We start from the raw sequence: 72089 nt of genomic DNA, 5'->3' as shown, positions 1-72089 counted from the left end.
TTCACCGTGTTCAAACTGGACTCTGCCGTTCGTTTTATACTTTCGTGCTTCTCCAATTTTTTCATTGTAGCCTTTCCAAGAGCTACGCATGCCGCGCTAACTAGCCCACCAGCGATGGCGATTCCACCGAGTGGAATACTCACGATCGCGCCAATTCCACTGGCCAGCGTCCCCACAGCCCCCGTTCCAGATCCAACCGCGATGAGCCCGGAAACTTGAGCGGTGTTATAAAACATGTTCCACGCGGTCTTGTATTTCTCCGCAATTCTCATTGTCCAAGAAATTCCTAATCTTTTAGATATTTTTTAGTCGGAATTCGACTCCTTGATTTTCGCTTTCCTGAGGAAGATCAGGATACGTTTGTGGTGCGCTAGGATTCTTCCCCATCTTTTATTATACTAAAAGTACGTCGTTCGTAAAATTTAAAACGTAATTGTCGATGAAATGCTGAGCGATCTCCGGCTTACCTAGGTTTCTGTTGTAGAAACTCAGAATTCCTAGCTGCTTAACGCCCATGTAGATTTTTACTAGATTGACGAAACTTTGAGTTCTGTACATATTTTGTCTTTGATGGCCGTTTATCCAAAAACACAGCTTGTTTTCAACGTACTCGATCGAGATGTGATTCATCTGGGTCACGTCCAATTCCAATGAATCTGCATGATCCTGTTTTCTCGCAGTGTTTAGTACAACGTAGCTTATTCCATCGTCATTCCAGGTGATGTTCAAATACATAAAAGTTCTTAGATTAGGTTGAAACGTCAACGAAATGGCATTTTTCGCGTGAGGGCTTTGATCTCCAGGTTTGGCTACAAAGCTAATATTCCACGGTTGACGTACCGCGAGATTTAAATTGAAGAAAATGTCTAACTCTCGACTGAGTTGCATGATTTCGAGATCTTTTCCTTCGTTAGGCAAAGTCGTAGTAGGAATACTAATACTTATTTGTTTAGAGTCAGCGTTGAAGGCTTGCCCGTTTTTGATCTCCACCGGCTTGTCTAAATCTAGATTTACATTTTTCTTAGCCCTCACGGAAAAAATATGTTACCGTTCCGTCTTCTTCGTTGGGTAATGCGATGTACCTTCCCACATTGTGCACGGCTATATCGTGTTCGTGCTGCACCAGAGCGTCCACGTACTCTTTTACCAGCTGCAACTGAGCGTCCACGTATTCTTTTGGCGTGGCATCTTTGTTTTCGGTAGGACCCCTAAGGGCTGTCGCCCGTCAATGTTCCCCCGGATGTATTTAGTTTGATATCGTTGAGATGTGTTGCGTAGTTTGAAACGTACTGCGCATTAGCTGCATCTTGCGGTTCGGTTGGATCCATCAGGCCCGTTATTTTTTTGCCCCCCATGTTGATCCTTCCGGTCACTCTCGTACCAGTTTTTTTTGACGTACGCTGAAAGATCCAGATCTTCGCCAGCTATTGGCGTCGATTCCGTTTTGATTATTGGTCCCAAGATAGACATTCTCTCTTTATTATTCTATCGTATTTCCAATTCAAAATCCAGCGGTTGATCATGATTATCGAGTTTTCTCGAAGAATTTTTCCACTCTACTTTGAAGTCGAAGTCTCCGAACGCGGCGTTTGAGAGATCTATCCACCCAAGAACTCGATCTTGTTCTTTACGAGATTACCCGTGGTTGACAGCTGATGCAGGTACACTAAAATTATTCGAGGTGAAAATTCTATCGCCTATCTCCTGTGTAGCTACCGGCATCTATAGCCACCCCTCGTAGTCCAATCCGAACATTTCTTTAACGCGTTCTGGAAACCAAATCTCATACTGCGCGGGAATTGTCATGTCGAGTTTTCCATCGCCTTTGTCGACTTTGAATTCGTGCTACTAGATTAGGCGAATTTTGTCCGAAATGAGCTGCCCCTTACCCGCCGAAGATTCGTGAAATCCTCTCCAGAACGGCATAGACAAAAATGCCTACGAAAGAATCTGCGCCGAATTCGGGATCTCCACTTGAGCCTATTGGAGGCAAAAGTTTGACCGCTGGAACGGAATGGGCACGGCAAAATTTACCCGGAGTTACCACAAGGATTTTCGTCTAAAGACCTCGGACAAGGTCCAAATTGCCGAAAACCCCGATACAAAAAAGTTTGTGATCTTTGTCCCTGGGCACGTCAACTTTTTGGGCAACAGCAGGGACGCCACTTACCCGATCTGGATGGACCAAATGTTCGATCACGATCCGGACATAACCGACGTGTCAATTCGAAGGGGTGATGCTATGGCCGTGATAGGATCTTTCGTTCTGGATCACTCGAACGGATTCACCAGGGCTGGTGTTTCAAGAATCAACGACAGCGTTCGAACTTTGGTTTGGGCTATCCTCGGAGCTCAAGCCCAAGCAAGATCAAGCATTCTTGGGGTTGGGAGGGCATTTGACGCTCAAAAGCAATTTTTGGCGAACGTCGAAGATGCTATCAATTCTGCGGTAGACCTTCCCGATTCGATCGACCGGTACCAGAGAACTCTCCAGTACGCAAACTCGACTTTGTCGTTGGACACGGATTGTACATGCTTCCGAGCAACATGGAGGTCGAACTTGGGACGTTGAACGGCTACAACAATTTTATTCAGATCGCGTCGGACGATATGTGCCTTGGATATAACTCGGAAGTAAATGACCAGCAAAGCGTGACTAAAAGGCAGCAATCCGAGCCGGACGACTTTCAGCCCGACCCGCCACGGGAAGAGGAACCACCCACCAATACAGAGCCGCTTGTTGAGGACAGCGCAGCCCGGGACGCAGTCCTGGGGTATGGGGACGCAGCCCCCCTGACGCATGACGAGAAAAAACTTTCATTGACTTTGGGAGCGGTGTTAATTGGAACAGCCATCGTCTCTTTTCGTTAATATAAATGGCTGATGAAAAAAATAATGGGGAAACCCTTCAAAAGCAGTGATGAACTATATGTGAGTGAAAGCGAGAAGCTCGAAAAACAAACTCGAAGAAGAGCTCACAAAAAGGAGGAAAACCTTAGAATTGGAGCCCCCTGCTGCGGAAGCCTTTGCCAGTGAGCTCGTAAGAGAGAGAGAAAGAATCGCGTACAATGCTGAAATAGCTGCGAGTGAAAGGGAGAAGCTCGAAAAAGAGAGAGAAAAAGCCGCGTACAATGCAAGAGTCCAACTTGCGTTTACTTTTGTGTGGATGGCTTGTATCGCGACAAAACTTTGGTGGTTGAAGTAGGAGCAATTTTTTGAGCTGAAGTGTACAAATACCTAAAGATTCTCGGCTAAAAAACCAGCCACGGATCCGGCTGCTTTTTAATTTAGGAGGTTATTATTATCTACTTAAAAATGGCTGGATGTATAGCGCAACACTTTCTGTACCAAAATTATGGTGCCAAAGAAGATGGTACTATTTTAAATCTAAAGACAAGAACACCTATGAAGCCTCAATTATGTAATATACACGGATACTTTCATATTCGTCTTGCACATAATTTGGAAAGAAAAAATGTTCGAGTAAATCGGTTCGTGTATGAGTGCTTCAAGGGGAAATTCCTGAGGGGATTCATATTGATCATATAGACAATTGTCGAACCAACAATCATATAGACAATCTACAGTCATTAACACGACAAGAAAATAACACAAAATCTTTGGGTAGACCCATTAAAGCTATTTGCTTAGACACGAATGAAACGCAAGACTTCGAGACTATTAAAAAATGCGCGGAAACGATCAAAGTTAGTATATACTTAATATGCCGCACCCTAGCCGAAAAACGGCCCTCCGTTACAAGCAAAATAAGTGGAATGAAATATTCCATTTCAAGCAGCAAAAATTCAAAGCAACGTGTTGGAAGCAACGAGCCAATTGCAGTTAGAGCAATCAATTTCATTAGAGTCTGGCAATAGCCTTGAGTTTTCAAGTATTTCACAAGCTTCTATTGAGCCTGGAATAAATGCTGGGAATATTTCCAAAATTGTTAGAAAAGTCTTTAACTGCGTTTCTGGAAAGTCTAAGGTGAATGGACATTGGTATCGCTTTGAAGCGCTTACATAAAAATCCACTGCGAAGAACTAAAATCTTGCAGGGATTTTTTTTTTGCGATTATTTTTATTCTTTTCTACTATTTCAGTGACGTAGTTGTACAACATTCCAGTAACAACCAGGAACAAGAGCCATACATGCTCTGCAATAAATCCTACGGCGGATGACACAGATTTGAGCACGAAATTGACCACGGCTCCAATAATTGCCGGAAGCGCGGCCAAAGCTTTGTCTCCGAGTTTTGTGAGAAGATTCGCGATTTTTTGCAACTGAGCCTTGAGCCAATCCGACCAGTTTTTGGCTTTGGAGGTGGACCGGGGTCGGTCTTGGGTTTTGGACCGGGGTCTGGTTTTGGCTTTGGACCGGGGTCTGCGTTTGGCGCGGGAGTGACGGCTGATTTTGTTGCTAAGAGTATTCCTTCAACAACGGCTGTAATTGTCATGCCAATGGCTGTAAGCAAAGATGCAATGCAAGTTTTTCACCCAACGGTCTCTTTTCTCCATACAGTACTTTGTGAATTGTTTCTCGAATTGTCACAAGCTGATTTCTAAGCGGAGGTTTCAGATCATTCAAAAAAGTTGCTGGGCTTTGTTTTGCTCTTCGAGAGTCTCGATTTCTTTGTTTAGTCGTTCTTGATCAGCTTCCGGGTCATCTCTCTCTCTCTTTTTTCTCTTCTATCAACTCGTTGTTGGCTGTAATTTTTGCCGTTGCTATTTGAATTCGTCGTCCGAGCGTGTTTATGGATTTATGCGCTCTTTGAAGATTTCGCGCTGTTCTCGGAGTGAATGAGATGTCATGTTCGATACTTCGTGGTTCAGTAAATGAAGTCTCAGCTTCCTCGTCAACTATTAATGACAATTGATCGATGCTTTCAGACACATTTTGTAATTCCACCTGTTCTCCATTGTCAATGCTACTTATCACAACCTGCGCTCTACGAGAAACATCCAAAGCCGCAGCCTCAACTCTCGGCGATATATCAGGTATCAACCCTAATGCTCGAAAAAAAAATCTACTCCGGTTTCAGGTATCTTTATAGAGTTGACTTCGCATAAAAATTTTGAGGATTAGTATTGTGAGTCAATTGCATCCATTTTCCACCCCATCTCACCCATAAACGACCATTTTTGTCTCCCTCAAATTCATAGATACCAATCTCCTTTTTCACCTTATGAAACTGTTTAAACGCGTTAACACGTTCTAAAACCTCTTCTTTAAATGCTTGCGTTTCTTTAGTTAGACCAAGCGGAGACCAAGGTGGAGCTGTCTTCGACCGGCGGAAAGGCGGACGCCAACAGGACGATCGTAAACAACCTAGGAAGAGCGGTCATTAGCCAAATAGATGTGGAGCTCGAGGGAGTCACCATCTTCACTCTGGGCGACGCGGATATCTTCCTGTGCTACCAGGACCTCTGGAAAACTTCCAAGGAGAGGGAGAATGCGGCTTACCAAGGCATCCAGTCGGAGGTCGTGCGAAAAATCAGAATCGACGCGGGGGACAAAGGGACAAACACCGCCGACGTCGCGATCGGAACCGCTTTGGGCAACATGTTCTTCATCCCTCTCGACTTTGAAATGCTCTCCTCGCACAACCCATTTTTTCAGTATGAATTGAAAGACCGGCTCTCCTACAAGCTCACTTTCAATCGCTACGGACGGGTTGTCACGAGCACCGACACGGAGGCTTCGTATTCGGTGAGCAACATCCATCTGGAGTTCGAGGTAGTGAGCTCTCCCGAGCTGGCCACAGCGATAAAAAACCGGTACGACAAAAAAATGAATGAATGCCATATCCATGAAGGGTATACTCATTCTTTTCGAGGATCCTACCGACGGTGGAGCGAGCTACGCTCGGGACTCGGAAAAATTTTACAATCCGAAGATCAAAAAAGTTTCTGTGATGATTCACGGAAACCCGAACCAAATCTTCGCCAGTGGGATGCTTCCTCATCAACACTTCGAGGAAATTCAAAAGCATTTTGCTGACGGGAAGCATCGCACGGTCGCACACGTCATCAAGGAAGCTGAGCTGTCGGATATGACCCTTCCCAAGTACCTCTCCACAAAATACGGGATCTGGATCGACATGCGCTCGACCGATGATGGCTCCCTTCACGGGTCCGGTAGAAAGATTGAAGGAACCAACCAAACCATCCAAATCGAAATGGTGAGGAATGCTGAGGCTGCCGGCGCGCTTAACGCCTACGTTTTCTACGTCCAAGATGCCCGGCTGAACTTTGAGAATGGTCGGCTGAAGAATTGCGTGTACTAAATGGGACCCTACAATAAATGAGCTACCCAATGCACGCCCATTCCGCCATCGTATGCGGAGCAACTGGATGCGGAAAGTCGGAGTTCGTTCTCGATCTCCTCGAGACAGCCTACCTAGGGTTCTTCGAATACATCGTCATAGTCTGTCCAACCTGGAGGAATAACAAGGCATACCTATCCCGGAAGTGGATTCAAAACGATCCCGAGCAAATCTTTCTCGTCGACCCTCTTGACTGGATTCCTAACTCGGACGATCCGATGAACGACGAAGTTTTCGGAAAAATGTCCCAAGAGGGACATGTTCTTTTTTTTGGTCGACGATTGCAGCGCCAACAAATTCATGACGAGAAAAAGGCAGATGCTCTCGGAGTTGGCTTTTTCCGGAAGGCACTTCAACTGCTCGATCTGGGTACTAACCCAAAAGTACAATTCGATTTTGACCGACCTTCGCGAGCAGACAAAATGGACCGCTCTTTTTTTCTGCAAAGATCGAGATAGTTTTGAGGACGCACGCCCTCCGTGAAAATGACGTCATACCAACCGCGGAAGAAAAAAAATTGGCCGAGCACAAGCATTCCAAACTGATTCTCGTGACAAAGCAGCCAACTAGCTACCGGTGGCTCGAATAAAAAGTATAAATAAAAGCATGACGGATATAGATAAAATTGTTGCTGAAGCGATCGCAGTCAGCGATACCAAACCAGAAGAAGGGGGTGACGAGTTGCGAGAGCGCTTGGTCGGAATAGCCGTAGCGGGAAAAAGCCAAGAAATCCTTGAAATCGAGCGTCTTGACCAAAATGAGCTTCGGAAACTTTACGCGAGGTACGAGACACGCATGGAAGGGCTGGTTACAAAGTCGTTGAAAAGGCACGTCGTTGTGGCGTACACAAAACTTGTAGGATGGTTGCTTCCAAAAAGCTTGGTAATTGCCGACCCCGATGCCCTGGAAGTCTCACTGAATGAAGGACCGTTCATAGACATAGCTTTGGCAAAGTGGACGTGCGGAATGTACCACCGTTTTGGGCACATGCTTGGCCCGCTCGAGGCTGTGTTGTTGACGGGTAATCACATCCAGAAAAACCTGCCTGAAGAACCCCCATCTGCCGGAGCTACTGCTAAACCTGGAGTAGATGAGATCGATTAAGGCAAAGTTGCTGAGAGGTGCTTAAAAGGTGTCGAAAAGGTGCTGAAAAGTGCTGAAGAGGTGCTGAAGGGCGCTGAACAATTTGCTGCTGTATAAAAAAAAACTCCCCAGAGAACTAGAATAGTACCCTGGGGAGATTTTTTGCTGTTCTCCAGATATCTGTAGACGTAATAATAAAAGATGAGCGAAGAAAAAGTAACACAGCCTCCGCCACCAAAAGTAAAAGATCCTAAAAAGGTCGCCGCGGGGGAAGCATCGGCGGCAAAAAGAAAAGAAAGATTAGCCAAGCTAAAAGAGCTTGAGGAAAATGAAAAAAATAACGCGCCTCCAGAACCCGTGGAAGAAAAAGTAACAGCGCCTCCATCGCAAAAAGTAAAAGATCCTAGAAGGGTCGCTGCGGGGAAAGCATTGGCTGCAAAAAACAAAGAAAAGGCAGCCGAAAAAAATAATGCGCCCTCTCCAGAACCCGAGGAGGCAGCGCCGCAAGCGCAGCAACCCAGCTGGCCAATTATCGCCGGAGGAGGGGTTATTCTTTTGGGGGTCGCGTACTGGGTAGGCACAAAAAATGTGTCATGGGGGTCTACCCCCCAAGTAGCATCGATAGTGGTCTCCGCCCCCCAGGCACCAGCGCACAGTGGGCCAGAATCGCCTCAAAGTATGCCAAAATTATAAACGGACAATCAAACGCATAAAAACACGGTAAAATTACTATATTAGGGTTTTTTGAGGCTGCAGAATTCAGTGGAGGCATTTTCAAAAATGTATGACGTCATCAAAATGCTGAACGGTGATTGGTCGATTATTTTTACAACAGTATTTCAAATGACATATGTAAAAATTTTAATTGAAAAAGCAAAATAGGGGTTCCAAGGGGTGCAAAATTCAGTGATGACATTTTGGAAAGCGTATGACGTAATTAATATGCTGATATGTGATTGGTCAATTATTCCTCCCACAGTTATTCAAATGCCTGTGTAAGAATTATTATAACAACTTTCAAATCGGGGGTTTTAAGGACTGTGGAATCCAATAGAGCCATTTTCCAAGGCATATGACGTCATTAAAATACCGAACCGTGATTGGCTAATTATTCTTACAACAGTAATTCAAATGTCCGATTGGAAAAGTATTAGCAAATAGCATATTCAAGGTTATACGGACTGCAAAATTCACTGACGGCATTTTCTAATACGTATGACATCAATAAAATGCTGACATTTTAATTGTCTAATATAAGCAAGCAATCAAACAACCAGCCAGACTAGATGTTTGGGTGGTTTCTCTTCCAAAATTTGTACGTGATTCTTCCTGTCGGACTCCAAAACGTCGCCATATCTTAAACGTAATTTTGGCCTTAATTTTCAACCCATCACTATATACACCAATTTCCTTAAAAAGCAACCAATGTTGCCCAAATTGGGTACTTTTACCAACAGGTTTCTAAAAATAGAACAATGTAGGCCTACTGGGCGCTTTCGTCTGTGGTGAAAACCCACCCATCGCTTTACAAAAATCGGCGAAAAGCACCCCAAAAGGCAAGTCATATACGTATACCATGGCAATGGGAGACCCCACACCGGATGTTACAACTTATTAATTTAATTCACGAATTTAATATTTAATTAACGAATCTAATATAATATATAATTAGCGGATTAAATATTAAATTCGTAGATTTAATATTTAATTTATTTAATATTAAATTCACAGATATAACATTGATTTCGCAGATTTGAAATTTAATTCTTGAATTTAATATTAAATTCGCAGATTTGATATTAAATTTGCGAATTATATATTACATCTGCAAATTTAATATTTGCAAATTAAATATTCAATTTGCGAATTAAATATTAAATCTGCGAATTCAAATGCAAATATAATATCAAAATATACAAATATTAAATCTCCAAATTAAATATTAAATCTGCGAATTAAATATTAAATCTGCGAATTAAATATTAAATCTGAGAATTAAATATTAAATCTGCGAATTTAATATTAAATTCAAGAATTAAATATGAAAATTTCGAATTAAATATAACATTTGCAAAATAAATTTTAAATCTGTGAATTAATTAATTATAAATTTAAAATTCGCAGATTTGATATTTAATTCGCAGATTTGATATTAAATCGGTGAATTCAATGTTAAATTTGTGAATTAAATATTAAATGTTAGGCCTACTAGTGTATTTAAAAGTTTGTTAAACTTTATCCATCTCTATACGGAGGTTGTACGGAGTTTTGTCCCCCATCAAGCTATTAATAGAACACTGTGCATCTCCAGATGTTTGTACACGCTGCAGCGCGGTACATCTGTTTTCACCTGAATTTACGATTTTGTAGCTGCAACTAAATTTGGTACCACCACAAAGATGAACCTTTTCTGAATGTATAAGTTTTAAGGCGGGAATCGACGGGAATCTAATCTTTTGAGATCAAATTTGTTAAAATGTAATTTTTCCTTAGTTTCGAGGACGTTTAAGCTAACATATTTAATTCCCTGAAGGTTTTGACATTCTTCATATCCTATTGTTATATTCTACAAATAGTTTCCCAAATAGCTGTGACAGCACAAATGAATCAGAAATAACCCCTATAATAAAATGGCAAACGAAAACCCAAACGTTAACATGCTCGTCAACAGCGCATATCACGCGCTGACGATAAACGCACTCATGGCAGCAAACTGCTGGACCGCGAAGAAATTCTTCAAATTCAAGCCCGCGAATCTGGGGCAGCTCGACGCGGAAGATATTGTAAAGCTCACACTCTCGGGCGGGTTGGCGACCTACGCGAGAGACTTTTTAGTCAGTCAAGGAATATTGCCAGAAAATATCGTCGGGGGATAAATAAAGAAATGGCATCTTTAGCAATGCTTTTTGGCGGGGCAGTCGTAAATCCCTCGCCTTCAGCGGATCGAACTTTCTCTTCAGCTCGCTCTCAAACTCTGAGGAAAGAAAAAGGCACAACCTCGCCATCGAGAAGCTCCAACATGATCGGGATTCGTGGAATCAGTCTCGTCTTCAGAGAATTGACTATATTAATAATCAGCTAAAACGGCAGGGCCACGCGGAAAAAAACTTTTGAGGACGTGGACGACGCGATGCGACAATATTACAATCTCACAGGGGCACTCTTGGAGCCCCTACCACCCGAGCCGCATTTATACAATTATCTCGACGAGGAGCAGACCGAGTCTATCAAAAATGGAGAACTGGCCTTGGTCGGAGTGGGCATGGTCGCGACTGGAGTTCTTGTGTATAACTTTGTGTGAGGGAATTACCTCCAAACCCACGAGTCAATAAAAAAGTCTTATGTATTACCATAAGACTTTTTTTAATGTTCAATAATTTGTTGAAGATTTAACCAACAGAGGTTGTAACATCTTCAGAGAAACCGACACCCATGAAGTGGTTTGTTGGCGCACCATCTTCCAATTCGGAAACTCGAGGGCCAATTCCTTAGAGCTACAGAACGGGGCATATGTCAGTTCTTTAGGGTTTGTTTTTGTTAGTTCTAACATAATAATAATAATAATAATATTTATTTCTTATATAGCCCATTACATACAAAATCTCAATGCGCTTTACAATATATTAAAAACACCAAAACTACAAAGATTAAATGCACAAATACATTTCAACTATATCAAAAGTATACAACTGATACCCAGATAAAACTCAGAACCAGCTGAGATGAGACTAGGTTAAAAGGTAAACAAATTTAAAAGTTTAAGAAACATCACTAAATGCATTGGTAAAAAGGTGAGTTTTAAAATACTCTTGAAATGATTGATGGAATCTGCAGATCTGAGTTGTATAGGCAAGTTGTTCCACAAGACTGGAGCTGCATTACAAAAGCTCTCTCACCATAAAACATCTACACCTAACTACCTCCCTCCCTCCCCCAGCTAGATCTGCTAGCTTAGAGATTTAGATTTTGGACTATGTCGCATATGAGACAGTTCAACGTGTGTCCAAGCTCCCCCCCCCTCCCCTGTTTGTGTTTTTGAAGAGTCGGAAATCGCCCTTTCATTCACCCTTCCTTTTTTTGTAATTTTTTTTGCCCCAAGGGGACTCGAACCCACGCTGCTCTGACGTCACACGCTCCACAGACCCAAGAACCTAAACCGTTAAGCTAACAAATCTCTGGCTAAATCAGTCTCAAACATTAACCAAAAAATTTGTTATTTAATAACAATTCTGCAACGTTTGTTTTCAAAAAGAATATCTACTAACGGCAAATTATTTAAATTGAAAACAAATATCCACCATTGAATTCGTTGACCTAGCAATCACAACAAAGGTCAAACAAACACACATATGGGTCAGCGAATTTTAGATATTTTATAGCCTCATACACAGCCTAAGTCCCTTGAAAAGCAAGGCATATCAAAGCCAAAGTCCGGGATCGACGGCTGTCGGCTGTAAAAAAATAATCCAGAAACGCCGTGGACTATTTTTAGATTTGTCAATGTGGATCTGTGTGATACGATTATGGCGACATCGAGTGAATTTGACAAACTAAATTGTGTGTTTTCAAGACAAATCAGATAAAAGTGATAGTGAATTCGAAAGTTTTAGGAAGAATGGAAATCAGGGCAACTTTGGGAGTGACTCGGGACCCAATATAGCTGCTGACAGCGATGAACAAGCATCGGGGAGATTTCGATATGTGAAAGCAGTGGGACAACTTTCAATACGTGATCAAGCCATGCACACGCATGGTATGCACTGCATTTCACGTATGATTCTTGCTCCATCGCCAATCATAAAATACATCAGGACAGCGTGGCGTTACACGAGTAAGCAGCTATGCAGGATAGATATACCCCCTGTATGTAAGTTTGTTTATTTTGTGTGTGTGTTTGTTTTATAATTTGATATTTTCATAGGTTCAAAATAAATAAATATTCAATAACAGTACATGATACGTACATCATGTACATAGGATTTGTTACATTCATTTGTATTTTGGTGACCGCAGTATTAGAATTGTGCGAGTGAAGTTAATCGCAAAGAGCGTACAATTGCGGTTTGTCCACACGCTTGCGTCACTAAGCCAGTATCAAAAAGCATATAACAAAAGCACCAAATTTGCTGAAAAATCATACTTTTAGTCACTCCGAATTTATGGGGAAATCTCGTGTCAAAGCCAGTGGCAAAAACAGGTCCAAAAATTTGAAAAAATCGTGTCAAGAGCGCCTAAAAATATGGATCCATTCTCTCTGGACGACGTAATTCCTACTCTCAACATTGTCAATAATATTTTTAAAGGCCGATATCTCAATTTCCAATTTTATAATACCATAACTTACGTGATCATTATCTTCGCTTAGGAATGTCCGATTTCAATGGAAAAAATGGCGTTATGGAGCAAAATATCTCTATTATTTGAGATATGTAAAAACCTCAAAATTTATAACCTGCCCAAAAGTGTCTGATTTTGACATGACACGTCACATATACATCCGAATGTATACAATCAAGGTTTTGTTCTATTGTTTTTGTTGTTGTTTTTAATTGGAATTTTGTAGAGTGTGACACTTTTAAGACCAATTTGACATACGGCCAATATTTATTTGCATAATTAATTATGATGGCTCGTATGACTCGTCTTTTGGCAATTGCATACTTGCATGCTTTTCGGTATATACATATACTTGACAACATTCCACTATTTTAACAGCGAGTCTCCTTTGTCTAAGTTGGGGTTAAATATAAATCTTTGGTACAGGATAAGGGGGCTGGCATTTTCTTCGGAAGGGGGGGTCCCAAATATGTCGGTGACCGGAGTCAATTTTTTATGACCCCCCCTATCACGGGCAAAATTTTTTTACGCCCCCCCCCCTTATCGCGGGTCGAAAAATTTTATGACCCCCCCCCTTCCAACTACACAGACTCAAGAAAAATATTCATTGCCGGAACTAAGGCGCGGAGCGCGTCAAAACTTAAAAGTGAAGAAAGTGTGTGGAGCGCGTTAAATTTTTTATTGTAAGTGTAAAGAAGGCGCGCGGAGCGTGTAAAAATTTTGCATAGATTATATGCACGTTTTAATTACGAAGTTAAAGAATGCGCGAAAATTTTGAGTCACCAGCCCTTAATAATTTTATAACCCCCCTATTTTGGGTGTTAAAAATTATAACCCCCCTATTTTTGGTCTGAAAATTCTATGACCCCCCTGTATTTTTGGGACCCCCCCCCTTCCGAAGAAAAAGCCAGCCTCCTAAGAGATAATAATAATCGATTTTTGCTATTTACTTTGACAACATCAGCAGCAAAGAATTTGCCTTTGCTTATTCCTTCATGTAGGTTTACACGAATTTAGGGTTTAAAACCCATTCAGTGATCTCAGCGCAAGTGTTAAAAAAATTTAAATTGTTTATAAAATGCTTAAAAGTGAAGGATAAGTCATTCAAATTGTCATTTGATATTTTAGAAATGACAAATTTGACAATAAAATGAAGAAAACAGCAGTACTGACGAACTTGAAGCCCCATTCAAATACATGCAGCTAATTTAGATACTGTCAGTATCTAAATTACAGATTCGTGTAAAATGTCTTATTTTGTCTTAAATACACGGCTTTCGGCTGAACCACTCGCAGGCTATGTTAGCACATCTATGACAATGACAAAGATACCAAAATCTGAATTTTGATGATTTTAATGATCATCCGGATGAGCAAATCACTGAATGGGCCATTAAGTTAGGTTAGGATTAGTTTAGGGTTCGGATTAGGGTTAGAGTTAGGCTTAGTGTGAGGGTTAGGATTAGCTTACACGAAATAATTACATGAAGGATCGACCAAGGTTTTATTAATTTTCTTCCAACCACAGGATGCAAAAGGCACGCCATCTGTAACATGTTCTCCTTCGATGTGTAACAGTTCCATTGGCTTAGGTATCATCGATTGGAACCATGGGAATGTAGAATGGAATGAGATTCATAATGCCACTAACTTGGAGGCCCAAATCCAGAGCCTTGTGGAACAGCCACCAGAGAACCCAAATTTTGGGTTTTGTTTCATCAAGTGCATTGTCGTGGAAAGGGAAAAAGTTGTGATTGGCAAAAAAGAGGAGGAGAATTACGTTCAAAAGAATGCGACGCAGCTGTTACTACTCCCACCACAGATAGCCACGTCTAACTTGTCGAGTTCAAAAACACATAATGGAGTCAACATTAATTTGATTTGGTTGGATTCAGTTTCCCATAGTCATTTTATGCGTTCTATGCCAGCTACAATTAAATCGTTAAAAAATATTCAGAGGCAAGAGTCTGGTTATGTGTTTAGCTACAACTTATACCAAGCTTTGTATTCCCATTCTGAACCAAATCAGAGAGCGCTGTTCACAGGTGAAGTAAGTAAGCGAGAGGGAGGCATCAAAAGTGAACTGTTACTGGGAAGATATAAAAGAGGAGGCTATGAGACGTATTATTCAGACGATTTATGTTGGAAACATACATGGGGTCTTGCAAAGTATCTTGGGGCTGGTGCGAATTGGAAAAAGATTAAAGACGCTCTCCCAAAAGCTGGCATTGATAGAATTGATATGACCTTATCTTCATGTGAAGTTCTAGGTGGTCGTTTCTATTATGAAATCAACAAGGCAATATGTTACAACGGAAAATACCAGGAATTTTACATCTTATCGTATTTAGCTGAATTGCAAAAACAGTTACAGAAAAGAGGTAAGCCATATTTTCACTATATGGAGACGAGCGTCGCGCACGAAGGTACCGGTCGGAGGGTACAGACTTTTGATGAAGACCTTGCCAATTACTTTCGCTCATTATCAACACAGAAAAATACGTTAACGGTATTACTTGCGGATCATGGGAATAATTATGGACGATTATTCTCGAAAACAGGTGAAGCTAAAGTTGAAACGCACCATCCAATGTTAATAATACATGCCTCAAAGAACATGCCTCATGTAATTGGAGTAGATAGAATGAAGGCATTGCTACTTAACCAGGATCGGCTCGTCAGCATACTTGATCTTCATTACGCTCTCCATACACTAGCTCCAGGGGGCAGCATTAACGTGGCTACGGAGCATGCTCAGTATAATGTCCAACGCATGGGACTGCTCGCACCAATTGATGTCAATAGAACATGTGATTCAATCCCAATGGTTCAACCTAATCTATGTATATGTGAAAATTATAATACTAAAGATGTTGTTAATGATACAAGGCAGACGATAGTGGCAGAGTTTGCTTTAGGAGAGATAAACAATGTAATACAAAGTCAGTTCCGAGCTGCACATCGTGATGCGGCGACTGGGTTTGGTTCATGTCAGAGACTGTTAGCAACATGGTTTGGCAACGTGCGTGAAACTGCTCAGACGGTAAGAGAACCCATGTGATTTAAACTACTCTACTCAAAGTATAAGAATAATTTTGCCTCTAAAATATTATCACTATGTGAACCTGGTTGACCTTCAGGCTTGTGTATCTTCATGTTTGGTTAAGCATCAAACAATACGATTTGTAAAATAATTCGTCGGCCGTATCACATACTGACGTATTCGACATTTTGTTTGTTATGTTCTACTCTATTATATTCACCAAAGGTCATGCCTCAAAGTGGCTTAATTAGTAATATATTAAGTATTTAATTATGTTGTATTTGCAAAACCTAGAAAAGTCCGTATCACATAACGACGTATTTGCCGATCACGTATACTGCGCAAGCCCAGTATATCGTATCTACAATTTGAAGAATTTGTCGTCACATAGTGACGTATTTGCGCAACGTATTTGTGTGACTTTTTCATTGCACGATATTAAAAATTGTATTGTCCTTTTCACATATATAGTGACGTATTTGCGCAACTGTTTCACATAATGACGTATTTGCAAGACACATCGTGACATAGTAAGCTATGCTCTGATAGTGATAAGTGTATTACATTGAAAATATGGTATATTTGCATTACTTTTAATCAGGTTCTAATCGTAATGTTCTAATCAAGATTATGCAGCAAATGAAAATCGCTAAATTTTCAAATTCTCTTTTTTTTAAATGCATATTTTGCAAATACGTCAGTATGTGATACGGCCGACGAATTCTTGCATTTCAGAGTCTTAGTCAACTGGCCTTCATCCTATTCATCCATTCATTAAAGGTTTTGCTCTTTTGGAAGATACAAAGTTCATTATCAAATTTTACAAAATGAGCTCTGTTTTTCTGCAAAATTTAGCTATAAAGATGAGGCTTTCATATTGTAAACACTGAATGAGGGTTGAAAAAACATTCTAAAATATATTCCTTAGAACCTACTTTTATGGGACACCCTATATTTAACAAGATTCCATTGCAGACTCACCGGAATACTCATTGGCAAAGATGACAGGAGTCCAGTGTCTGAGCTGCCAGTCCATATAAGCTGTGGCAACGTTCAATACTTCTTCACGATGTACCTCATTTGGTCTTCTGGCATAAAGACCAGTACTGCGAAGACGTGTGGAAATTGCCCTGTCAAAACTGTGGCATTGTGCCTTTAAGTCTTAAGTTACGGCCCTGTACCTTGGGCGACCTTGTCCAGCTTTCCTCTAATGTTTGCCAGTATCCATGTACCTCTTCACAACCCTGCTAATGACAGGACAATCTGGACTATTTCCATTATTACAGGCACTTGCCTATGAGTCATCCCATCCTCAACCATTTGAGAGGGCGAGTTAGCGCAGCGGTAGTTCCCTCGCTTTGCACCACTGAGGTCCCGGGTTCAAGCCCCGGCGCGGCCCAAGGACTCATGTGCACTTGGTTTATCCCGATTCCATGCTCGCTCTCGCAGGTTTTCTCCGGGATCTCCCGTTTCCTCCTGCTTTCAAAAATCGGCGATTAGTTGTTTGGTTATCAAAAACTTCCTTCACCCAATGGAATTTGGGGAGCTGCACAGATAATTGGTGAATGTTACAATCTAAGTGCGGATAGGTCTGCGCCTGAGGTTCGGCTGCAACTGGCCTAGATGATGCGATCTGATTGTGATGATTCACCATGGCAGCGAAATTACAGCGCTTTGAATCCTTCAAGATCTAGCTGGAAAAAGGCGCTATATAAATCCGAAATTTATTTTATTATTTTTTTTATTTCAAACGCCCTGGCAACTTCAACTTCAGTCATCTGTCTTTGAGCATCATCACAAATCTGCTAGGGTAAATACGCCTATTCTCGGTTACTTAAGAAACAACCCGCTCTATTTCTTGCGTAAATAATTATAAAAGTTAGCTGGTCACTGTCCTCAATCAGTGAACTAAACTCCTCAACAAAAGTTTGAAAAGTTTTTTCAAGCATCTGTATCTCAAATTATTTGTGACATATTCATAACGTGTTGCATATCAATGGATAGCTACAATACTCCCCTTTACAATGACACCCCATTTGAAACAATAACATTTTTCACGGCTGAGTACACGCCATGTGAATGTAGTGGGGTCTCAAAAAGAATTTGCCAAATTGATCATTATTCTGTGCAGCAAGCCATAATCCCATAACTTCACAATCTGGGACCTAATGCAATCCTCCAAGATGACACCGCTCGCCCCACATAGCCACGGTAGTCAACGACTACCTACAGAATATGGGAGTAGAGTCAAAATGGCCTGCCATCAGGCCAGACCTGGGGCCAGACCTCAACCCGATTGAACACTTGTGGGACCAGCTTGATCGTGTTGTGTGTGCCAGAGAAGCCCATATGCAACCACATTGAATGACCTGCGACGAATCCTTGTTGAAGAATGGAATTCCACCCCACAGTAACGTGTGACCAGGTCGGTGATCAGCATGAGGAGAAGGTGCCTGACTATTGTGGATGCCTGTGGTTTTTCCACCCGCTATTGAGGTTAGTGGCTAGTGTTGTTTGAGCACAGAATAATGTACAATTTGGCAAATTCTGTTTGAGACCCCACTACATTCACAAGGCGCGTACTCAGCCGTAAAAAATGTTATTGTTTCAAATAGGGTGTCATTGTAAAGGGGAGTATTGTAGCTATCCAGTGATATGCAACACGATATGAATATGTCACAAATAATTGGAGATGCAGATGCTTGAAAAAACTTTCCAAACTTTTGTTGAGGAGTTTATATCTACAGTATATATCCATAGCTAACCAAAGCAAAATGTTAAAGGACATCAAGAATATTTATTGGGCGCTCTATCGTATGTCAACTAGAAATGATTCGTTATATTGTGAGCCAGCCTTAAAGGCCCGGTCACACTATTGCAATTTTGAATTTACCTTCACTCATCGTGTTAGTTGTCGCTGACGAATCCGTAAGCGACCGCAGACGGCCGAAATTATTCGTCGCGTCCGTCGGCAAATTTTCAACATGTTGAAAATTTTGTGACAGCAAAAGAAGTAGTTCCGATTCCGTTCAGATTTCGTTGGAGACTGGAACCCTCATTTCTTTGACGTTTCCATACCGTGCGAAGCCGTCTTTAATCGTTTTGAGGTCGTCACAATTTCGTTGGTAATCGTTGTCAACGACCATTGACGAAAAAACAACGGCAGGTGACGTTACATCTCGAACCCTGACGACACATTGTGGCAAGTAACGAAATTGTAACGATCTTGGTGCGACAGTGACTTGCGAATTTTGTCCGTAGGGTGACGGATGTTGACTGTTGATGGCGGGTCGTTTGCGAGTACCTGCGGCATTGAAACGGTGGTCTGCGATGGGATACGATTTTTAAACGATGGTCCACGATTTTAAACTTTTTGTGCCATTTTTTTAAATTTTTTGACGTCAGTTCGATTTCAATAGACTGTCCGGCACGATGCAATTTTGAATTTCATATAAAAAGAAATATCAATAATAATAAAAAATATTAATATTTTTATTGTTATTGATATTGATGTTAATATTTTGATTATTATTGATATTGATATTTTGATTATTATTGATATTGATATTTTATTATTATTGATATTGATGATAATATTTTGATAATTATTGATATGTTGATGTTAATATTTTTGATTATTATTGATATTGATATAACAGTTTGGATTTTTAATGATATTGATGTTAATATTTTTGATTATTATTGATATTGATGAAAATATTTTTGATCATTATTGATATATTGATTTTAATATTTTTGATTATTGTTGATATTGATGTTAATATTTTTTTATTATTATTGATATTGATGTTAACATTTTTGATTATTATTGATATTGATATTTTCGAGTGGATGACCAGAACGTTGTGAAGAGTGGGAACCCCAAAGTGGACTATACGACCCACACACACAGGCTTTGATGTCGGCCGCTGAGTCACGTCATCATCGCCGCAATCCACCGTCAGCTGCCGTTCCTTGCCGCAAGCAAATCCGCTGGCAGCCGTCTGACCTCGTTGCTTGTTGTCGGGCTCCGTCGAGACATCGTCACTCGCCGCCCAGACAACGTCTGGTTTTGGTCGCTAGTCTCCGTTTCCTGCCGCAGCCTTTCGTCCCTTGCCGCCGTGTTGTCGCTGAAGGTCGTTCCCACTCGTCGGCGAATCTTGTTTTTCCTCTTTTTGCCGTCGCTTTGCCGTCAACATTTTGTGATTATCACGTTCGTCACCTTTCGTTGGTTATCTGCCGTCATAGTGTGACTGGGCCTTAAAACAACGCCTGCCAATCGGTCATTTCAAATGTTTAGTTTTAGTTTTGGTTTTGGTTTTCGTCACGTGGTTTCCTATTATCCTGCCTAACCACTTGAGTCACAAGATATCGAACTCTTTGTTTCTACCTTTTGTTAAAAACTGAACATTTGTATCAGGCAGATTCGGTTTTCGTTTCAGTTTCTTATAAGTGGTGTGAAGAAGAAAATTACAGGGTTTGAAGTTACCTGATCTAAGTATACAAAAGAAATGCTTAAATTTCGCAGTGCAATATTCACGAGAAGAGAAGTCGAACAAAGCAGTCTACATTTGAAAGCATTGATTTAGTTTGAAAGCATTGACTTGAGACTACGAAATAGCCTTAGCTTATTTCACTGTGAAAATATATAGACCATCGAAATATTTCCACAGACATTACAATAGACACTTGACAGATTATACACTTGAGTGATATAATAGATACTTCAGTGATATAAACACTATTATACACAACTCTGTTTATGTGCATGTCGCATGACGGAAGAAAACCATAGAAAGCTGGTTTAAATTGACTTTTATTCAATGTATTTATTAATTTGGGTATCGCATGATGTGATAGGCCTAGACTTAGAGTAAAAGAAAGATGGAGAAGAGAGAGAGAGAAGAGATCGTCAGGGAAAGAGGGTGTGTGTATGTGGGGGGGTGGGGGGGTAAGGGTAAGGGAGATAGAGAAACAGAGGGGAGAGAGCATTGGAAGTGGGAAGGGTAGGAGGGGGAGAGGACAGCTCAAGAGTGCAGTGGAATAATAGGGAAGAGTCGATATTGAGTGTGGGGAGGCGGGAGGGGGGAGGTAGGAGGTTATATATAGGTGGCGGAGGGAGCATAGGTAAGAGGTACGGGTTGTGCTTTCCGGTGAATAAACTAATTCATAATCAAATCATCTACATCATCATGTATCGTTTATATTTCAGACAAATAAACAAAACACCCCCCCCCCCCACCCCCTCAATATATGCACATGATTTCTACATGTAGGCCTCGTAGAACGCGGGTGTAATTATAAGGTGTCATGAAAGTGTGCCACCTACGACAGAGAGCATCAACTGTCACCCGCGTTGATAGATATCCGATAATGAAAATGTTAGCACAATAGGCTATTATATACGTATGGTTATAGGCCATTACAGTTAGCAACCTGGACAACCGATTCTTTTGTTCTGCAAGGCTCACTCAGTCATTTTATGAGGCAATACAAACGATCGAATTTGGTGTTGAAATGAGCTAAATTTTGAGTTACACCTTTTCAATGTAAAATTCATTTTCTCGGCCAAATAAAAAGCAATCATTTTCATTTTTTCAGTAAATGTCAGGTCAAATTGTAGTGCTTGATACTGTATTTTTTTTTCAAATCCTAGTGTTAAAAACTGTTGAAATTCAGTCATTTCGTGTAAGATTTTCGATTTTGATAGGCTTAAACTCTGCCCGCGAGCATTTTTTTGGATCAACCTTTTAGCTTTTCAAAGTAATATAGTTCGCTAATGAAGGATTTTTTCCAACTTTCTAACGCACATCACCGTGAGCGATATATCATAGTTTTGTCAGAATTTCCGTTTTGATTTCACCATTTTTTACTCCCGCCTGAAAAATTTTCAAAATCAACGCGTGAAATCTAAGGCTAATACTAGCATTGTGGATCGATATCCCTGGGTTTAATAGGAATACCGGCATAGGTACAGTGTTGCCAGAACTTCAATATAGCAACGAAATTCCCAGGCCTAATAGCGCTCCAACTGATCACAGCGGCGTAGCTGGGATTTTTTCCAAGGGGGCAAGCCTGTATGGGACGGGGGCCCAAATCCACCAAATTTCCCTGCACTTGGTGGGGGGGAGGGGGCCCAAATAGACAATTTTTGCCAGGCTTATTGAATATAATCATATGGTATTGCATATCGTATGGATTCTCCATCTCTCTGCCCCTCTTCTCCCTCTCTTCCCCTCTCTCTCATGTCTCTCTCTTTTTTCTTCTTTCTCCCTCCTTTTTCCTCTTTTTTCCTTGCACTAGGGGGCGGGGGCCCAAATAGGCAAATTTTGCCAGGGGGCAATTGCCCCCCTGCCCCCCCGGCAGCTACGCCACTAACTGATCATGTTTATAGCATGACGAGGATCTTTCATCACGTGAGTGATTAATTATTTCATTTCATCATCACCGCGATCATCGGACCAATGTGTTGAAATTTGCTTCTCCTCAAAACAACTTTGCCCAACAATCTTACATGCAATTGGGCAATATTTTTAACAAAACTTTCTTTTACAAAACATAATATTACGCTGTATGTTTTATGATCAAGTAAACTGTTTCGAACACACTTCCAAATAACCTTCGTAACGCCCCCAGACTTTCGTTATTTAAACGCCAGCTTAAAACCAATCTTTATAAATTGATTGTTTTATGTTTGTTTGTAAATTTCGTGCTTTACGCACTTTGAGTTCTTCATCAGAGATTGTGCCTTATAAGAACCATTCATTATCATTGTTAACTTAAACAGGTTTTTGTTTTTTACCAAAAACCTGTTCAAGCAATAATATTTAAAATTGCTTACCTAAAAACAGAATAACTTGGATGTTAATACTTGACGTAGTGTTTCAATTGTCACGAAGGTGACTGGGTATGGTGCCTTTTGTTTGTGTTTGTTTGAAACTGCTTTTGGAAACCCACCGAAAGTCATAGGCCCTAATGAAGCAGCCAAAACAATACCAGGTTAAACATGGAAGTTTATAAAAACCTATTGAATTACCTTAAGGAAAAAAAACATTTGTGGCAACAATAAGCCTTGCATTGGAAGTCATGGTTAAAGTGTGTTGAGTACCACCCCAAAGTTTCCTTACATACACCCCCACTTCCCACCTCACACACCTCTGCACCCACCCCACCCCATAGGCCTACATGCACATGATATTACATAATAATATATAGCATAGCTATACATTTAGGTATACGCCTACATGTCAAATTAAAAACAAACCCGAACACAAGTCTGAAGGGTGTAATGAAAATGGCAACCCGCAATGGGGGGCGGGGGGTGGGGTAGGTCATACAAAATTCACCTGGCGATAGGAGGGACAGAAGATTATATAATCCCGTATAATAACACACTAATTTTTCTAGGTTTGGACCGTGGATTTTCCCATTGACCTCAAGCGTGCGTCTCTTTTACGAGAAAATACGGACTAACCTAGGTAAACAAACAAACAGACGGACAAAATGGTTTTCATAATCATGGAATCCATATAAATTGAAATTGCAGGCTATCACGGGAGCAAATTTTTAAAATTCACCTCATTTACCAGAAAACGCAATTGGGGATTTGGGCTACTAAATTGCTGGTCGGGCAATATGCTTTTCAATGGAAAATTGCCCTGGATGACAACAATGAAAGTATCGACTATTTCTGCTGGTTGCTCACGAGATAAAAGTACTGAGTTTGACATTTTCGGAGCATGAAGGGAAAAAAACCCTTTAAAAAGGGATGTACCGGGACAGGAATGATTTCATGTGAAGATTAAATAATCCTTCTGAAAGATGCTTGTAATGTGTAATATTTGACAGGCGAGACATGGTTTTAAAATGACAATTGTGATTCAAGGATGTACATCTAATTGATTGGCCTTGGTTGGATGCTTGCAATTAAACATATGGGGTAATCTCTGATAATTATGTGATATTGTTGGCTGGCAAAATAGGGAGATTTTGGATGGTGGGAAGTACTGATTGATTGGTGGTAATCATGGTGAAAAGGATTATTCCTAGTTGACGCTAATTCACATGTCCTCCTACTCAAATATTATTATCACCAGGTTTGGATGGCATGAGTAGGAAGCAGACACTGTTAGGGTACAAACACCCCTACACATAATACCCCACATACATGGATTGCTAAATGGTCCTGTGGCCTAAAAAACAACTGACGTTCGCACCTTATAGTATAGATTAATTCATTCATAGCTCTTTTTGTTTTCAAGAATTTAAGCATACAAAGTAACAAGCAAAATTTCGAGAAATATTGTTTTTCGAAAACTGAACCCAAAAATAGCACCTTTAAAGCCAAGAATTGAATGTTTACTGATAATATTCTTAGTAACAAAATTCAATCATTACTTAGGACCTATGCCCTAAAGCTTCATTCTAGTTGTGACATATTTGTCATCATAAAAATAGACCCAAATATTTGAAGGTGATGTGTGCATCAATAGCTTTTGGTCATCATCGTGTCACCAGGAAATGTACATATTTCCAATATTCAGTGATCTTGCTTATTTATTAATAGGCCTACAGGTCTTCGATGTGAGGGATTCAACTTTTACCATGTTTACTGCATGTTGCATGGTCAAACATGTTACATGTAGTTGAAAATTATCCAATACATATTAAGATAACAGACCACCCACAGACAGAGCACTAGGAACATGAATAGATTAAGATATGTAAATTAAATATGTCATCAGAACTCAGCAGGTAGCTCTCACCAGAGATATTGGATCACATACCATACAACACACTGAGATACTGAACTCACACAAATCATGTATGGTACCCGGTGTGTCTGCCCACATGATCCCATAGCCTGCCAAGATAAGTGTTCTAGTGAAGAGAACCAGCAAAACTTCCTAGTCTAGATTCAGAAAAATTATTTTCCTAAAACATATACCTATTTTACCTTACCATGCAAAATCAACAAAATATTTCTGAATATCCGTTCAACCACAAGTTATATGTTGACACATTACAAGCATAAATCATCATCAAAACAACAACTTGATTCAGGTACGTGCTTTCTTTATGAATTTCTGTTTCATACATAGCCTAGAAACAACAATTTTTTATATCCAACTAATAAGTACCGAGGCCAGCTTTGCTGGCCCCGGTACAAAAAGGGTAAAATAAAAACGGAATTCTGACAAAACTACACGATGTGCGTTACAGAGGTGGGAAATATCTTTCTTTAGCAAACTATATTAGTTTGAGACGCTAAAAACCCAATTCCGTAAAAAGCTCGCGGGCGAACTCAAGGCCTATAAAAATCAAAAATATCACACTAAAAGACACAATTTGATGCTTAATTTTAACACCAGGATTTTAAAAATATATATATATCCAAGCACCAAGTTTTTAACTGACATTACTGAAGAAAAAATATATATTGCTTTAGATTTGACCGATAATATTAATATAAAAAAAAAAAGGTGTATCTCTGAATTGTGCTGATTTTAACATGTATCGATCGACTTTTAGCGCGACTATTAAGCATTTCTAAAGAATCGGTTGTCCAGGTGGCTGACTGATTATACTTTTGGTTATATATACCCTCTTGTGTCCTCCCAGCACAATAGTGTTATGATTGCAGACCAGTTCATCTCCACTTTTTAATCCCTTGATTTTTGGTTTCTGAACAAAAGAGAAACCAAAACTAATGATTTGAAATGAGGGAATGTTTTACTGACCGCGACCATGCCGACCATTGCCAGTGTTGGGCCAATGTCTTGCTATCTGGGTTTAATTGTCATAAAGCAGACTCTCTTGTAGACCTATATGGCAACGCATAAATTGTATCAAATAGCTCAATAACGGATGAATTTGTTATGTGAATACACACATACAATTTTGGACCAAATTCAAGTCAAATCATTTGATGTTATACGTTGAAAACTTAAAAATGTTTGTACTCAAAACAGTTATGGTCCGACAAACATGTCCGTTGCATAGTTTTGTCCTCATTGAATATATATTACGGTGCTTTTATTTTTGTACAATACACAGGACGCGGTAACCACCCAGCTAGATATTCACGTACCTGGTGGCAAGAACGCGAGTCAAGACGAAGATTCGTTCTCTGTTACCGTACTTATATCCAAAACCCACAAGATGAGTCTACTCAACTACCAACGCATATCCAGATACGGTCCATACGAAGCATGCGCAGACGAAGGCGTTGACATCAAACTTTGCATTTGTTCATTGATTCGACCAATCAGCAGACCAGATTACATGTCCATCCCATCGTGGCATTTAGGGTTGCCAGATGTGTTTCAGCACAACAGTACCACGAAAGCGTTGCATAATAGCAGCTGCCTATACATATTTGAAAGAAGAACACAATCGGGTATGACCTTGGAGGCCTCATCGGAGTGCTCAAAGAGACCCTATTTCTTGGAAGTGGATGCAGGTACTCTTGATAATATTTCCACTTCGGTGCCTTTGCCGTATCGTGTAAAGGTGAACCCTGGTGATATGGTGTTCCTTTTAGTGTTTATTCAAAAAAAAAAAAGCAGGATGGAATGTTGAATATACTGTTAAATATGAATAAATACTTGGAAACAAACAGTCGGTCATAAACGATTTAGTTTATAAACAAGTCACCACTTTCCTATTGTAGTAACTAAATACATAACACAATAAGGCCCCCGAATTATGAAATCAGAAAAAGTACAAATAAAAAAAATAATAAAAAGTGGGGAAACAAACCCCCGCCGCTTTTAAGAGGCTTTCGTGATTATTGTTTTTAATAAAACGTATTTGAAAAATGCCCCACAAACAATGTATTTTTACATAATAGACTTTAAATAGTCTATTTTTTTCATTTGAGCATAATCTAGCAGTTGATGTTGTTGATGCAAAATGTGCACGCAGTAATAATACAATAATTTATTTTAAATATTTTGTTTTTCTGATGAATTGCATGTTGCAGTTAATATATGATTTCTATTAGTGTGGTTGTAGTGGTAATGATGGTGTTGATGATGGTGATGAGGATGATGAGGATTTTGTTTCATGCATTCCGAAGGTATCAAAATTAGGTGATACTCGATACCAATTGTCATAATTCACATCAGTGATCATTATTCACGTAATGTCAAATGGAAACATGAAGATTTCAATATTTTTCTGACTAACAACTTCAAGTTGTCCGTTGTGGTTAAACTAGATTCAAAATCTCCTGATAAGGAGGTGTTACCTACCGAAGTAACCCTTGGTCTTCCACTTCTTGGCCTTTTTGGTCCAGAAAACATTGAACTTGTCGTGTTTTAATATGGGATTAAGTAAACAATGGTTATCACATGTTTTGACATCCCACAAATTCACAAAACAGGAAGGATAACCCTAATGGGAGCCGAAAACATTCCTTCCATTAATTGTTCATGATACTGAATATAAAAAGTTACCATGGTTTTTCTGCAACTTTCAAAAACGTGTCGAGTGACTTTCCTAGCAAGATGGCTGTGTCAAAGACACTGATGATTCTAATAGAAATAAAAAATTGTTGTGGCGATATATTTTATATCCCGTGCCCTTCTATTTTCATTTATTTATTTAATCAAAATTATGGTCTCATTCACCCCGAGTGAGAAATTACTCTCCCGTATCATTTCGATTAGACTAAAATCGTCACAATGGTCTTTTGTAAACAGAGGTCTTGTGCAAGACGCAAGCTGAGATTTAGTTGTAGCTTGTAGCAGTCACTCAGAGAGATAACACCTCTCTATAAAATCTCCGTGTGCGTCAAAATTTGGAAACAACCTCTTAGTCTAGAGCGAGAATAATTCTCGCTAATTATTACTATGATAATGGAGTTTGTTCTACTCCCAGTTCACTTGATAATATAAAGATACGAACGGAATGAAGACGATGTAGTAAAGTAATAAATAACTTAAATATCAGTAAATTGTGGTTTTGATTGTCTTGTTGTTGGTGTGATAATATTCGTGCTTGGCTGGGTCTGAAAGCCTAAATAAGACCCTGGTCGAACCTCTAGTTCTCTGGAGAGCTTTTTATTAGCGCCCATACCAATGCCAAATCTATGATGAAAAGCCGATGAGCAGAACTACCAATCTGAGGGACTTGCCGAGACGAGCGGACCAAGACGCAACTACCAAGCCGTGTGATTTATCCTGGTACCTACCTCGCCGCCTAAAATATTTAGCCAGTCCTAATCCCAAAGCTCTTTATTAGATAATAGATAGATGATGTATCGTTTCCTTTTCAAATACAGAAAGATTTTTTCAATAAAGCCACTTTACACCTACCATACCTACGTGCAGGATGTTGGGTTTTCTTTTACGGAATTCTTTTTGAGCCATATTGTTTCATGCAGAATTTCAGATTAGGATTCCACATGAGCATAGGCGAACAGGGCCGATTTTAACAATTAAAAAATCCATGCTTAAAGGTGGAATAGAGCCTTTCTTTCGTCACTTTCATTTCAAAAGAAAGGAGAAAGAGAAGAAAATGGGAAAGGAGAAAATTGGAAGAGAAACGTTAAATCGTCGGCCGTATCATATCTGACGTATTCGACATTTTTAACAATTTTGAGAAAATTGGTATATTAGTTTGTTATGTTCTACTCTATATATTCACCAAAAACCATGCTTCAAAGTGGCTTAATTAGTAAGATATTAATTAATTTAATTATGTCGTATCACATAACGACGTATTTGCCGATCACCTATATTGCGCAAGCCCAGTATATCGTATCTGCAATTTGAAGAATTAGCCGTTTCACATACTGACGTATTTGCGCTACGTATTTGCGGTTTGTCCTTTTCACATACTGACGTATTTGAGCAACTGTTTCACATACTGACGTATTTGCGCGACGTATTTGTCATTTGAACGGCGAAATTGACATTAGTCCTTTTCACATAGTGACGTATTTTATTTAATATTGATTTTTTGCAGAATAAGTTATGCTCTGATAGTGATAAGTGAATTATATTGAAAACATGGTATATTTGCATTATTATTATTTTAATCAAGATTATGCAGCAAATGAAAATCGCTAGATTTTCAAGTTCGATTTTCTCGAAATGCGTATTTTGCAAATACGTCAGTATGTGATACGGCCGACGAAATGTCACGTAATATTCAGTTCTGCTACCAAGCAAGGGTACGGAGGAGTGGGTCTGGTCATGTCCAAGCACATTCACAGATGTCTTAACCCTATTCTATTATCCCCACAAAAGTAGTATACATGTATCCCCGCTAACAATTTTTCGTTGTTACAACGTTGTCTGAAAGTTATATAAAGTCGTACAAACGTCATATATGGACGTTGTAAGTACGTAAATCTGTGAACTCGTATTCGTGTCGTGAAAACGTTATTCCCGAACGTTAATGCAACGTCATTAACGTTGTTTCGTCAAACAACGTCACTATGACGTTATATCAACGTCCGAAAATCACACCACGAATACGAGTTCACAAATTAACGTAATTACGAACGTCCGTAGATTACGTTGTATCGGGGTCAGACCATGACATTTACACGGCGTTGTAATAACGTACTTTATACGTCAAAACAACGTCATAAATTTGCGTACTAACGACCTCCGTAGTTGACGTTGTATCTGGGTCAGTTCATGACTTTTAAACCACGTTTTAACCACGTGCTTTATACGTCGAGACAACGTGATTTAAAAGACATTATATTAACATCCGGCAACAATGATGCTCAATCCCAAAAAGGGAAAAAAATTTAAAGTTTAGAACTTCAGGAATAGAAGTCGTCAAACGACACGATGAGAAAATTTTGGCTGGACAACAAACTCCTTGGAATGGAAGAATTTACATTCCATGGTGTCAATATCTAAACTATTTTTAGATACGTATTTGTGTAACGTTTTCTGAACGTATTATTCAAACGTTGTCACCAGGTCTGGTCAAACATTGCATCAACGTCGAAACAACGTTAGTACAACGTCATAATCATGTTATATCAACGTCCAAAAATCAACGTCGAAAATAACGTTGTCACTACACGAATACGAGTTCACAGATTTACGTATTTACAACGTAAATGACAAACTAAGTCCAACGTCAGCGAATGTCGTGAAAACGTAGTGTGTTAGCTGGGATTTGAGTGGTGTAGAGGCACCATATTATCTACTGCGTTGCAGTGTTATCGGTTGGGTAAAAACCAATAAGTAGCATATCATTGGCAAGCTTGGACTTTCAGCTGTTAGAAAAACAAGTTTAATAATTAATTATGTAAATTGTATGCAAGCTAGCTCATGAATAATTAATGAATAAGTATACATGTATGAGTACATCAATGTGGCATTTTCATGTAGTTGTAAATACACTACCATGTTTCTACATATAATAAAAAGAAATCCGATTTAATTTGGACTATATTAAACAAGTTTATGGACTTTTTTGGGTTAGTTTTAGGGCAAAATTTGGCCTAAAAATGGTTAAAATATGCAAGTTTCAAACATTTTAAACCATTTTATGATGTGTAAATGGTAGTTATATTAGGAAAAAAGGTTTTTGTCAATAGAGAAGTGATAAATTATCAAAACTGTTCAAAAGATAAGACCTTTTTTGTGCAAATATTTTTTACATGCATATTAAGCCATTTCGTGCCATATGGCACGAAATTGATGGGGGTATAGTCAAAAACCTCAATTCCGTAACCATTCTCTGGCTAGTAAGCTTTGACGATTGATTTGACTTCTATGGACTATTTATAAAAAAATTATCCCCATTTCCCTCGCGAAAATCCCGGCATATTTCGCTAGAGGCCAAAATCCAAAATGGCCGCCGCCACCATTTTGAAAAATTAAGTTTTGAACCAGAGCACCTATAATCATGTAGAAAGACACTTTTTCGGGTATGTCGAGCACAAGGATTCCGATTCTGACATTAGTTTGACATTACGGCATCATTTTCACCCAGAAATCCAAGATGGTGGCCGGCACCATCTTGAAAAATTTAGTTTTGAACCAGAGGACCTAAAATCGTGTACAAAGACACTTTTTTGGATAAGTCGACCACAAGGATTTCAAATCTGACATTACTTTGACATTACGACCTCATTCTTACCCAGAAATCCAAGATGGCGGCCGCCGGCGCCATCTTGAAAAAAGATTGATTTTGAACCAGAGTACCTAAAATCGTGTACAAAGACACTTTTTCGGGTAAGTCGACCCCAAGAAATCCGAATCTTACATTAATTTGACGTTATAACATATTTTTGCCCAGAAATCCAAGATGGCCCCCATTTGGTAGAGCGTAAATGTAATTTTTGAGTGGGAGCACCTACATGTAGGATCATGAATTTTAAAAGGGAGTTAAAACTCCCTTTTTTGGCTAATTATGAAATTGGAAGCATAGGTATATCATTTCAGCTTTATCTTGGGTTAACGTCCCGTATCTGGGGTTTAGATTACTCTATCTGCAGTTTACGTCCCTTATCTATGAATAATACACCTTATCTGGGGTTTAGATGCCTTATCTGGTGTTTACGCTCCTTATCTGATGGAAGGCGCCTTATCTGGGGGTTAGACTGCTTTATCTGGGCTTACGTCTCTTAGCTGGGGTTAAGGCGCCTTATATGGGGTTTAGATGCCTTATCTGGGATTTAGACTGTGTTATCCTAGGTTTACGTCCCTCATCTGAAGTTAAGGCGCCTTATCTGGGGTTTAGATGCCTTATCTGGGATTTAGACTGTGTTATCCTAGGTTTACGTCCCTCATCTGAAGTTAAGGCGCCTTATCTGGGGTTTAGATGCCTTATCTGGGGTTTACGTTCCTTATCTAGAGTTATGGCACATTATGTGGTGTTTAGATACCTTATCTTAGGTTTATGTTCCTTAATTAGGGTTACGGCGCCTTATTTGGGGTTTGGACTGCTTTATCTGGGGTCTACGTCTGGGGTTACGGCGCATTATCTGGGGTTTAGATGCCTTATCTGGGTTCAGATGCCTTATCTGGGTTTAGACTGCGATATGCTCAGATTAAGGCATCTTAGCCACAGGTAAGGAACGTAAACCCCGGATAAGGCCGTCTAAACCACAGATTAGGCGCCTTATCCCCAGATAAGGGAGTAAACCCAAGATAAGGCAGTTTAACCCCCAGATAAGAGACATAAACCCCAGATATGGCGGAAATGACACACTTATGCTTCTGCTCCCATTCAAAAGTTACGTTTCGCTCTACCGAATGGGGGTCATCTTGGATATCTGGGCAAAAATATGTCATAACGTCAAACTAACGTCAGACTCAGAATCCTTGGGGTGGACTTGCCCAAAAAAGTGTCTTTGTACACGATTCTAGGTCCTCTGGCCCAAAACTTATTTTTTCAAGTTGGCGCCGGTGGCCGCCATCTTGGATTTCTGGCTAAAATTGGTGTGGTAATGTCAAAGTAATGTCAGATTTGAAATCCTTGTTGTTGACTTATCCAAAAAAGTGTCTTTATACACGATTTTAGGTGCTATGGTTCAAAACTAAATTTTTCATGATGTCGCCGGCGGCCATCTTAAATTTCTGGGTGAAAATGATGCCGTAATATCAAACTAATGTCAAAATCGGAATCCTTGTGTTCGATATACCTGAAAAAGGGTCTTTGTACATGATTATAGGTGCTCTGGCTCAAAACGGCGGACATTTTGGATTTTGGCTTCTAGCGAAAAATGCCGGGATTTTTGCGAGGGACATGGGGGCTAATGTTTTGTCTAAATAGTTCATAGAAATCAAATCAATCGTCAAACCTTACTAGCCAGAGAATGGTCACGGAATTGAGGTGTTTGACTAAGCATCGCTGTTCTATATGTATACCCACTGAGTGCTCATCATCTTCTGACAAGGGGGGAATTCTATTCATCTCTATCTGACCACCTTGATGGTATGGACATGCACGACATCCATCTCATCCTTGCATATAGACGAATCCAACGAGCTAAGTGATGGTCAGAATTCATTCGGCAATTACTGGGTCCCCTCCGCACCAAACTGGTGTTGTGACTGCCCAATTGGGTAGATCATTAAAGCCGCTTAAAAATGTGATGTTATATTGTGTTGTAAACTTTCATCGTTTAGTTCTAGCGTACTTATGTTAGTTAATGAATAATCACAACTACAACAGAAACAAAAGTAATAAAAACAAATTACGAATTCTTACTTACCTTCTATCTTAATTCTCTTCACGCGGGTGTCGACTGCAGACGACATGTTTCAAATTTTTTTTAATTCAAAATTTCTGAATTATATTTGGAATCAGCATGGAAAATGCATTAAAATGAGTACAAACAAACCTAGTATTGGTTCAGTAGTTCTTATGATAGCTCTTGATATTTTGAGAAAATATTTCAAAACTTTAACTTTTTCCGTTGAAGCGCTTGGCTAGCACGCAGAGCATTAACAACTGATGATGGTAAATGATGATGATGTAAAATGGCAAGAAGATGTTTTCAAATTCATACATGTATATTGTAATTCATATATTGTAATACATATTCATATATTATATATAAGAATCAATACTGGTGAATATTAGTTCACGGTTTAGGGATTTGTCACAGCAAAATAAAACAACATTACCTATAGGTCTATAGCACAACAAACGCAATACCGTAAAACCTCGTCTACAAGCATATATAGTGTTTTTGATGAAAGCTAAATTAACCCGATACATGTGTAAATATGCCAAGACAATAGATTGGTCTTACAATAATACTTGTTTGAATATGCATGGATCTGTAATTTATTTGCTCAAATTCCAAAATGGCGCCTGGATTAATTCAGCTTTCATCAGAAGCACTCTATATGCTTGTAGACGAGGTTTTACGGTGTACTGGCATCCGCCTGGAATACTAAGAAGACACAATAAACTGCGCATAGTAGTGACATTTTGTATTTAAGTGGAAAAAAGAGTTTGACATCAGTTGGTCTACAAAATTATTTGAAAGAAAAGTGTCATTAAATAGTTGAAACAATCAACATATATGAAAAATGAGCAACCATTTGAGCTAATTAAAGGGCATATCTATTGCAAAAACAAGTTTAACTCCATTCGAAGAGAATAATTATTACATTACAAGTTGACACTCGTTGCAATTAAGTAAGTATTACCTCTTTAGTTCCTTGCCGGTAATAGTCTATCGAACAAATACAAGTAACTATAATATATTGATATAAGTAAGTCGCAGTACGCATATAAATCTACGTTAAGATTGGAACGCCATAGGGGTGTATGGATTTCAACTTCTTGATTGTTTGCCCGTTGGTTAGACTTTTTAATATTAATTATATTTGACACTATGTTTGGTAATTTTCCAAAACGTATTTGCTCGTTTATTAAATATTTGCAAACACTTTGGCATATTTAAAGAGTGTATAATACAAATCACATATGATTAATTAGGATTTAGGACATTTCCTTTTCCTTTTCACGATAATTATAATGATATTTACACAAGAATGTCTTTTCTGAATTGAAAGTAAGTATTACCTCTTAAGGGTTGGGGTATGAACGTTTGGAAAGTATTTATTGTGGGACATTAGAGCACATCAGATATATCGAATTGCATTTTGAATACGAAGAATGTCCTTCTGATATCAAATAATTTTGATTTTTTGAAATTCGCAATGTAATACACATTTTATGGCAAATGATTAAAAATTGATATTTTTGATATTTAACAGTACTCGAAGTAAACTTTATAAATCTGAAGATTTATACTTAAAGTGTATGTAGGTGGGATGAAAAGCCGACGATCAATTGAAAATTTTGACCTTTCGTATTGAAGATATGGATTTTTTTCCCAAAACACCAACAAAAATAGGTCTTTTGGGGAAAAAATCCATATCTTCAATATGAAAGGTCAAAATTTTCAATTGTTCGTCGGCTTTTCATCCCAGCTACATACACTTTAAGAATATCATTAGATTATTTGATATCAGAAAGACATTCTTCTTATTCAGAATGCAATTCGATATGTCTGTGCTCTCATGTCCCACAAAAAGAAAAGAAACTGTCGAAACGCTCAAAACGCTCATTCCAGATCCCTTAAGTTATTTACCGGTAATAGTCTATCGAACAAATACTTTATATTAATACAAGTAAGTCGTAGTACGCATTAACCATGCACGTATTAACCATGATAAAGATTGGAACACCTTGCGTCCAAAATAGGTAGTGAACCACATTTACAAAATGTTCTTTAGAATTATGTACATATCTTTGACATTCTATTAATTTAAGAGACCTTGTGTATAAAAATCAAAGATGTGGTGGCAGACTTCAAAAAATCGATTTTCTTTATACATTGCACATGGTTAGACATTGAGTCAACATGTATAAATTTGGTTAAAATTGTACCTCTTCATCTATGGTTACCATGGTAACGGCCAAAATATGAATTGACCCAATTTTCACTATTTTTACCCTTTTCACAACTGGCAAAATGCTTAAATATTAGGTCATATTTCTGTATGATAAACGTGAATTAAAATAATCTTCTTCCATACAATGAAGTATCCATCCTTGTCCTTTCCAAAAATGAAGTAAACAAAACAATTAATTATTTCAATATGGTAGATACCATTTTGTAAAATAGGGGTGTTTTTCATTAATTTAATTATGAAAAAATGATCTTTTTAAAAATGACGTAACCTCCAAAGTGGTGCTTTTTTAAATTATTTTTTGCAGGGTAGGTAGATAAGGTATTGGTCTACCTATCTATAGAAAAAAAGTTCTGGTAATTGTTTTACTGGAGAGCAGTGTTGCCAGAAACTTTGAACTTTTTAGGATTGTTGACATTATAAGGTAGTGTGGAAAAATATGAATTTTGAGCATTTACTTTCACTGAAAATCCTGATTAGGGTTGATAATGTACCAAAAGAAATTGGCATCAATACACCGTAAAGTGAGACACGATTTGATAATATTTTAATGACAGTGTTGCCAGAAAAACGTCTCTCAGTGAAGCTGTTGCTCATCTTGTTATTACCTATCATACAGCTATGCAGAAAAACGGCCAAATAGACCAGGTTAAAAATGAGCTAGGTCCCACACATGAAAGGAGAAACTGAGGAACAGGAATGTATAAGGTAAAAATCATGTATCCTGAAAATTCATTCAGGTCTAGAATTGAACATTATAATAATGTTTTGTTAAAAATATTAATAAATGATCACATCAAACATCCGTGGACCTTGTACGTTGGGTAATACAAATCAGCACACAAATGATTATAATTTTGCCTGTTCATTTTGAATTTCCACAGAAATGCATTAAAACAGTTGGTAATTGATTACATTTTTCTTTGAAAGTTGTTCTAATATTTCTATCATAGTCTGTACAGATCGAGGCTATAGTAGTAACGTAAAAATAGAAAACTATTAAAGCAATAATATGTGATTCGCATAAAGAATAGATTCCTATTTAAATGTTTGTTTTCACTGATCCCCTTTTAATTTCGAGCCAAACAAATGAGGTATAACGAAGAAAATTGCGATTTCATTCCAGCGCCTACAATGCGTATACTACGATCGTATTACATGTAATACTGCACGGAGGGGTGCGTCGACGTGTGTACACATAAGGTGACATTCACGGGACATGTTAGCAAGCACTCGATCTGTGAACTCTAAATAAATTCCGGTATCCCCGGTTTTAATATAAAAAGTTAAATTTTACTGTTATTAAAGCACTTCAGGCTTAGTCTTTTTCGTGGTATTTTAGTACACCACTGGGCATTATAATTATGCAAAATGTATAAATCCGAGTAAAATTGAGCGTCGCTGTGAAGCAAATCACACATTATGGCTTTAAAAGTTAAAACTACATCAATTCTTGCACACATTTTGATGTGAATAATTACTCCCCATGTTCAGAAACAGTTTCCATCGACACTTAAACTGATGATGTAATTACATGCGATCAATCAGGATTCTTATTTTGTATGAGTTTGGAAATTGATACTAACTTTGTTTGTAGTTTATGGGCAGGCAAAATGTTACGAACAACTGAAAGTAGATCTTTCATTTCATTTCATTTTATTTAGCACTCAATATAGATCAAAATTGCAAACAAATAGAAAATACAATAGATTGCACATCATCCACATTAGAATGTGATAAATATGTAGTAACTATCATTGTAAGTCAATTTGAAGTTGCAGGGTTAGTTGAACTGGATTGGGTGGATTAAAACCCGCTTAAAGATCGATGTTATATTATATTGTATTGTGTTGTAAACTTTCATCATTCTTTTGTCTACGTGTAACACGGGTGATGGAATGCAGTTTAAAATTCCCGCCATGAGACGCATCATTACACATTTCTGGTGGGATTTACTCAGCGGGGACCCAATTATGGCTGCCATTGAGGTGTAGGAATGCGTGAAATTGGATTTGTCTATACATGTATAAGCAATAGTGCATACAACGATGATACGTGCAAGTGTGTCTATTACTGCTACTGCTAATAAGATCTTGCTAAAACATGCTTACGTATATATGTTACAACGGTTTTCCATCCTGGTTTAGGATCTTTTATTCTATGTAATTTTACATTAGATGCTGTCTTTAATATCGGCGCCTATTACACTTGACTACAGAGGCACAGTCATGTCTAAATTGTTTATTCATAGTGAAATAAACCAATGGATTCAACGAATGGTGTAGAAACAAAATCGATTTAAGCAACTGTATTACCCACTGATTCAATTCTACATCTTTTTGATATTCTGTCCATACCATAATCATGATTGCGATACCAGTTGGTACCCATGTAATTAGCAGTAATACATTGATGGCGATGAGCATCTTTGTCATACTACAAAGACTGCCACATTGAGCTGCCTGCCTTATTTCACTCTCCTGAACGGAAGGTTCTCTGGTCGGAACATTATTAGATGTTTCCCCTAGTGTGTGTTGCTGATTTCCGTGATATTGATTGCCATGATCCATAGAAATACCTTTGTCTATCCACGGCACCGTATTTTTTCTGATACTAGGCTTGCTTCCTTTGTGTTTTCTATTCTTTTGTCTTGTTTTTATGCCTTTTATGTCTTCAACTAAGCCTGCAGCTCCAGACTGACTTGCAACCATACAGTCTGATGTTGAGTTCCTGGTATCGGTATCAGTTGTTCGTACCATTTTACCGGGCCCATACTCTTCCGCATTAGTATTTGAAATGGAGCTTTTTAATGTTTGTTCAGTTGGCCTAAGAGTATTTCGCTTGCTTCTCTTGTTAGTCTTCATTATATGTTGTAGAGTTGTCTTTGCGTGTTGCTTAATCAAATAATTAAGCTTCCAGTACAAAAGTAACGTACCTAGAAGGGTGCATGTCTTGACTAATTGTTCCAAGGTAATGACCACTTTCTGCCACGTGGCATCAACATTAAATTCACAATATTTCAAGGAAAAGTTATGATTTGCAAGTCCATCATTTATGTTTCGGATGTCAATGGCAAACGCTACTGGTATTTCCATTGCAAAACTCGCGAGCACACTTATTAAAACTATAAGTCGAGATTTTGATAAGGAGAGGTGGAATTTAAACGGTTGGCTGATGGCTTTATATCTGTCTATACATAAAACTCCAGATAACAGAAAAGAACAATTGTTAGTAAATGCAGCACAAACAAGGACACACTTATTATCCATGACTCCTCGTCAGCAGACATGAATGTCGTCTGGTATATGAACAATGGAGCAACAATGACACAAGCAAGTGCGTCTACTGCTGCTAAAGTCTTGATGAAAACATGCGTACTTATTGTCTTGTGTTTTCGCGCGAAAACTACGAATGTCATCACATTTCCTGGTATCCCAAAAATAACGAGGAGTATGGTTATGATTGAAGATAATATAACAGGATACATTATTAATGTGTTATAATAAACGACAACACAAAAATCCGAGACTAAACGTTTTATATGTAATTTATAAAAGTAATTTGTAGAACTTGAAACAGTATGTAATGTACAATCCTTGATCGTTGCGTGAAGCTCTGGTATGAGCTTAACACTAACATTACTTAACCAATTCAACCAATTTTCTGATAAATTGCAACAAAAATGCCCTCTGAATTACAGAAGCACACAAGGTCCCGCATTTTCAGGGTTACTAATAAACGAAAGAAATCAATGTCTTAATTGATGTGACTTTTTCAAGTGGGAGCACGTTCCGATCCGATATTGGTTTCTCCAAACTCAGAAAACTCAGTTTGACAGGTTTAGTTAATATAGGCCATAATCATGAGCGTAGTTTGCAGAACTTCAAATCGATCAAAACCACTCTGGCATGCACTAAACACTAACTGTATTAAACACTAAACACTAACTGTACTCTAGTGGGATTGCATCGCATCGTTATCAACGAGTTGAACGAGATTGAGCAAGGTAACATTCGACGCCTAATTAGGAGCATGAGACACCACGTGGCTGATGTAAGGGAAGCCAACGGTGGACACACAAAGTACTGAAAGACTGGTAAAGAAAGAGATTAATCTCAAGTGAAGTTGGGAGCGGCAGTATGATGCCTGATATGTGCTTAGCAAGTAAACAAAAAATATTATCTGCATGTTTGTTGTTTTTGTGTTCTTTTATGCTTTTCTTTTTCTTATGATTTTTATTTTTCGACCTCTTGTTACTATTTAGCAAACGTACAAAATTAGTCTCTAGATTTTAATAGTGGTTAAATTTCCTAACCATAAAGGAAACTAGGGACCTAGAATTATGTCATACGAAGAGCGATGCTGCATTCAATTTACAAAGTCTAGTCGATATACAGCAACCACCTAAAGACCCAATAAACGAAAACCAACGTAACAACAAACTAAGGCACAACAGCTGAGAATGATAAAGATAAACAGACTTTGAATGTTTGACTTTCAAATGTTTACCAAAATCAGCAATTTTAATATTGTGCAGTCACGTCGAGGCTTTACCGGTCCAAATAAAGTTTTTAAAACCAAACGTTTACGTGATTACATGGTAATCAAATGTCTCATTCATGTTCCTAATAGATTATTTAATACATTGTAAACTAGAGTTGGTATTTGGACGTTGGTCGACAAAATAGAAAACAACGCGTTATTAATACAGCCAATAGCAATACAGACTTCGGCAATGCGTTGCTTTATTGGGGTCAATATAAAAGCAACGTTTTGCGTCGGGGCTTCTTTGTTGAGAAATGAAATCAACGCGGTCTTTTTTTTCGGAAGTAACGCGTTGCCAAAAGTTTCATCCCTAATAGTTGTCTTAACAACGTGTTCCTTTCTTGAAAGCATTGCGTTATCATAATACGAAATGGCTCCATTTGATTGCGCAATATCACGTAATGCCGCAGTAACCAATCGGCACCCTTGAACGACACAAATTGAAACCACGTATTCACGTTTATTCAATTAGTGTGATATTGCGTTAATTTCTCTTACGTTATAGAACGTGGAAGGAATCATGTTAATTTAATTGTGAGGCGTATTTTCACAGTAGTCACAGGAGCAATTTTAAACACGGTCAAACGGCAATTTAATGTTGTGCAAATTTCATTTGCTTGGAGAACGTGCGCCATGACACAATTACAACTACTGTTGAAACAGGCCGTGAAATCTCTACGTAATTATCAACCAATTCCATTCAAGATGCTTATAAACTTGTTTGATGTTTTATCTGCAGATCAGCAGATTGGAAACAATGAGGCTGTCTATGCTGTCTAGATAAAAAAATAACAACATATAAGATAGTACCTCCCGAGAAGGTACTATCATCTACTTCAATTCGGTAGTTATTTACAGCTATAAGAGTTCACACATATTGGTAAACTTCCTTCATATACTCAAGGAGTGCCGTTCTAATTGCTCATCGGTATCAACTGTTCTTTTTCGCATAACAAGAACTTGGTTCATATTCTGTAGCATTTCTCGAGATTATTTAAAATACACTATACAATGACCGGAAATACCTCTGATGAGTTACCAACTGAGTGTATGACAAATGAGACACTCTTGGTGTATTTAATTCCAGACGATCATCGGAATGAATGGTTCTATTCCTCATGGCAAATTATAGTTATTACCATCTTGTATCCTATTGTCGCTGGGTTTGGACTGACTGGAAATACGGCACTACTCATTGTCATTGTCAATATTCGGGAGATGCGGACGATTACCAACTTTTATTTAGGAAATCTTGCTGTGTCAGATTTGCTGATGATTTTGTTAACATTGGTACGATATATTCGGCAATACTATGCATCACACGGATTTCTTAACGCTGAAAATATAGAAAGTAACATATTATGTGTTCTAGATAAAGCTATAATTCACATGTTTTTCTTTGCATCTTCTGGGTTTGTTTCGCTTGTCAGTCTAGAACGTTTCTTGGCCGTTTGTTTCCCAATAAAGTATCGAGCAATTAATACCAAGACCCGCGCCCTCAAGTATGTCACCTTTACTTGGGTAATTGCATTAATAACAACATGTATCGTGTCACCTACATGGTGGAAGGTCACCACATTTTGTGTCATTTGGAATGCTAATGGAACCCATGACATATTTTCATATTGTGATAGTGCTGGACAAGGGTTTGCGGAAATGCACGCTCTTATTGAATGTATTTATTTCCTTTTAACTTTGGGAGTAACTACTATATTATATATTATGATCATCAATCAATTGAGAAAGAGACAAACATTAAGTGCCAACGATACGCAGCAATTGAAAGCAAAATCAGTAAGAAACCAGGTCGCAAAGATGGTGATAGTAAACGGCTTAGTGTTCTTTTTATGCCAGGTACCATTTCAAATGTACAATATCTACAACTACAGTCACAGTGTTTTCCTCACATCAGAACAGGCTACCACATTGGCATGGACAGCGCGTTTGTTAGGAGGGGTAAATGCATCAGTAAACCCTATCATATACACAGCAGCAAATTCCAGGTACCGTCAAGCGTTCTTACGAACCTTTTGTCGCAAAGTGTTTTTGAAAGACAAAGAACAAAGGCCAGTGCCTGCTTCCCCTGGACTTAATTACTTCTAACCACAAACCCTAATTTCGTTTGAGAGGTACAGGTGTTCTAGGAATTACATTTATCATAGTGTGGTTACAGATGTTGTAAATGTCAAGGTTGCGGTTAGCAACTATTTTTAACGGAAGATTTAAACCATATCAAGATATGGGCGACCAATCACAAGGCACATCCATTTAAAGATGCATTACATCATGGCCAATTTTAGTTAGGCCAGAAATTGGCCTAACTCTCCATAGAGTCCGGTGTTAAAAATCTTAACCGCAAGGCAAAGTCAGTAGTCCACTTGGGAAGCTAACAAACAGAGGGAGTGCGGTGACTGAAAAGATCAGATACATATGTGACATGATCAAGGGGAATGAGTCGCATGTCGACCCTGCCAGTGGTCAAAAATGGGTTTTACACATGTTTGTAAACAGGACATTCAGAGCTTTCAGAAACTGAAAACTCCATGTTGATACAACATATCTTTGCGAAGTTATGTTAATTTATCAATCGCCCAAAACAATATAAAACAAAAGAATTTTAACACTTTCTTTGCTAATATCTCAAAATCAATATTAGCGACATCCGAATCATTCCTCTTGATCGTGTCACATATGTGAAAATCTTTCAGTTGTACACATATCAATATATATCAAAGTTTTATGCTAAAATGTAATAGCCAGAGTATGCAAAATGGGCAAGTGGGCTACGGAGAAGTCTAGATGGTGCTCTACATGATGTTTGTCCACGAGCTTGTATAACAGCACCATTGACAGTTAAGAGACTCGTTTTAGGTGCAGTTGTCGAGATCTCTTTTGCAAAATATGGCAGCAAGGATGCTAACACTTGCAAAGGGACATTTCCATACGTTAAAAGTGAATTACTGTAAAGATATATCATTGGGCACTCTGTTTTGATTGAACAATCCTGATGACCGTATTTGCAGATCTTGTGGATCTCATTTTATGTTAAACAGCTTAAGTTCGATCCTTCAATAGCTTGAATTGTTGTTGATAAAATAAAAATTTAAAAAATTGGATTTACATATCGTCTTTTTCCAGATCTCGGAGGATTGAAGGCATTGATGTTACTATGTTTATCTAATTTCTATACTTTTTTCTCAAACTTATTCTTCGGATCTCGACGCCAGATTCATATATAAGCATGGTCCAATTGTCTTATTTTTCATACACTTATTTTGATCCACTAACTTCCTTTTTTTGTGATGTTCAATATACTTAGAATAGTTGGTTAATTTATCTCTTAATAGTAATGTAACTTCTGGATGCTCGGCTGCCAGATTATGAAGTTCTAGTGGATCTCGTGTAATGTTAAACAGCCATGTGGAAGGATTTGATCCGTTAACGACTTGAACTCTGGTTTATTTAAGTGTAATGTTCATCTCTGGTGGCGGAACATGTAAGCTATGTTTTACGTGAAAATTCAAATTCCCCCCTGTGGAGAAAAAATATTAACATTATTCACAAAAACGAATAGAGAGAAATGTCGTACCGGACAAAATTTCGAAGGGGATAATGGCAATTTTGTCCCATAAAAATTAGGTTAAATATCTCATTGGAAATTGACCCTTGACCTGTTGCGACACATACATTTTGAATCATTAGTCGTATTAAGAAAACAATTGACGCTTTCGGTAAATCCAATAAGCCTTTTCGAATACATCTGTGATGTCGCCATTTCACGTCACGCCGACATGCAAAGCGCAGTAACGACGTTCGTTAAACGATGTCAAATGACGACATATTAGGTGTACTCGAAAAGGCTTATGGCATTTACCGATTTTTGACTCTCCAAAGACGATTTAAGTAAAGATTGAACTGGCTTAGTACTTCTGATCGCGATGTCCAAATAGCGAGCACGGCAGCGCGAGTCACAAGAGAAGCGAGCACCGAGAAGAACTCGGGTTAGTCACTGCTGACCATTAATGCTTGCCTGGTTGGGATCTATATACTAGAGCTACGAATGACATTAATGATCAAGCTTAGAGCTTTACATGTGATTTTTGATATCGTGCAATATTATGTTAAAGCTTCTTTTTTCTTGGAAATATTTCTAAAGCATTAATGAGTGAGTAAACAATGACATTTTAGCCATCTCGAATTTTAAGAAAGGTAAGTCATAAAGTCAATAATATATCTTTGACCAACTCATCACGCCCTCTACGACGGTTCTTGTCGCCTGGAAACAGTCAGATGTGACGGGTTGCCAGTTTAATGAAACTACTGGTGAAACGTCATTAAAATTTTCATTGGAATTTTACAAAAGGAACTATGTTTACAGTTGTGAGCATATTGTTTCTTGATTATGTTATTTATTAAATTAACGACCGTACCTGGTGGTGGTTGAAGCAGTTTCCAATCCCCGAACCGCAATGCACCATATACTTTTTTATCTCCACGTACCACGTAATGCAATAGCTCTTGCCTTGGTGACTTGTCACCTTGGCTGAAAGAATATGTTTTAGTTTATCATTAATAAGTATAAACCACACATGGTGCTGTGCAATATTATTCTTACCTTCAAGGAGGCACACAATGGTGAAGTCAGCGATATACTCGGTCCCCGCAATCCGTGTGTCCGCAGGTACTCATGTTCATCGGGAATTCCGCTAAATATGAGTTGAAAAGAAACGCGACTCGCGAAACACACATAAGAGGGGGTATTTTTCAAAACACATTCGTTAAATTGTAAACCAAATGGTGTTCTCCTTTGAACCAAAAAGGAGCATGGCTAAAGGGGAAAATTGCCAAATCGCTAAAAAAGGTGGTGTTTTTTCTCTGAAAAGTTAGCGAAATGGGATGCGAAGGGGTTGTTTTCAGAGTTCTCCGACGAGCATGAGTACCCGTGGATACACGGAGTGTTGGGGCGGGCGATATAATGCAAAGAGCCAGTTTAACTGTTTGTTGGATGTGTTTGAAGGCATTAGGGCAGAATAACCCCCTAATAACCTAGTGGCGTCAATCTGCTATGTTACCGTATTTGTGTTAGAAAAGGCATTTTGAAAGTATTTCGTCTCAGAACAGAAGTGCCCCTTACACACACCATAGACACTGGTTATAAATGTCAATACATGTACGCATGTAGTGTCAATGTGCAAGAAAGAAAGAAAGAAAGAAAGAAAGAAAGAAAGAAAGAAAGAAAGAAAGAAAGAAAGAAAGAAAGAAAGAAAGAAAGAAAGAAAGAAAAAGAAAGAAAGAAAGAAAGAAAGAAAGAAAGAAAGAAAGAAAGAAAGAAAGAAAGAAAGAAAGAAAGAAAGAAAGAAAGAAAGAAAGAAAGAAAGAAAGAAAGAAAGAAAGAAAAAAAAGAAAGAAAGAAATATAAACAAATTGCCGACCGACCTACCCTAATTTTTTTATGTTGCGCCAATCAAACATTTTTAGGCCAAATAATATAATAATAATAATGATGATGATAAAGAAATAATAGCAATTCGTCACGATAATGAACACAAATGGAGCTTTATCTTTAATGGAACTTTAGATTATTGTAAACGCACTGACCTTATTGCAGGCCATATATTGTAACCATCCAGTGTTAGATTGACTATATTGCCCTTCCCTAAGTAGCCTGCAATAGTTGGTAACCAATCCACCATTCCCATTAATTCCCTGCTTTCTGTTCCACGAACGTGTGGCATCAAGAGAGGACTGTGCACAAAGGCAGCACCTCTGATTCCTCCCTCCCAAAATGAACCTTTGCCACCTCTTAGCGGCCAATTCGAAGACACCGATTTAGTATTTGTAGACTTGAGAAATTCTGGATCTTTATAATCTTTCAAAGGTCCACCATTATCTAATACGTAAATAAAATTTTAAAAAGTCACGGGATTATATGGCATTATTACATATTTAAGATTATTACGTCGTAGTGACCATTTTGTCTAACGACACAGCTTCTCAGTTCAGTACTCTGCAAATGAAAATGAAAATGATAAATTACTTAAAAATCCACGTTAACAAGAAGAGTCCTCAAAAAGGAAAAAGTTCCGCTGATGGCCTAACAGGTATTGATAATATTAGAATAAATCTAAACTTTTTGACCCATGGCAGTGAATTTCAATCAGAGGTCACTGACGTGTATCAGATTTTGTAGGACTAACATTTGCCACATATTTTCATTCATATTCAACATATTAGAGAGGTTGCGATTTCCAAACGTAGACATCGGACGTACGTTGATCTATTCAAAACCACTCTCCTGTATCGAAGCGAGGTCACGTATTTAGCTATTTTTGAAGATATTCCACGTGCGAAATCGACGTAGATACATCGTTGAAAATGCAAAAATTTGTCAATTTCACAATATGTTAAAGACAGTCAAGGATAATGAACATACGAAGGAAAGTCTAATTATTCATGATGCAGTCATGTCTACAGTAGAATTCATCTCGACCTTTGCAGGACTTAATCCCATTAAAAGCTATTAAACCAAGATAACACTCATTGAAACAGCTCAACTGATTAAATCGGATCTTCTCTGGTTGTGCACAAGTGACTGTTTTCATGTGCGATGTCGCAATAAAGCTGGTATTCATAGCTTCAGTTGGGTAACCGATTACAAAGGAAACGAAAGGAAACAATGTTATGTGTGGCTTTGTTCACGAAATCAGACAATGTCGTGCTTTTTGTAAACCAGCATTCTTGAAAATGAGCAACATAATGATTTTTGACTTAACACGGTTTAGAAATAATTTCTTCATATTTTTGGTGTTATCTGTCGTTTACATGTCCTTCCTAAAACACAAAAGTACGACCCTCTCCAAACACCTAAATTAGCTAAAAATTTAGGACATGTTACAAAACTTTTATTTTCTAGAACCTATTTAGAATAATTTAAATGTAGCTTTTACCGGTTTTTTTGTGGCATCCTTCAGAAGTGAGCGGTCCGATACCAATATTTTCGGTCAAATCTCCATTCAAATAACACGAGGAGTTGGCTAGCTATGCCTTGCCCTCACTCATATTTTACAAAAGTACGACCATTTCTGAACATCTAACCTAGCTGTAATTTTAGGTCATGTTAGAGAAATATATTTGCTAGAAGTTTTGGAGAATAAATAAAATATTGGCTGGTTATTTTTCACACAGTGATGTTAACTAGGCAAGTGTCCATTCTCCCAACATACATCATTTGTAGGGTCACGCGTCAATGGTGAGAGCACTGTGTATTGTGTATAGGAAAACGGACAGTAACTGCAGTATGTATTATGATCCTTTTTGTTTGTAACAAATCATATTATAATAAAGGTACAGCGATGTGTTAAAAATGGACTAAATTTAAACGCAATATTCATACGCAGAGATTGTCTATTGAAATGTGTGTGATACTTTGCGTATAAAAAATTACCTTGCGATTTGACATTTTGGACTCAACGTAGCATTAAAACGTACGTTCCACCATGGTTCCACGTGGAAATAGGCTGATTTTACCTCGAGTCTAGGTAAAGGAAACGTAGAGAACGAGTGTTTCTCAACGAATGTTATAGTCAAAATATCATGTGTTTTTTGTACAGCTGAGGGGTGGTGCAATAACTTTGCGTATCCCCGAGGTGGTGAAGTATTATAGGGGGCGTGGGGCAAAGATTGGTTGGCAGGTCAAAGGGGCAAGCATTTTTTGCAGGTCGAAAGTTGGGTGGGGGAGGGCAAGGAAAGTTTGGCTCAGATATTTTAGGAACATTAGGAACACGTTCAAATAATTCCTGATCGGTTATTTATTTATTTATTTATTTATTTATTTATTTATTTATTTATTTATTTATTTATTTATTTATTTATTTATTTATTTATTTATTTATTTATTTATTTATTTACACACAAATTCAAAGTATAGACCTCTGGCAAGGCAACGGTTCACTCGCACCTATAAGATTAGTATTTTTGAAAAGAGCTGTATTGTATTCAATCTATGTTTGCAGACATACACAGGTGATTAGTGCAATCTGCTTGTGTTGGCATGGTTGGGCGATCTATTCAAACATTGTATTCATCTATTGCGATTATTACGTCACTTCTTAACTTATAGAGGCCCTGCATTCTTTTATTGATTGGCTCCAAACAAAGGATTTGAACCGGTGTCCTTCACCGTAGTTATGGCGGAGTACAGTTCAACAAAAGCATGATTGCAATCTACCACGACATTTCGGCTCACACACATAAGAAATGCACTACGATAAAATAGGTTGATGAAAACAGTGCAACAGAGCATTAATGCCCAAAATTGAAAAGCTGTATAATTTATAAACAATATACAATACACATAAAAAATACTACTACAAGGGATTTTCAACATATAAGAATCCAAACAATCAAGTACCAACATGCACAGTTTTGTCCTTATATCACTTTTGGGTTTATAACAAAATGTTTTCAAGCCTCTATCGTGATTGGCAACTGCATAAGACATCTCTTTGACAGCTGATAATGCCCATCTATTCACCAAGTGGCTAATTAACTGATGAGTACTGTCATTATGCTAATATGAACTCATTGTTTATCAACAAAGGCGAGGGACTCGTCTGTCGATATGCTCAAACAAACCGCTACAATCCCTCATTTCAAATATATAGTTTTGGTTTCTCTATTGTTCAGAAACCAAAAATCAAGGGATTAAAATGTGGAGATGAACTGGTATGCAATCATAACACTATTGTGCTGGGAGGACACAAGAGGGTATATATAATCAAAAGTATAATGGCCTATAACCATACGTATATAATAGCCTATTGTGCTAACATTTTCATTATCGATATCTATCAACGCGGGCGACTTTTGCCGTAGGTGGCACACTTCCATGACACCATAAAATTACACCCGAGTTCCGAGATTCGTTTGATAAGTTATGCATAGACATCGTTGAGACGTAGGCCTACATGTAGAAATCATGTGCATATATTGAGGGGTGGGGGGGTGTTTTGTTTATTTGTCTGAAATATCATGACGATGCATGATGATGTAGATGATTTGATTATGAATTAGATTATTCCCCGGAAAGCACAACCCATACCTCTTACCTATGTTCCCTCCGCCACCTATATATAACCTCCTCCTCCCCCTCCCCACACTCGATATCGACTCTTCCCTATTATTCCACTCCACTCTTGAGCCCCCCTCTCCCCTCCTTCCCTTCCCCCTTCCAATGCTCTCCCCCTCTGTTTCTCTTTCTCCCTTACCCTTACCCCCCCCCCACACACACACACACATACCCTCTTTCCCTGGCGATCTCTTCTATCTCTCTATCTCTATTCTCCAATAAATAAATTGAATAAAAGTTAGTTTAAACCAGCTTTCTATGATATTGATCTTCCGTCATGCGACATGCACATAAATAGAGTTGTGCATAATAGTGTTTATATCAATGAAGTCATAATCTGTCAAGTGGCTATTGTAATGTCTGTGGAAATATTTCGATGGTCTATATATTTTCACAGTGAAATCAGCTTAGGCTAATTCGTAGTCTCAAGTCAATGCTTTCAAACTAAATCAATGCTTTCAAATGTAGACTGCTTTGTTCGACTTCTCTGCTCATGAATATTGCACTGCGAAATTTAAACATTTCTTTTGTATACTTAGAGTAGGTAACTTCAAATCAAATAATTTTACGATCCACACCACTTATAAGAAACTGAAACCAAAACCGAAACTGACTGACACAAATGTTCGGTTTTAAACAAAAGGTAGAAACAATGAGTTCGATATCTTATGATTCAAGTGGTTAGGCAGGACAATAGGAAACCACGTGACCAAAACCAAAACCAAAACTAAAACTATATCTTTGAAATGAGGCACTGTTCAATGGCTTTCTTGTACTATATGAAATATGGTGGGCGATTTGAAATGCACGTGCCTGAGCAAACTACGATCCGTACGCACACTGCAGGGCAAAGAACAATGGAAATTGTCATAATTCGCGCGCATATTGCCGGGCAATGACGTCACATGTCAAGTGGTCTATACCCGATCAATGTTGGAGTTGCCTATAGCCAGGGACAGGCGATTTGCGCGGAACTTTTTTTCCGCGCAATTCCGCGCAATTGGCTATTTTTTTTCCTATGGGCAGGGATACATGATTTGCACTGAAAAAAAGTTCCGCGCAATTCCGCGCAATTTGCTATTTGTTCCGCGCAAATCGCCTGTCCCTGCCTATAGCCTATATGTTTAAAATTCAATATGGCTACCGAACTGTCATGTGGTCCAGTGGATTAGTGCGCTGGACTTCTGTATTCTGTATGTAGCAGCGGCGTGGGTTCGAGGCCCACCTGTGCTGAACTGAAATTCCATTTTCTTTTTAAATTTAATATTAGGGAAATGAGACTGGGCGAATTTATGTATGACGTAGAGAGGATTAAGATCCCTTTATTGATCCCTGACCCCACCGACTACCCCGGGCTGATTTCATGCAAAACAAATCACCAGATGACTGACTATAGGACATAGCGCCACAACACGAGCGTTGGTAAAGTATGTGGCCTCACTGCAATACATAGCTACGTAAAACGTACGTGTTAACGTACGTAAAACGTACGTCCTACGTCTACGTTTGGAAAATCGCAATCTCTCTATTTTTAACCGTTAAAACGTGAAACTTTGGAAAAGTTAACATACATATGGTATATGTTACTTTTACTAAACTTTAGATAAATTTAAATCATCAAAAGTAATATTAATGATAGACAGTATTATACCCAGTATAATATATGCACTGATAACAATCCAGATGTCGAGTTAGGGCAATTACGTGTGTCATTCTACGTAAAGTATTCTGAACAAACACAGTTGTTGTCATTGGATATTGACAGTATTTTATTACTGTCATTACTGTGGGTCACATCCCAACATCCAATAACATTAATTCAGATAAGAGTCAATGAACTGAGAACTGAGACCAATGATATGCCTTGTTACATACCAGACAGAGGGTAAATGTCTCTGCTACATATCCTGGCCTCCATGCACTTTCATGACTATTAAACCAAGCAACTATTTGCTAACAGTGTACGAAAGAGGGCATTTTATCTCTTACGAGTATCTTTCTCGCGCATATAATTTACGCTTCAAACAAGTTTTACAAACAGTGGATATGCTAAGAATGGGTACTGAGCGTTTTGATCAGTCTGAGCCAATATATGTAGTCCCTGCGGAAAAAAAACAGGCTCATTTATTTACCTGTGGATAATATAAATACTGTGTTATCCCACATGCCATTATTCTTCAGAGCTTGCGTGATATTGCAGATAGCTTCATCCATGCAAGTCACCATACCGGCGTATATCCCTCTCGTAGGTTTCTTAAAGTGATTATTTTTGTGAATATATTTCTTTGGTACAGAAAATGGCCAATGAACCGCTTGTAGAGATAAGAATATGAAGAGTGGCTGTAAATAATAAATAATAGTGATTTGTTTAGTATCTTGGGTCATTAAGGAGCAAATATGTCTATGACAATGGCGTGGCAAATATGTCTATGACATTGGCGTGGATCGGCATGATCGGTAAGCGCAGACACTCTCTCCCAGATAGAGATCAAGAGAAAGAAAGTGAGGAAAATAGTAGGGGGAATGGGGAGAAGGGAAGGAAGGAAGACGAAAAGTAAAGCACAGGGACAAAAGAGAAGGAAAAGGAGAGAAAAGCAAATGAGAGAAAAAGAAGAAATAAATGGAGAAAAAGAGAAGAAGAAAGGTAAAAGTATAACTAACTATGTACATGCCTAAATATCGAGCCTAATTAACTGGAATAACTAGAAATCCATAATACTGTGAACAAATTCCAACTACTGAGGGGACAAACACTTCCTCCCCTGCGCCGCGCACGTGCACTGCAAAAATAGTTCTTATTTATAAACACTATGAGATGTTCATGTGTTTAAAGTAAACATTGATATCCAATGACATGCATTCTTATTTCAAATTTCTCACATTGGTGTAAGTTTATAAACATCAAAATAAGTTAATTATTAACAGTGGCGTAGCCAGGAATTTGATATTGGGGGGGGCAAGTTTTAGACACAAACCGACAAGTAATATTGACAATTCGAGCGTAGCGAGCGAAGCGAGAGGAGCGAGCAACGGGTGGGGTCCAGGGGCCCGCCTTAGGGCCCCTGGTGGGGTCCAGGGCAAAGCCCCTGGTAGGGGTCCAGGGGGCGAAGCCCCCGGAAGCTCTGAGGTTTTAGCGTTGTGGAGGGCCATTTTTCATGCATGTTTTTACCTTTATATATAGTATTTTGTTCCTTTAAAATTGCGTGAAAATTACTAGAGAAGGTAAGGAAATAATGTTTTAACATGTTTTAAAGAGAAGGTTGCTATTTAATATAGTGTTTGAAAGTTTGAAATACTTTACGTAGGTTACACAGTGCGCCGGTGTGCCTAAATACCATACAAATAAGTAATGTTGAATCAAATTTTCATATTACTGACACTTTTAGTCGGACCCAAGTTCACATGACCGACGATGCAGATGCATGATTTGCCGACCGGCCCTCTGGGCCGGCACTTACTAGACCACTCAAAATGAACCGACGGTCCCGTCTGAACCGACGGAATGGCATATTGGGGGGGCAATTGCCCCCCTTGCCCCCCCTCTAGCTACGCCACTGATTATTAACACATACGGGTGTTTATCAAGTGTTACTCCATTGAAAATAAAATTACACTGTGGTTTCTATAATGCACAACATAGTTAGTGATTAACCCTTTTGGTCAAGCCTGTCAAACACTAGTGCATCTTGTGACGTGCCCTGAGTAATTTAATTTAATTATTTTACAAGCTGAAAGTATGTCATGATAAATATGAGACAAGGGGATACACCTTGGAAATAATCATGCAAGAGTTTGTGTGCTATGGCATGTTTTAGGGCAATTCCCTCACAAACAAATAGAATTGTATCTAAATTTAGATTGTTTGGGGAAACCCCTCTTCTTTTCCAGAACATTCTTTGTATTGCATCATAAAAGGAAAATCCCCCAGGAAGTGATGTAATGTGATAGGTTAATGTGTATAATTATTCTTGGGATTTTCCCAGATAGCACAACCTGTTGTGAAGAGGTGAACGAAGTAGTTGGCTATTAATAGATGTTGGTTATGGTTGCTATAAAAGCAAATGTCAACAGGTTTATTACACAGACATTTGATTATTATGAAGCAATGAGCTGTGTGTATGGTGCTGCAAAATATTCACAAAGTTTAATATTGAATCAGCATTGGAATTATAGCAAGGGTGATATATTTAAGTATTTAGCCGCTGAACGGGGAATATAGTATCATGCTGATAACTGATTCAAAGCTTTTAAAGTCTGTCAAGTAGGAGAACTGCGCAAGGAGTAAAGAGATTTGGAGAACTGTGCAAGGAGTTTAGTATTGGAGAACGGCGCAAGGAGTTAAGTATTTGGAGAACTGCGCAAGACGTTTTAAACGTGTTTGGAGAATGACGCAAGGAGTTAAGTATTTGGGAGAAAGCAGCACCATTTTCGTGTGGGGATTTTTATACGCAAGGAGATATAAATGGAAGTATACAATGGACTTCATTGACTTTCGCAGGACAAATGAATAAGGATTATACAACAGCCATCCAGAACATTGCAAGAACTCTGTGATCACCAACAAGAAGACTGCTGGTTAAGTACTGAATAATTAAAACTGTGATTGTGTGATTATTACATTGTATAATTTATGCAATTGTTGTTATATTTACCAATCATATTTTACTTTCAATTAAAGACTTAGATTTTGTTAGCTAAATCAAACAGTGTTGTGCATTCGTGTGAATTTGGGTAAAAGGTGATTTTGGCCTTGATTCAGTACGACTCGTAACAATCTGACAACATTTATAGTGCGGGCGCGTTAAGTTTAACCTTTGAGGATCCTTCTTTTAAGGATCACTGTCACTCCTTCCACCCCTGGACATACTGGATAAGGATCTTCAACTGGCCGACCTACATAGAGACGGCTAACTCAACATGGGACAAAAGGACACCACTTCCTAGGCACCTAAGGCAGGACAATAATAAAATGTTCTACAAATATTTTAAAGAATTCTCTCAAAAATATTTTTGACTTTAATACTTTGATATTTCATGCCACTATAATAACAATAGTTTTGTCGACACATCGATCATAAAACACTGGCGTGCTTGGAAAAAAAAAAAAGAGCCAATATTCTTCAATTTATTCCATAAGGATTGTAAGCAGAATGAGCCATCGAAGATGAAGTAGGTAGCATTAACACACCTAACAACTTTCTGGTGAAATCGTATAACTTTCACAAGTTTAACTTTCACAAATACCTTAGTTGTGTTGTGCCGTTCTATGATGTTCATAGTTCTACGAGCAAATATATGTTGGAATACTGGTCCTTGTATTCGTACGCTATCCGTTCATTTTCGTAAAAATCATAGCCGCTATGATGGCGTCCATTTTGTGACCAGGCATGAACATGCTTTGTATAAGATTCATCTCCTGACAAGAAACCTGCGGATTAGAAAACAAGTGAAACAAAATATTTTTGTGGAGGTGAGTTTGTGTATGTGGATGGGATATGTGACTAAAGATGTGTGGGGTGGGTTGGCTGTGTGGACAGATAATGTTGAAAGTGATTTCGTCCTCGGGAACAACGTTTTCCTATTATCTTTTTCTTCATATTCCCTTTTTCTCTCACATGCATCATTTCCGGAATTTTGATAGTCATTTCCTGGGAGTAACATACCCCCACTTAAAGGGAGTCTTCGGCAATCACACAATATTACGCCTTATATGTAAGAAACATAATTATCAAACCCGAATCACATGGTTTTATTTAAAACAAACTCATAGTGACCATAAAAACGAATAAAAACATCCGTCTTCTTAACACGCCATATTCAAAATTCCCGAGTGCAATGACGTCCCAGTAATACAATGAACGACAATTGAGCTTAAACACTTTGCACTTAAACAATTTCGGCGCGGGAATTTTGAATATCGCGTGTTGAGAGTCGACTGTTTTATTCGTTTTATGGTCGATATGAGTTTTTTTAAATAAAACCATGTGATTCGTGCATGATAATAATTTTCTAACATATAAGGCGTAATGTTATGAATGCCGGAGACTCCCTTTAATGTGTAATAGACTATGGGGCATGTGATTCGTGCATGATAATAATTTTTCTAACATATAAGGCGTAATGTTATGAATGCCGGAGACTCCCTTTAATGTGTAATGGGGCATGGGCATTTATCTTTCACTTCTGTAGACCCCTCTTGGGCAGAACATGAAACCATAACAAATCAAGAGTAAAGATATGTCTGAATTAATATCCAAAAAGTTCCCACGTTTTACTTGGCACATTTAGGAGTTATTTAGGGTTAAAAATGTGTTTTTCGTGATTTTTCACCCTACAAAAGTCTCCCTTCCTTCTGCATGACCTGATGATGTCCTGCATGATGTGGGGTTGCGTCGTCACCTGCACACTGGGGATCTGTGTAATATACCACCAGCGTGAAATGGGTTATGTGCCCATCTGTGGTGGATTTCAGCGCCTTTACCCTAGTATGTGGAATAAGAACTCCCATGCTCTAAGAAACTTAGGACGAAAGCTCCCATCCAAACAACACCAGACAAAAACAAGCTACCAAGCCAACTAAATTGGCTCACCTTTCCTAACCAGCTGTGTTGCGAAAGGAAGTTTTAAGGTAGAGAAGGTAGTCGACAGGTGGAAAGATGAAAAACTAGAGTATTGTAGGTAGGAGCATCAAAAATGGGACAAGGTGTTAAGTACCCAATTGGAGAAAATCCAGCATAGATGGAAAGAGTTGGCACAAGTGCCAAAATGCTGGCAAAGAGTATTTTTCAGCTCCTCGACACTGGGATAAGGTGTCTCCCTTTAAAGATCTAAGATTGCCGCTAGTTAAATATCCAAAGTGCCTAGCATATTTATTATAAAAAAATGACTTATTTTGGTGAAGACGGGTGTAATGTTGATGCTCTTTTAAGTTAATAATAAAGGCATTATGATAACACGACCGACGGAATAAATTCACAACGTTGCAATAAAATGTTCGCAAACAAAGAATTAAACAACAATGACAACAGCGTACACCACCACCCACCGTACATTATGCATTCCTACCCAGAAACGAATCAAAGCCGCGATGAGTAGGAGTACATTCCTTTCTTGAGTATCCCAGGTGCCACTTGCCAACCAGATGAGTAGAATACCCAGCATTCCGCAGTACATCCGCTATTGTAACTTCACTTAATGGTAGACATTCGTCATATTGTGGCTCAAGAATACGGGTAATTCCATTTCGCATCTACAAGTAGAACACAGAGAAATACCAACTTATGTATAAGTAACTTTCATGGACCGGAGGCAAACTATTCTAAACTTTTGTTTATATGGTAGTATTTTTACGATTTTGATCCATGTGGAGCTCAATATTGTATTTTTCCAAGAAGCTTACGTCACAGATAGTTCAAAATAATAGGTTTACATTTCATAATTCCTTAGAGAAATACTTTGGTGGGGTTTAAAACAAGATTCGAGCAATTTTGTAATTTCACCTCTGTTCACATTTGACAACATGCTGGAGGACCCCTGTAGCCGATTTATTTATTTTTTTGCCACCTATAAAAGATAATATTGCATAAAGACCCGTAGAAAACACCTATATAGTGCAGGCAATCGTTTTTTGCTGTGATGTAACATGACATAAATCTTGTCAAACTGACCTGGTATCTCCCTGTCATGAGTTGTGCTCTGGACGGGGAGCAAAGGTTAGCGACATAATAGTTTTCTAGACGAACCCCGGTGTTTGCCAATTCATCTATAGTTGGTGAGATAATGTATGGATTATGATATCCTACATCGTTGTAGCCTAAATCGTCCGCTAAGATAAAAAGAACGTGAGGGCGTGTTTGTCTACTTTGCTGTGGATAATAATATAGTGAAATTATTTTTGTCAGATATAGTGATATTGTAAAAATGTCTAGCGTGCCTATCATTACTACGATTTAGTGATATCGTCACATGCAAGAAACAAGAATTTGATTTTTTATCTTTGCCTTCATCTTTGAGAGCACACAAGGTACCTATGTCCAATGGTAGAATAACATCCACACTCAGTTTGTTTTAAATTAGCATGTTATGACCCGTTTGCGAATTTGGCCGGTGTCTTAGACTCAAATACACTTTTGTTGTGGCCCTTAGATCTATTTTGATCATCATACTTATATGAACATACAAGCACCATTGACGTTTTAGAAGTTAATATACATATTATGTAATGACACATGAACTCATTGTGTCATTTCATTATTTATTTTCATTAGACAGTCATATAGAATTGGGTCATTTTGGGTCACAATTGAGTCGGTTTAGTTTATTACTTACCCAGCAAACACAAAAACGTTTTTAAATAAGTTATATTTTGGGTTTTGGTTTAGGTAAAAACGTTTTAATAACATTAAAATGTCGGGTTATAAAGGTCATGAAATCGTTTTTAAAAGTTTTGTATGAAAACACGCTACAACAATATTTTTAAAATGTTTTCGAAATGTCATTGTAAACTATTTTTTGCAAACATTTGTGGCCAAATATTTTGTCAACACTTAAATAACATCATGTTAAAATATTTGCACCCAGCAAACACAGAAATGTTCTTAAAATGTCGGGTTATATAAAGGTCGTGAAAACATTTTTAAAACGTTATTGTAAATATTTTGTAAAACATTTGTGTTTGCTGTGGAGTAAATTACCAACAAATGTTATTTAATGTTATGAAAACGTTTTATACCATTAATGTACCCTTTATATAACCTTTTGCGAATGATGTCGAAAACGTTTTGTGTTTGCTGGGTAGTACCTATTTTCTGTTGTGCACATTTGTTATAATTCAAGGTAAAATAAAATAGCTCCATATAATACTGTAAACACGAGTTTTTAAGGATTTTAGTAGAATTTTGGGATTTCCGCCGCCATCTTGGATTTCAGTGTAAATTTGAGGTGACCCGTGTCATATTCATCACTTACAGCATGGTTTTGTTAAAGGAAGATCAACTGTCATGCAGCTTCTAACAGTATTTCATGAAATAAGCTCCATAATGGATGAGTCCGGGCAAGTAGACATGTTGTACTTGGATTTTTCTAAGGCATTTGACAGCGTCTCTCACAAATTGCTCATTCACAAGTTACAGTCGTTTGGGTTCCATTCGCATCTTCTTAGTTGGTTTCAAGCATACTTGACTGATAGGGAGCAAAGTGTAGTCATTGATAGTTCAAACTCAGACTGGCTCCCAGTCTTATCCAGTGTCCCTCAAGGGTCCATCTTGGGACCCATGCTTTTTTTGTGTTACATCAATGACATGCCTAACTGTACCCGAAACAGCACAACTGCGTTATTTGCTGATGATTCCAAATGCTTTAAATCAATCCATAGTACACATGACTGCTTGCTCCTTCAGGATGACATCAATTCTCTTTATAAATGGGGCAAAACATGGGACATGCATTACCATCCATCCAAATGACAAATAATTTCAGTCACCAGAAAAAAAAATAGGTGACTATCGTATGAATAACAATATTTTATCCAGAACTGATTATATCAAGGATCTTGGTATTGATATTTCATCTAGTCTTGTATGGAATGACCATGTTAGACGTGTTGTCAACAAGTGCAATAAAAAGTTGGGTATGGTAAAACGTGCAGTCGGTTTTAATGCTCCCGAGAGGGTCACAAGACACTTTTTACTGCACTGGGCAGGAGTGATGTGGAGTATGCCAGCTCTCTCTGGAGTGGTACATCAAAACGTAATCTTCGATTAATTGAAGGCATCCAGAGGAGAGCAACAAACTATACTCTACATTACCCTGGTTTAGACTATCGTGAGAGGTTAACTAAATTAAACCTCCTTCCTTTGTCTTTTAGACGTAAAATCCTCGATCTCACATTCTTTTAGATACAAAATGGAACTTTATGACATTAATCTTAACCATTAACTCCACCCTCAAGGACCGTCCCACCACCAGATCATCTGCTGACCCCTATTGTTGATTCCCAAACGATGCAAAACCGAATCTCACAGGGCATCGTTTTTCAACCGTATCGTTCCCCTGTGGAATCAACTTCCTCTCACAATAAGATCCACTGTCAACATGTCCTCTTTTAAGAGCCAGCTCTCTGAGTGCACAAGAACAAACTAGAGGAGAGTTTTGATCCTTACAACACATGCTCTTGGGTTACATGTGCAGTGTTCTGGTTGTAGGCTTGTGTAGGTTTTTTTTGTTTGGTTTTTTTTTTAAATTTTGGGAGGGGAGGGGGTGTCCTCATTGTTTTGATCCTTGGTGGGACTGTCCTAGAGGTGCTTTGCACCTGTTAGTCCTTGCCTTTTTATCTATACTTCCTTTTTTTTTGTATGTACTTTTGAATATTCATGTGCAATATATTTTGATGTTATATTATAATTATTGTATATACCAGTGATAAAGTGTAATAAATAGATAAATAAATAAATAAATTATTTTGCTTCTTTCATCTAAAGTAACATGCATGTCAAGTATGGTCTTGGTAAGAAAAACAAAACTTCTATATAGAAAAATGACCTTAACCCCCCACACATGGGATGTGAATTTCAAATGCAGCCACCCATTCAAGATCATTTACTCCCAAATCGGCTATTTAAGTTAAAATCCATACACCCACAATTGAAGACACAACATTAATCTCAATTAGTGGGTTTTTAGCGGGTTCGCCGTCGGACAAGTTTAGAACTGTCAAGCTTTCGTCAGGAGTAGCTCTGACTTCTTCAGGACAAAGTACCTAAGAATGAGACATGTAGACCGCCCCTTGTCTACTGATGACTCTGAAAAGAGTCGTTCACTGAAGACTGCCCACTAATTGTTATGAATTCCCGTCGTAAAAGCCTATCCCACAACATTCATCTCCTTAATGCACAAGGAGTGTGAATTTCAAATGGGCTTACCTGATTCAGCTCGTTTTTCTCGCCCCAACAGTTGAGCTAATAATAGCTTCGAATCTGGTTCTGTTTACTGGAAAAAGAAAACAAAAATAGATCACAGACACAATAGTGTATGAGTCTGCCCCCCCCCCCCCTTAGATGGGTGTTTGGTACCACTTGGGGATAACGCTACACTGCCACCATAATTATGTGGTAGTTGGCATCATGGGCTACACTAAAATGCCACAAAGCAATTGAAAGGGAGTAGCTATTGGCGAGAAAAGGTCATCGAGCCTTACACAGGGTCAAACTTGCTCAAATTGTGCTATTCCAACGTATTCCTCTGGTCATAAGGAGTTATTGAGTTATTGAAAAGGTCAAAGGTCACGTTTTAGTCTCTATGGGGATCAAAAGCATCAAAGTGCTCCGATTTTGACAGAAGAGGAGTCAAAATGTTCGTTTCAATAAAAAAATAAAAAAATTCAAATAAGGATAGGATTGCACAATCTAGGATGTTTCTTTACTCACGTAATGTATCAAGCTATATCAAGGTCAGTATGTCAATGGTACTTGACCTATTTAGCTATGTTACCTAGGTAACGCAACATCCTAGATTGTGTAATCCTATCTTTATTTTATCAAAATGAACATTCGTGATAATTTTTATGACCTGACATGATGTTCAGCGCTACACATATTACTAGCATTGTTCTCCCAAGGCGCCCAGGCCAATTACAATTATATTCTCATTGCTGAGTCATATTTCACTGAATCTTACTTTAACCATAGGTCTAAATTACAGCAGTGATGAAAATGTTATAGTAAACTTTCTTGCCACCACCCGGGCAAATCACACACTTTTGTTAAGCATTTTTGTGATTCAGGTGCCATTATACCTTTGCGTGTCAAATCATATTTAAGTTTATTATCTCAATTTATCTCCCAAGCTAAATGTATACATCCTTTAAGTTACATAATATATATCCAAATTCTGGTCCAAGAACAAGTAAAATAGACCAAATCTCAAATGTCTCTAGCCATATAAAGACCACATTGTTTTCAAAAATGGGGCCCTAAATTAACCTAAAGTAGGTGACCCATAGTTGACCTTATAAGCTAACACAAAAACCTGCCTCATTCACACACCAGTTTTGGTGTTTATCATGTTAATTGAAAAGCCTCCGTCTTTCAAATGAGCATGATTTATTTTTATGTGACTGTTCATGACATTAATCATTAAATAATGTGGATCCTATGTTACATTTTGATGTGGCATTTATGTCCATAATCACTGGAAATTGATGGGTACAAATTATTTTGATAACCCTGTATTACCACTCGTAAAAAAGTAAGTCGAGTAGATCAGAATATAATTGGGACAGTGGTTCTTCTAGTTAAGTTAGGTCAACATCACCCAAAGCGTTTGGCATATGTAGCGTATGACACCATCTATGTTAACTACGGTAAAACGAAAGCCCAACCGAGGTAGGGAGTGTTCATATATACTTTGGTGGGGTCCTAAAAGGAGCATCAAAGAATTACTCCTTAATTGAGTGGATCCAAAAATGTTAAGGGTAAAAGTCCGAGGTTAAATGTACAACAAGGCATGCACATTCCAAATGTTTTGCTCGTTCGGCATGCACATTCCAAATGTTTTGCTCGTTCGGCGTGCATAAATGTTTTAAAAGTATTCATTGTGTACTTTGCATGATGCAGTCATGTCTACAGTAGAATTCAATTCGACCTTTGCAGGACTTAAACCCCATTAAAAGCTATTAAACCAAGATAACACTCATTGAAAACAGCTCAACTGATTAAATCATATCTTCTCTGGTTAAATACACACAACATATGTGTCTGCTTTACACGTACAATGGAGCAATGAGCTGGGATTATACTTTCAGTTGGGTGAACGATTATAAAGCGAGCGCTAGAGAACAATTGTGTGTGGTCTTTGTTTACGAAATGAGACAATACGTGCTTATTGTTAACCAGCGTTCTTGAAAATGAGAAACATGGTGGTTTGCAGACTTAACACGGTTTGGAAATAATTTCTTCATATTTTTTGGTGTTATCTTTTAGGACAAAATTTAGGACATGTTACAAAACTATATTGTCTAGAATTTTAGAAGAGTACTTTTAATATTGGCCGGTTATTTTTCACACAGCGACGTTAACTAGGCAATGTACTATTACCTATAACATTAACTAAAACACCAAAGTACGCATATTTCCAAACATCTAAATTAGCTAAAAATTTAGGACATGTTACAAAACTATATTTTCTAGAACTTTAGAAGAGTACTTTTAATATTGGCCGGTTATTTTTCACACAGCGACGTTAACTAGGCATATCCCCATACTTTTAACGTAGGCTATATTTTGTAGAGGTCACGCGTCAATGGGAAAGAGCACTGTGTATTGTGTATAGGAAAACGGACAGTAACTGCAGTATGGGTACTCTCAAGCTTCAAATCAACCAAATTTGCGCACTTTACAATTTGGGTGTAACACGATGACTCCAGTAAGTAATAACTCCAAACGGTTACAACTCCAATAACATTTTGTTTTCTATTTTAGGACATGAAAGGGTGGATCAAAAATTTGAACCATAAAAAGGGGGATAAAAACATCCATCCGTTTAGGGGATCAAAAAATTGATATCCGAGGCGCCAACTTTTCCAACCAAGCATTTATGAACACTCCCTAAGAGAAAAACTTAGTTCATTTTTAGGCGAGGTTCAAAGGAACGGGACGAGTTTCAGGTCTGCAAAAACAAAAAACATAGACTCTTACCTGATACAAAGTTTTTATCAAATGTCAGCTTTGAATAATTTGTCAGTAAAATAAAAGATAGGGTCAGTATCAACAAAGTGAGCAGAGTAATTGCGTATTGTCGTAATTTAGGCATTACAAACTCGATGAAGAAGCAGTCAAAATAACGGTAGCATCTTATGGAACCTTGACCTCTGAAATTAAGAATCATTATTGAAAACGTGTCATTATTTTAATATCATTAATATAACTGTTGACGAAAACTAATATATAATCCAGCTTTTTTGTTTGTTGATGTTGCAAGAAACGACATATGTACATCCTTCAACCTTGTTGGAGAGTTGTATACCTATTCGCTGTAGAAGTGACGTAAGGCTACCATAGCAATAAATGAATACAACTTTTGACTATATCGCCCTGCACTACAACGTTCACGCGGTACCTATGCATTGAACTATCATGGATAAAGACCTGGATCGTAATTCTATAGAATATGCATATTATGCTGATCACTCGTACCTGTAAGAGGGAAGCCTGCTTGTAGCTAGTGCAGGGCGATCTATTCAAAAATTGTATTCATCTATTGCTATGGTAGTTCATCTTATTATTACGTCACTTCTACAGCGAATTCAAAGTATACAAACAAGGAATATTTATTCAGGAACCGAACACATGTTTTTATCAAACCACATTTGCAGTCTTGGTAACCAACAACTCAGACCTTGACTTAATCGAGTTCTAATCAACGCAACCGATGAAATTGCAAAAACTGTGCACTTTTACTATTTTTATTCTAATAGAAATGATAGATATTATTAAGTATAAGGTACCGGTATTTAAAATTGTACTCACTTGATATTGAACTGCCTATCTACATGGTTGACACTATATAACAGGAAGTAGATATAATCAATAACATAACCTTCAATTGGTACATAGCAAGTGTGTGATTCTTGTTCTATCTGGAATCAGCGTTACAGAAATAGTATTGCTAGAATTTACACCATCGCAGCTTTACCAATCGCGAATACTAGCAGATCAATAAGTGAGTTAATTGCATCAATGGTTCAGAGCCAGAAAGCCGTAATTCACTTCTTGGCCATTTTGAGATTTTGGTACCAAAATTATCTCCCGCACCCACAGATTCTTCCAATGATAAAACTTTAATAACCCAATCAAATTTTATAATGCAGATATAGCACAATTCTTTCAATTAGCAAATTGCAGGCTTTCTGGTCCGAACTCAATTTAGTCAAACACTGAGGTAAATCCTTCTGGCCTGTACAATTATAATTGTTATACATTCCAATGACGGCACAGTTTCACCTTCATGCTACTTGATGTTAACAATTATGTTAATCCATCTTGAAGTACTTATTTGAATGTAGTTACAGAACTAATTTATTGAATGGTCATTAACTTCTATTATAGAGAGTTCATAATAACACATTAAATCTACCATTAACAACTTGATATTGAAGTCATAACTCAGAGATTATAGTTTTCAGTTAACAGATTCAGTTAATTCAGTACTTACAGGAATACTAAAGAATATATTAAATTCCACAAAATAATTTTTTAATTTATAAAAAAAAAAAAAAATTTGAGCAGATTAATGCTACTTAGAGTGAAACAAACGAAACGTTTAAGCATGAAAATGCAATGGAATCTGTTACTTTTTAACGCAGTTTATAGTTACTACGACGGCCACGTTGTATATGTTTTCACCTGTAGTACTGTAGTGTTGGGCGTTAAATCCAAGCACTGCACAAAACTGAGTGGAAAGTATACAGATTTGTTTTTAGGTTCACTGATTTGCTGCATTTGACTTTGGTATAAAAAAAATAAATGCTCGTTATTCAGACTGTTGTGCCAACTGCCTCTGATTATGACCTTAATCATTCGAGCGGCTATTTCGTGTGATTAGTAAAGAGCGCAGTTTGTGTGAACGGTTAAAATAAAATTTGACCTCCAAATACGTGATTCATACAGAGCAGTGTAATTTCTGTTTTATATGCTCACCAATAATAAAATTATAAGTACAATAAGGTTAAGTAAGTTGCTAATAAAATGAGACCGGCCGTGAACTTCGTGGGAGGTTATGCCACCGAGGGAGCCACTGAGATTAAATGTGTTATCATCCTCGCACAGGAATCGGCTTGAACGGTATACTTTTTGATGCATCATCGCAGTCCGCGCGTGTTTGGGGCAGCAAATTCATGTAGTTTTTCATACTATTAATTCTATATACTTGATGGTAGTAATAGAATAACTAGGTAGATTGAGATGTACAAAACACAAATCGTCTTGTAATTTTGAAAGCTTTAGTAATGAGTTAATTGTTGATAAATCACATGACTTTTGTAAAAAACGTACTATATAGGTGATGAAGTTCATTTTCCTCATAAATATAACAACTTCATGTTCATGAAAGAGAAAAATACATTCCTTTTTATTATAGAAAACATCTCAATACTCTCAAAATGAATAAGTTTTTAACTGTAATACCATGATGGTGCTGAAAAGGCTTTTTTAGATTTGTTAGTCTTATTTTGCACAAATTTAATTTAAATTCTACTTTTATATTGTACTACAAAGTTTATTAATATCTTTTATTTATGTCTATTGTACAGGTAGCAAGTAATTTACATATACTGATTTACTTGTTCATGTTATATGTTTTTGTTTAAGACACTTCCATGCATAAGCTGTCTATTCAATTAAATTATGTGTATATTTATTGTGTATATTGTACAATATATTGCATCTCGTATGTTGCATCTCGAACGATATCTTAAAATGTAAGTACCAGGCAAGTGTGAGCTATATTTAAAAGTGTAATTTCTGTTTCTTACGTACAGCTTCACCACTAACAGATAAAATGTTAGCCATCACATGTTTTCATACATACTTCATCAACCAATACCTAACAAGGTGTATACCATTCAAGTTTTGTCGGTTTACTTTGTATAAGCCAGTAGCGTAGCCAGCGGGGGGCAGGGGGCAGAGTGCACGCCCTGACAAAAATGAAAGAAAAAGTGCCCTCTGACAAAAAAATGAAAGAGAAAATCAGGAGGGCAAATGAAAAGAAAAGGGGCAAGGAGGCCCTGTTTCTACCAAAACTCAGCTTTATCGTGGGCCAAAATAGTGTAAAATACAAATTTTAAAGATTGTAAAGATAAAGCCATTTCTATCCTGATAATGTGCAAAAATAGTGTAAAATACCAAATTTTTGCGCGCACATCGTCCCAATTAAGCCTTTTTGAAGCTCGAAGACATACAGTCTCTATGTATTGTATGATGCAAATGTAATATTTTTGTCTGTGCCCCAAAAAGCTGGCTACTCTCCTGGTATAAGCACCAGAACCAAAGGCGTTAGTATGCTTTATTTTCATATGATCTACTTTTAAAGATTATAGGAATACTTTGTTTGACACATCAAGGCGTTCCCGTTTTCGGCAAACTGTATCAGGGTAGTCCAAAAACAAATTTACCCAACTAAAAAGGTTTATATCTCAAAACTGTATATGTTACTATTAGAACTTACAATTATTGCACCTGTACATGTACCTCAGTCTGTCTTAGTTGTTGTCTTCAATGTCTATGCATGTAGCAAGTCTCGAAAGAATCTCCTTTAAGAAATAAAACTAGTAACAATTTTCTGAGGTCTTGTATAATCTATTGTTTAAATTTCATTTACATAGGTTTTGCATTTCATGTATTTTGTTTCAATGATTTTAGAGTTTCGTATCTTGTCTTGCAGGAGAAACAGTAACTGGTCTTTGTTCTTTGGCTTTCAAAACCATTTTGCGACAATACGTTTGTAAGAACGATTGACGATACCTAGAATTTGTTGCTATGTATATCATAGGGTTCACCGATGCATTTACAGTTTCTAACAAACGCGCTGTCCATGCTAAATTGTTAGCCTGTTCCGATGTGAGGAAGGCACCACCAACGTAGGTGTAAATATTGTACATTTGAAATGGTAATTGACACAAAAAGAACACTAAGCCATTTACTATTACCATTTTTGCGACCTGGTTTCTAACTACTCTTGCTTTCCATTGTTGCGTGTCATCGGCACTTAAGGTTTGCCTTTTTCTTAATGTATTTATGATCATAATATAGAACACAGTACTTACTCCGAAAGTTAAAACGAAATAAATACATTCAATTAGAGCGTGTATGTCCGTAAACCCTTGTCCAGCACTATCACAATATGAAAATACATCATGGGTTCCATTAGCATCCCAAATGACACAAAAACTGGTGACTTTCCACCATGTAGGTGATATGGCACATGTTGCTATTAATGCAATTACCCATTGATATGCAACGTACTTGATAGCGCGGTTTTTGCTATTAATGCTATTGATTACGTAATACTTTATTGGTAAGCAGACAGCCAAAAAACGTTCGAAACTAACCAGTGCAACAAACCCAAATGATGCAAAGAAAAATAGGTGAAATACAGCTTTATCTAGAACACATAAGATATTACTGTTTATGTTTTCAACGATAAGAAATCCATGTGATGCATAATACTGCCGAAAGTATCGTATCGATGATAAGACAAGTACCAACAAATCAGAGACAGCAAGATTTCCTAAATAAAAATTGGTAATGTTTCTCATCTCCCGAACATTGACAATGACAATGAGAAGTGCCGTATTTCCAGTCAGTCCAAATACAGCGATAATAGGATGCAAGATGGTAATAACTATAGTTTGCCATGAGGAATAGAACCATTCATTCCGATGATCGTCTGGAATTAAGTACACCAAGAGTGTCTCATTTGTCATGCACTCAGTTGGTAACTCAACAGATGTATTTTCGGTCATTATAACACAGTGTATGTCAACTAACCTCGTGAAATGTTACAGTATTTGAGATACAAGGTCTTGCATTATAGAACACTTGAAAGACAAAAATACTGATGGACAATCAGTACCAAAATGTATCAATGGGATATCCTAAAATTGCAAAATAAGCTTGCCAATATTGTCCTTCCAAATATAGTTGCATACAGACCAAAGTATTAAAGTAGTTGAGGACGTTTCGCTTCTCGCGAGCTACTATTTTGGCTTTATCCTTCACGATTAGTTCTTTCAGAAAGTTCAATGCTGCATCTGCGGATACATAATAGAATAACAATTCCAATTATGCCAATAAGCAGCTTAAATTTTAATTGTTGATATAAATTACGTTTCACGTAGAGATGTCGCGGATGTGTTTCAATGATATTCGTATAATGGCGCACTTTGATCAAGCACAGGAAGCTTGGACTTTATGTAAGCTTGATCTTGTTTATACAGACTGTAACAATAAAAATTATACAATTGCAATTTTTAGGAAAAATAAAAGAGATCGTTGGCACAATGTTATATGCAGTGGAATTAGTAACATCTTGGCTAGCAGAAAACTAAATCGTCCAGAAAACGAGTTGGGCCACTTTTGACATTCTCGTGCATATCAAGCATGCATCGCGTGAAATTGACTTCCATGATTAACAATAATTGAATACATGAATACAAAACCCACCCAAGTCCGGCATGGGAAGTGATTTTGAGAGAAAAACCTGTGTATCATTTTAATTCCTTAAGTTAGATTTACCTGGTCAATATGGTAAGTTTTACGTGCAAATAAGTGGATTAAACTGTATAAAGTATGACAATTAGCATTTCAGGGACTTTGTCGGGTTCATTTTAAATATTGGACTTGGGTGGTTTTTTGAATCATATACAAAGACAACAACGTTGGAATGAGATTATCACAAGTAAGATAATTCAAAATAAAGCAAACAGGTATGTATAATGTTGATAAGCATTCTGCCATGTAATATAAACCACACACGTTCCTTTATTAAACCCTTTTTTTTTCAAAAGTCACTCTCCAGCAATGAATGTGTTACAAGTGGACTTTTATACATACTGGATTTCAATCAATGTGTTACAAGACTCAAATCACGGAATTGGGTGGTTCTTTCATACATACTATTTCTCACATGCTCAACAGACACAGATGATGAATTTGAGTTGTTCTTTCATACATATGACAGGCCTATGTATAGCAATAATTTCCCATGCTTAACTCAATTTGGCCAACGTATGGACTTGGGTGGGTTTTGTATTCATATATTCAATTGCATTTTGCTTTTCAGAAAGAAAAAAAAGAAAAAAAAAGGGGTCATGGCGTAAATGTGATATGCAGTAGAATCAAGAATATCTTGGCTAACAGAAAAGCTTTACTTGGGCCACTTAAAAATGGACCACGTACAATTACCGCAACTTAAGAGCACCGACCAGATGATTCATAATTCAACTCAACTCAGTCACCTTTTCTACACAAAAACACGAAAGTGGTCCAAGCTGTTTTACTTTACACAATTGGCCATATCTTTGCTTGTAGACCACCGATTTTATTGAAACAAAACTTATGCAGTAGCTTAAGAAATTACCTTGATAACTACCTTAAACACAATATGTGACATGTTTGCCTCATAGTATTTTCTAAATAAATTGTATAATTTTTTGTTACGACCTGTAATTACTACTCTGACCATACTGAACATGCGTCACACAAGTGTTAGCATCTCTTTCAACCCTCTCTTGCAACTCTCAATGCATGGAAGCGAAGTTAATACATTTTGTCGACCAATGTCCAAACGCCAGCTTTAGTGAAAATAATTAAATTGATGAGTTTGGTGAACACGCCATTATCATTTTTTAATTGTGATGGCGTGGAGTGATACAAAGTAGCAGATGAAATTGATCGTTTCATAGTGATTTGAATTACTCATCAAAAAGTCAATGTTTGCTTATTTAACCGTGTTTCAAAGTCTGTTAATCTTTACCATTTTCAACTATGCAACAGTAAGGTTTCAGTAACAAATAATAGAGATGGAAAATCATTCAAAACCAAGTAATGGCTTACATAATTTTACGCATGTACTAATTATTTTATCCACCAAGTTACTCAGATGATGAGAACACGAGACACCCCTCACACTGCATTGTTTTTATCTCAGACGTTAGCGTCGAAACATCACCTCCGAATATGTACTTTCTGATGAAGATAATGAACTGAAACATTAATTGATTACCATTTAATAACCGGGGTTTTTTTTCTATTTGAAACTGTAGTTCTAATCAACTCATTATCGCATTAAAACTTCACCCTGTTAAGGGCTCGATCACCTACCTTTGCACATTATGTTTTGTGGGCACCTGAGAGCCCATCTGACACACCAAATTGCATTCTGAATACGAATAATGTCCTTCTGATATCAAAACCTCAAAATGTTAGGTTTTGGAAACTTCGTGTATATCTTCAATATGAATGATAGTCGGCTTTTCCTCCCAGATACAGACACTTTAATTATATAGCATTAGATTTATAAAGTTTACTTCGAGAACAATTAAACATCAAAAACCATTTGCTATAAAAATTTGTATAATATCGCGAATTTCAAAAACAAATCGAAATTATTTGACATGATTCCTCGTATTCAAAATGTAATTTTGTGTGTCTGATTTGCTCCCAGGTCTCACACAAAATACTGTGCAAAGGTCCAGAGCCCTTTAAATAGACAGTGCCGCCAAGAGCCATTACGGGCCCGAGGGTAAAATGAACGTCTGGACCTCCATTTTTACGGGCCCTTAAGGGGGTACTACACCCCTGTGGTAAATTTGTGACTATTTTTGCATTTTTCTCAAAAAATAATAACCACACTGGTAACAAAAGTTATGTTTATTATTGGGGCAAGGAATCCAATTACTACACTGAAATTTCAGTGACTCAAGACAAGCGGTTCAGTATATATGATAGGAAACGAGGTACATCCTAGCGGTACCTTATTTCTTATCATAAATAACAAACCGCTTGTCTTGGGTCACTGAAATTCCAGTGTAGTAATTGGATTCTTGCCCCTATAATATACATAACTTTTGTTACCACTGTGTTATTAGTTTTGAGAAAATGCAAAAATAGACACAAATTTATCGAGGGGTGTAGTACCCCTTAAGAGGTCTCTTTTCTTTGCTTTTATGGGTCCATTAATGTATGGTTTCTTTATTTTACGGGCTTTCAGGACACTGGGCCTGGGGGTAGCGCACCCATTGTCGGCGGCACTGTAAATAGATTTTTTTTAACTACACAACACGCAAAATATCACACAAGTTATTCCTTAGATTGGTACGTTAGGTTACATAGTATGAAATTAACTTTGAATTCAGTTGATTACGAAAGTTTTTTTACAGGATTTGATTACTTTTAAATTAGTTCTGTTCAAAAAGATTCAGTTTGAAAATATCTGATAAAATGAATGGTATAACCTTTGTCATTCTTGTGTCATAATTGTGTATCGGTCATTTAAAAAAATCGCGTATTTACGCCAAAACGACATAAGGTAGCTCCATCCTTTGCGCTCATTATAGAGATAAATTGTTACCCCAGCACCATACCCGGGGGTAGGGCCGTCCATCAAAAATGACCACAGAGGGGGAGTTGGTGAAGCTCACCGTTGCTTTCTACAGTAAAATCCATGATTTCCATTTCGCTCTTATAGAATTGTTCCAAGAGCTAGTGACTTTTTACTTGTTAGGTAGGTTGAAATAGTCATTTGCTTTTATATTAAAGAGAAAATTCGGTGAAAATCGCATTTTTGTAGAATGTTTAGCTGAAAATAATTTTTGTCTTTACTTTTGTACATAGCCAGAATTCCCGATACCCCGCAAACACAAAACGGTGTGGACATCATTCGCAAATTGTTAGAAAAAGTTGCCAGAAAAGGTTTAAATATCGGGCTATATAAAGGGGGTGTAAAACATTGTCATAACATTCAAAAACATTTTTGATAGCTTAATGCAAATATTCTAACATAATGTTATTTAACTGTTGACAAAATATTTGGCAACAAATGTCAGCACAAAATGTCAGCACAAAATATTTAACAATAATATTTCGAAAACATTTTAAAAATAATGTTGTAGTGTGGTTTCATACAAAACGCTTTAAACAATTTCATGAGCAATTATAAACTCGAAAATACCAAACCTGTTTAAAATGTTTTTAAAACGTTTTGTGTTTGCCGCGTAGCGACAAGTATGGGGAAATGTTTGGTATGAAATTTTGGTATCACTGAATAGAGGAAATACATAGCTATACATTGGTACCAATTATATATACAACAAGCCAAAAATAGGTACCAGTTATGTTCACCTCCTGTAATATCCTAAACAACGACAGATATGTCATAATTAGAATCAGCAGCCAATAGCTGCATCTTTTACCTCTAATTTAAGACCTCATTTGTTGAAATTGTTCAAGAAATAAAGACACGGCGATCCCAAAACCGAAGGAAGATACCGATACCAATTTAAAAGTTGCAGTTTGTTGCATTAAATGCCCTAGTATTGATTTGTACACAAAGCGTTCGTGAACAAGAAAACTAGCGCTGCGCTTCCATTGATTGGCACGTTAAAACTAGCGCCGTGCTTGCATTGATTAAAAAAAAAAAAGTGGAACTTTTGATTTCGTTTCT

At 37.8% G+C, this 72089-nt stretch overlaps 2 protein-coding genes across 3 annotated transcripts; one reads left to right on the top strand and one right to left on the bottom strand.

Moving 5' to 3' along the window:
- The first annotated feature begins 11928 nt into the window (after positions 1–11928).
- On the top strand, positions 11929–27706 carry LOC140144871 (uncharacterized). Its single transcript, XM_072166673.1, has 3 exons — positions 11929–12275; positions 14274–15788; positions 25845–27706. Exons 2-3 carry the CDS (start codon positions 14313–14315, stop codon positions 26367–26369), a joined length of 2001 nt encoding a protein of 666 aa, XP_072022774.1. The 5' UTR covers positions 11929–12275; positions 14274–14312; the 3' UTR covers positions 26370–27706.
- A 12157-nt stretch (positions 27707–39863) lies between these two features.
- LOC140144875 (arylsulfatase B-like) lies at positions 39864–63506 on the bottom strand. 2 transcript variants are annotated; one of them, XM_072166678.1, is made up of 10 exons: positions 63398–63506; positions 62567–62739; positions 59795–59861; positions 56543–56740; positions 55921–56124; positions 54120–54303; positions 51008–51215; positions 45347–45638; positions 44179–44291; positions 39864–43280 (listed from the first exon to the last, which is right to left on the bottom strand). In XM_072166678.1, exons 6-10 carry the CDS (start codon positions 54150–54152, stop codon positions 43207–43209), a joined length of 720 nt encoding a protein of 239 aa, XP_072022779.1. In that variant the 5' UTR covers positions 54153–54303; positions 55921–56124; positions 56543–56740; positions 59795–59861; positions 62567–62739; positions 63398–63506; the 3' UTR covers positions 39864–43206. The 2 variants fall into 2 exon arrangements, with proteins under 2 accessions (XP_072022779.1, XP_072022778.1); XM_072166677.1 differs by having other exon boundaries at positions 55941–56124.
- Positions 63507–72089: the final 8583 nt, after the last annotated feature.

Source organism: Amphiura filiformis, unplaced genomic scaffold (assembly GCF_039555335.1).
Source record: "Amphiura filiformis unplaced genomic scaffold, Afil_fr2py scaffold_90, whole genome shotgun sequence".
Classification (NCBI taxonomy): Eukaryota; Metazoa; Echinodermata; class Ophiuroidea; order Amphilepidida; family Amphiuridae; genus Amphiura; species Amphiura filiformis.
The sequence above is the reverse complement of the archived record's forward strand: the minus strand, read 5'-3'. Positions and strand labels throughout refer to the sequence as shown.

Coding starts and splice junctions, on each gene's coding strand:
- LOC140144871 (XM_072166673.1), top strand. CDS start 14,313: ATGTGTAACAGTTCCATTGGCTTAGGTATCATCGATTGGAACCATGGG. Junction 15,789..25,844: donor TGCGTGAAACTGCTCAGACG/GTAAGAGAACCC, acceptor TACAATACACAG/GACGCGGTAACCACCCAGCT.
- LOC140144875 (XM_072166678.1), bottom strand. CDS start 54,152: ATGAACATCATAGAACGGCACAACACAACTAAG. Junction 51,216..54,119: donor AACGGCACAACACAACTAAG/GTATTTGTGAAA, acceptor TATTATTTACAG/CCACTCTTCATATTCTTATC. Junction 45,639..51,007: donor AGTATTTATATTATCCACAG/GTAAATAAATGA, acceptor TTTACGTATTAG/ATAATGGTGGACCTTTGAAA.